The sequence below is a fragment of the Rhipicephalus microplus genome, chromosome X, assembly GCF_043290135.1.
Source record: "Rhipicephalus microplus isolate Deutch F79 chromosome X, USDA_Rmic, whole genome shotgun sequence".
Classification (NCBI taxonomy): domain Eukaryota; kingdom Metazoa; phylum Arthropoda; class Arachnida; order Ixodida; family Ixodidae; genus Rhipicephalus; species Rhipicephalus microplus.
In genome coordinates this window covers 381,968,992-382,029,939 of record NC_134710.1, presented here as the reverse complement: position 1 = coordinate 382,029,939, position 60,948 = coordinate 381,968,992, and the positions used below count along the sequence as shown (strand labels likewise).

Below are 60,948 nucleotides of genomic sequence, written 5' to 3'. Positions count from 1 at the left end.
ACCTGACACCAGAAGTAGCAAGCTAGGCAACCAAGCAAACATTTCCCAGAATCTTTTTAAACATTGCTATATCTCTGTCTCCACCTATCTGGTAAATATACCACAGTGCTACACAGGTAGCACCTAAATCATACAACAGGCCGCAAAGTGTGCTGCAAGCATGGCTGCTGCCTTCAGATTTCACACAGAAAACTTTAAGAGGTTGCGCCTGCTATGATCGTGCAGAAAGCAAACGTTTACAAATATTTGTCCAGTTTGTTATACTCTCTTTTTAACTTACTCAATCGGTGAAGCATTGTTGTATCATGCAATTTGTCAAACGACACCACCTGTACATTCAATGCAGGCCAAGTGTACGGCTCCCCATCAGTTAAGTACGAGTAAGAATTGCGAAATCAGCACATTTCTTAGCGGGCTCAACACCGTCCCCCACTGTGAACTCCGGATAGGCTACCAAGGCATCTTCTTCCCTGTTGTCGACGCGACGTTTTGCTGGCGGGCGGGCGACCGAGTTTCCTGTGGCTCTTTTAATGCCGTCGCGTTCAGCGAGCTGTCGTATGGTTGATGGCTGTGGCGTGTAGCCGCAGTCGCCCGCTATGCCAGCCGCTTGCTGCAGGAGGTCCTCCAGCCGGACTGCTCCTCTTCTCTACCGGAACTATTGCGGAGCCAGTAATCACAATTTTTGTCAATGGGAAAGAACAGTACATAACAAAGTCCAATACGATACGCACTTACCTTTTAATTTTCTTCTTCTGGTCTCGCAAAAAACGCAGGAGGATTAAGTTAAGCCTTTCCCTGACACGGCGAATGTTGAAGTACCTGCCGAGCACCTCGGAGAGCCGATCGGCTATCTTCAGCCACCTCGCAGGTTCAAGAAAAGGATTTACATACAATACCTCCTTTACCAGAGCGATGTCATCACTGAGACTGAATCGCTTGCGCCCAGACATCGATTCCGTTGATGACAGAGCCAATACCTAGTCAAACAACGTGTTCGCCGTTGGCACTTCTGCTTCGGCTTGTCTTTACTCGGTGGCTTGCTCCGGGCCGTGAACGTAAAGCCTATCCGGTGAGTATTTTACGTTACATAAAGGTTCACATTCCGTATAGACTCGTGCATGCGCAGATTCTATCCGGTGTCCGGTAACGTAAAGAAGTATACGTACAAGCTCAAATCACCTAATGTCACGAGGAACATACCCTGTCCGCTTCTTTGCCGCGTGGCTTCTGGGTTCCCAGAGAATGTAATCTAGTCGAATAAAATTGAACGCCCATGGTTCCAGGTTAGCCAAACATAGCGTCTAGAGACATACAGGCCAGACCTACGTATGTACGTCTGGCCTGTATGTATGTATGTATGTATGTATGTATGTATGTATGTATGTATGTATGTATGTATGTATGTATGTATGTATGTATGTATGTATGTATGTATGTATGTATGTATGTATGTATGTATGTATGTATGTATGTATGTATGTATGTATGTATGTATGTATGTATGTATGTATGTATGTATGTATGTATGTATGTATGTATGTAATACTATGGATGGATGGACAGCGTTCACGTCTCACGGCCGCTCAACACCGGAGCTCAATAGACCTCTCACTGTAAATTTTGATAACACATTGGAGGTTGCCAGGAGAAGCCTAGAAATAATTTCAATGTAACAATTTTTCTGACCTAAAGTTCTGCTATCATATCGTAAGATGAAGCTTCATAAGCTAGAAATCCTGTTGAAACTATTGACGGGTGGCGATGAAACTGTGATTATTCTGCAATTGCTCGCTCGGCCGTCACGATTTCAACGGCGTCTAATCAGTCTAGCTCTGGATTTTAATCTAAAGAGCGCGACTCTAAATTAGGAAGTTTCCAGAAAACTTCACTACGCTACGACGGCCGAAATATGAGAAAAGGCAATCAAATCTGTGACGTCACACTAACTGCCATAATGGCACTGGAATTCCAGCAAACAATTCAATAAATGAAAATTTGGGCCTTACTTTTCACTCCAGTAAGTAGGTTTTCAGCATGAAAATAACACCCGATTTCTAAATAATTATTTTTCTGATCTAGTTAGATAAGGTACACAAAATCACTTTTAGTGGTTGGTTGGACTATTGGTTTAAATACAGTCTATAATAGACGCTATAGTGAAGGTATCTGGTTAATTTAGACCAATTTCAGTCTTTTAACGTGCACCGACACCGTGCAGTTCACGGGCCTCCTTATTTCGTCTCCACCGAAATGCGACTGTCATGACTTGAATCGAACCCGCGACTTCTGGGTCAGCAGCCACGCTACATAAACACGCATCCACCATGCATCGCGGCCGTATAGGCTTACATAATGCCCTTCTACCTATGGAAGGTATAGAGGCTTTAAGTGTATTGCCCAAGAGATCTATGGAAGAAAAAAGGAAAGGACGACACAGACGTCAAGAAAGATAGGCGCTAGCGGGAGGGTCAGCAATTGTGGGCGCAAGGGTTGTGGGTGCTCTCCCAATCTGTACAGCTGCATTGTTATTGGCTGATCTCGGAATCACTTGACACTTGAAATTAAAGAAGCCGAGGCCATAGCAGATATGGGAGACGTGTGTGAGTACGTCATCAATTGCACTGACGAATCAAGAATTATCGTATCTTGGAGTGAGACCATGTGCAAGATGATTTTTGTTGTTACGTATGTATAAGACGAATCTTAAGGACATGAAATAAACAATTGGAAGTTTACCGCCTATCTTTCTTGACGTCTATGTCGTCCTTTCCTTTTTTTCATATGTGCCACGCTAGTCCAAGCTAAGTTGTGAAATCTTGCGGCGTTTATCGTCAAACGCTTTTCTACACACTTGTGTGACACACAAGTGTGTAGAGAAATCAAACATCCAGAGAAATCCAGAGAAATCAAACATCATCGTGCAGTTCAAATCTCGTGCAAAACGTGATGTGACCCTAAAGAAAGCGAAGAAGACGCGGCTCACTAACTTGCAGATTGGGCTTAACAGCCCAAATGCCATTTTCGTTAATGAGCATTTGTGCCCTGCGCTAAAATCGCTTCTTGGCAGGGCTATCAGACGCAAGCATGAACACAAGTGGAAGTCTGTGTGGACATTCGGTGGCAGGATATTTGCGAGGCAGTCTGACGACGCTGCAGTGTTTCAGATCGCGGACGAGGCTGACCTTGATAAAATTCACTAGTTTGAGGGTTACATATGTTCGTTGCTATTCAATAACCAAAAACTTGTCAAGATGGATTACCACGAATTTGCCCTGCCACGTCATATTACTCCAGTCAGCAAAAATCTTTTTTCTGTTCTGCACATAAATACATGCTCGGCTGCTTCTAAGCACGAAGAAATATGTGATTTTGTCACTGAATTTAGTTTGAAATTTTCTGCCATACTGCTCACAGAAACATGGTACAATGATGGATGTACCACTCTAAGCTTACCCGGTTACAATAATTTCTTTCTGAATAGGCCTCAACAACGAGGTGGTGGCGTCGCTATCTATGTTAAAGAAGGTCCAAGATATGTGTTGGTACCAGATTTTTGCAAAGTTACTGAGGACTATGAAATACTGACACTGCGGGAAAACACAAAATTTATAACCGTTGTATACCGTCCACCCCATGGTAACACATACAATTTTTTTTCCTTTTTTGAAAATCTTCTAGATTATATCTCAGTAAACAACCTTCATCTAGTTTGTGGCGGTGACTTCAACATCAACATTTTGGAGAGCACACGCGAGGCGGCCGATTTTCAAAAGATTCTTAGCTCTACTGGTTTCACTAATTTAATTAGTACTGCGTCACGCGTGACACTTAATACTGCCTCAGCACTTGACTTAATTATCACGAACGTTGAAAATACAGTACTGCACGCGGGAACATTAGCATCAGGTATAAGTGACCACTGCCCTGTATTTGCTGCATTTGATTGCATTGTTACTGACAAAAAGCGCAAGTTCGAGCCTCTCGTTATTCAGCACTTATCTCAAGCAGCCTTGCAGTCGTTCGGGCATGAAATCAGTAAGTGCGATTGGTCACATGTCACGCGAACGAAAGACGTAAACGAGGCTTATTGCAGATTTGTTGAAACTTTTCTGCGCATCTACGTTAAGCATTTTCCCTTCAAAACCTATAAACAATCTAAAAAGATAAGAAAACCATGGGTAACGCGTGCGCACTTGGATATGATAAAAAATAAAAATAAACTTTATCATCTATTTCTGCGCACACGATGCCCGTCACAGCTGACAGAATTCAAGTCACTACGAAATAAGCTGAACAGCGAGCTTAAGCGTGCTAAAATTACTTATTATCATTCCATTTTTTCTGATATCTCGAAGAAACGCCCAGACGCTGCATGGAAGGTAATGAACTCCGTTTTGGGTCGTGACAAGAAGCATGTAACTCCGGAAAGTATTCTTGTTGACGGTCAACGTGTTACTGGCACCGTGTTGGCTGAACACTTTAATGCATACTTTGTGAACGCTGCCATGCCTGATTATAAGAGGAAATCTGGCAGCATGTCACATACTCAATTTTTGGAATACAGCGTTAGTGACAGTTTGTTTTTAACTCCAACCGATGAAGATGAAATCGTTAGAATGTTCATGAGTCTCACAAACAGCAGGGCCCTAGATGTAAACAATATGCAGATAAAACCCGTAAAATACGTCATTGCCTGTATCTCCTCTGTGCTAAAGCATATTTTCAACCTTGCAATGGTTACTGCTACCTTTCCCGAAGAAATGAAGAAAGCGAAAGTTTCTGTAATATACAAAGGAGGTGACCAACAGTGCATGAAAAACTACAGACCAATATCTGTCCTCCCAGTCTTTTCCAAAGGTTTAGAAAAAATTATCTGTAATCGCATAACAAGTTTTTTTTCTAGCAAACATATCCTATCAGACTCGCAATTCGGGTTTCGAAAAGGAAGGTCAACTGAAACAGCCCTACTAACAATGAAAGAATTTATAGTACACAACATCGAAAAGAGACTTTACACGCTAGGCCTGTTCATTGACTTTTCCAAGGCGTTCGATTCGCTCAGTCATCAGATTCTTGCGGACAAGTTGTTCGCATGTGGTATTCGCGGGAAACCATTAGATTTATTGAAATCTTACTTGCAAAACCGCCAGCAATACGTGTGCTTGCAGGGCTCTAAATCGCCATTTCTTTCTATTTCAAGAGGCGTGCCACAAGGAAGCATTTTGGGACCCCTATTATTCAATTTATATATAAATGACCTCGTAAATATTGATAAGTCAGCAAAATTTGTCATATATGCCGACGACAGCACCATACTATTTTCGGGGCCTAATGTGGGTGATCTTGTCTCTGAATGCAACAACACACTGTCAACGCTGTCAACATGGTCCAGCCTAAACGAACTAAAGATAAACCCAACAAAAACTAAAATTGTTATATTTCATGCAAGAAGCAAAACAGTTCAACTATTAAACCCAATTTCATATGAAGGTCAAAACATTGCTGTGGTAGACGAACACAAGATACTCGGAGTTACTTTTTCCTCTCACCTTAGTTGGAACTCGCATGTAGAAGAGCTATGTAGGAGACTGTCATCAACTACTGGAGCATTATCACGATGTCAACGCTTGCTCCCGACAAAGGTAAAGCTTCAAATATACTACGCGCTCTTCGCATCCCACCTCAACTACTGCAACCTGGTTTGGATCACCACAACTAAACAGAACCTAAATAAAATCTTGCTTCTGCAAAAGAAGATTCTCCGACATATTGCAGATATTCCCTACCTGGCCTCAACTAGAACAGTCTTTCAAGAATACACTGTCATGCGGGTTCAGCACTTATACAAATTTCGGGTCTTACAAGCTTTCTACTTTTCCGACACTTATAAAAAATTCCTGGAAACTATATCCCACCTAAAACTTAATGACACTACCATAAGTACGAGACATACTTTAGCGTGGTTTGTTCCTCATTACCGAACAACATACAACTTACAAGCATTGCACTATAATTTGCCATCTATCCTAAATGAATATACCGAACTTACTACTGCTACACACCGGCAGTTGCGTGAATTTTTTACGTCTATGTTGTAGCCCTCGCATTGATATGTCTTGACTATGCAAACTTTAGCTTATCTTGTCATACCGCATTCTTCTATTTTCAATATTCTGTGTTTGATCATTACGCGATATTGCTATTCCGTAAAATTTCTATACTTTCTGTACCTTTCTGTATTACAAAGTTGTTTATGCTGTACTAAACGTTTAAATGCATAATCTCATTTTGACTCTCTGTATGCTATTGTTATTGCTTGATGTAATTCAAACTGCAATTTTTACAATATTGCTCATGTATATTTACGTATGATCTTACAAGCCCATTTTGTACTGTTAACGTCGTATGCTGCCAATTGTAAAGGGTCTTCAGGGACCAAGTCAAGCTGCCTCGAGCAGCTTTTATCCCTGAAGCCCATCCAGAATTTCTCTGGTGAAATAAACTTTGACTTTGACTTTGACTTTGACACACTCGTACACCACTGGCTGCAGTAGATGGGTGTGAGCCACAGGTGATCGGCAGTTTCTATCTAAGCAGGAAGAGTGAGAACCGACAAGTTGAAATGTAAACACAAGAGCGTTAAAAACCGACATCGGCATTGTCGAACCAACAAATGCAAAGAATAAAAATTAGCATCCCAGTAGGACTCGAACCCAAGCAATCTGCGTGACAGTCGGGTATTCTATGAGTTCTCGAAATTGCTCTGGAAAAGTACCCTACCCCGGCGTAATGTCGGCGCTGTGTTAAATGTGGTTGCTGCGCTGGCTACCTTCACTCGCTCTCTGCATTTTGTGCAGACCGGTTGTGTCCCCCCCCCCCCCCCCCCCCCGATCTCCGATGACTGCGCAGCTCTGTGGCCGACAGGGCTTGCTCTACGCCATGTCCTGACGCCGACAAGAGCTCTCGCCAAGTGGCGCCCTGTCTTCGGAATCCTGCGACTGTGTATCTTTCCTACTCCTTACTTCTGTCGTTTACTGTCGTTCGCTGTCCCTGGGACTCGCTCTCTCCTTCCTATCTCTATATTTTTACCATTTAATCCTATCCTTTTAATCCCTCCTTTACCCCCACCCCTCGTGAGCTTTTACTGTGCAGGTGCCCTCCCCCTGAGAGACAGTTACGGCACTCACATTTCTGTTCTTTTCATTTAAAATCACACACACACACACACACGTACCTCAATTCATATAAAAAATAACAAGCATCACATAAGTTCTCCTTTGATACAGGCATCATGTAGCTTTAAGGCTAATTGTGGTCTAAGTTTTGGTTGCATTTTACATCAGTCTGATAAGCATTACATTTGTATTTCTATACTTCAGTAAGCTATATTCAAGCATTGCTCGAGCCAGGACGAATACACAAACGAAAGTTAGGTGCGATATTCACATCAACGCACCGTAAAGTGCATTTCAATTTGATAATGCTGATGTCCGTGCTCTAACGTGACTCGTGACGTTACGAAACACCTTTAATTACCCTTTAAACACCAATGTAGACGGTGTCTGTAGTGAGACCACGAAATGCACACAATTGCTACACTTAGGAAAGTGCGTAGGTTCACCTCGTAACCACCCCGTTGAAGCCCGTTAACAAATCGAGACCAAGTCCATAATACCAAATTCCACCTCTCTGTCATAAACAGGGTGGCTTCAGTAAACTACAGTCTTTTCCTACCACGCTGCTCTTTGAGAAGGGCTTCAAAAGCGGGTTATATCGAGCGTCTTTTATTAGTTTTTCTGGGGCCCTCCACTACGGCGTCTCTCATAATCATAACGTAGTTTTGGGACGTTAAAATCCACATAACCAATCTTCTAATAGTTCACTCTAATTATTATTATTATTGCGGTTATATAGTATAGTAGGACGCTGAACTCAAATGTATTTGTTACGTATGAAAGGCAGTACAAAAGTGGGCCATGAAGCTTTAGTGCAATTTTGAGTTTGTCCGAACGCAAGCGCGAAAAGGTGAAGTAATTAAAATGTCAATAACTGATAAAAATAGCGCAAAATGGGCCCCCTTCAACGAAATCGCGCTAACACACTCCCAAAAACAATGAACGCACGAAAAAGAACGGACTTCATACGTGCGCAAAGAACAAAACGAAAGCTCGGTGCTCGGGTTGAGCCAACACCTTTTCTAGATGGTGTTGGTTGAGCACGGTGCAGTGACGCCAGCCAACGTAGCGCATATGCTGCAAACGAGCGATGCCGTAGTATGGCGGCATAGCCGTAGCGCACGCGAACAGCGAGGAAGCAGCGCGTGTGTCGCTACCTCGCGGAAGCGACGGTACCTACTGTATGCACGAAAATGCCTCCGTGATGGCTGTGTGACTATAATCTCAAAGGCCATGCCGCGAACGACGCTAACTGTGTCGCTTCCGAGAAAACTTCGCTCGGGTCCGCAGGCGCTCATCGCCGCGAACTTTGTATTTTCGTGAAGCGGGGCGAATTTTTTTTTCAATAAAGATGGGAAAAAAGCGAAGAGTCGATTACTTTTCGTTCCAGAAGTCACCAGCGTCTAGGCGCAGAAGGACGTTTTCCAACCCTGCGTCCCAGTCGTGGTATGAGCAGTTTCAGCGAAACATGGAATCGTCGTCACAAGCTGACAACAATGAATGCGTCGAGGCAGTCGAGGAGGTCGACAACAACGAGGTAAGGTTCATGCGACCTTAAACAGTAAAAGACGTATCCATTTTTGAGGTCTCAGCAACGGTTAACGCAACTATCTCCATGCAGATGGTGCAGGGAGAAATAAACGCGCTGTATCAAACGCCGTCCATGTCAGCCGAAAACTATGACCCCGAATGTAGGTTACCGCGTAGTTCAATATGTATGAACGAGTATTCTTATTATTTTGCCTTACTTTTACAGCTGAAGAACCAGCAACACCCACATTTATTCCGCCCAGTGACTGTGCGTTGGCGGGCGAACGTAAGTGACCCAACGTATGAACTCTGCTCTGGCATTTTAAGTAAGATTAATGAGGCTGGCTAATTACATGAGTACATTGCATTGCAGCATAATACTATAGGCTCACATAATTGCAAATTTTCATGAGCATGGGTTGGCAAAATTTGTGGACCTCACTCAGAACGACGACACAGAGACAAGAACTTCTTCGTGTTCTTCTTATCGTCTGTTTATGGAGTAAATATACCGGTGATTTGCGCTTTAGATCACTTAAACTACCTGCCGCAGGCCTCATTGCAAGTTTAGATTACCTACAATATGGAAGTTTTAAGGTGCTGTTTCGGGAGTATTACGAAGACACTTCTTGTTTCCATCGGTTACTTATTGGGCATATTAGCTGGACATTTGGGAGTGTTATAACGTATTGAGGCTGACTTTCTCTAAGCTAATCTCGAGGGATAGAGGGGTTGCGCGTCGCCCTCTGTTCTTAATTTCGTTTTACAACTCGCAATGCTGATAAGGCGCCCCTAGAAATTGCACGTTATGGGGCATGGAGATTGCTAACAATTTCCGTATGAACAAAACAATTGTTTCAGTGAGCTCGAATGATTCTCCAATTCACCCTTTACCAGTAATTTTTCATCCGTGGAGTCACGACTTGTACGTAAGGCGAACTTGCAATACTTGTAATATACGTACCTGTAATGTGTTGCTGTTATATATATAGGCGTCTTCACGAGAGGGGAAGGGGGCAAAACCTGCCCCATACATGTTAACCTAGTGGGGAGGGGTACTGCGATGATCTACCAATTCCTGCGCTCCCAGTCAGGGAGCCAGTGTTGGCACTCCAGGCCCGCGCCCCCAACCCAAATTCTGTTTCGCCACGCATACATAGCGCAAAATGACCATTTGCCATTGGCGTGCTCGGCAGTGTGGCGTACCAACTCTTTTGCTAATGGGGGGGGGGGGGGGCAAACCTACCTCACCCGTCAGTGGGGATACATAAATATATATAAGAGCCTACAAGAAAAATTACCACAGCGGAAATGTTGACAAAATTTCACTATATTGTAACATAGCCTCGTAAGAATTCCATTCTCCCGTAAGAATATAATTGAGTGATTACTGTTGTGATGGAAAACTATGGCCTACTTTTGGTTTTTCCAGTGTGCAGCCAAGAGTGACCACTGTCGTGCTCCCGCTTTCCTTGCCCCCTGGCTGATATGTGTGCTTGGCTTCCACTTTAGACCTCCCCCCCCCAAAAAAAACCGCCCCCCCCACTTTAGACCTCACCCCCAATATAGCCTCACCCCCCAAAAAAATGAAAAAAAAGATTCTGCATACAATCCTGCCCCCTTCCCCATTAAGTTGAACCTAACACACGCCTATGTGTATCTTATGTAACTTATGTTTGATGGCATCTTATTTCGTGCGCACGTCTCGCACAGGTCATGCAGATAATGACGATCCCGAAGAGGAAGCTGACGGTTACCGTGGGGATGCATCACTCGACATGGTAATCGAACGTAAGCGGCACAAATTTGTGACATAACTTCGTGCTAAGCAGTGCGTTAATGCTGACGCCTAAAGTTTCATGCCGCTAAATGTAGCTGCTCAAAAAGACTCAGAAGTCCTGAAACAATTTTTGAACATTGCACCAAAACGTCGATATTCCTTGAACACTTGAACGAAATATTGTACTGCATGTAGCAGGAATTACACAATCAAAATACCCCAAAAATACCCACGCGTACCGCGCCCACCCTCGGGATGTGGCCCCATGCCGAGAACACAAGCAGTTAGCGTATATATTTCTTTTAGGTAGCATGCAAGCTATCTGAATCTTAGCATAAGCATCGTGAGATTTCAGGCCGCACCAGCCACACAAAAAGAACATTCTGAAGGTCGTAACCCGCGGCAAACACCAGCTTCCTAGAGCGAGAGCCCGCGTCGTGTATAGACCCGCCAAAGCAGGACTTGACTGCAGTTTATCTCGGCCGCCTGGATCAGGCGACTGTGAGTTCACATACGCAGATCATGCCCTACACTTACGGGGACGCCATAATCGCAAGCATTCATGCCATGGAGGAAGGAATAACTCACGCCATGGCTACAGTGTTCTAGTTCTGGAACACTGTACCGTGGCTGCAGTGTTCTAGTTCTAGAACACTGTACCATGGCCCATGGAAGAAGGAAAAAAGGAGCTTTCATTTCCTCCGTGATGCATGCCCTCACGCGCTCTGCTCTTGCGGATCTCGTGCAAAACGTCATTATGGAAATGACGTCAACTTGGCGTACTCACGTACAAGCGTACTCGTGCTACTCGTTTGGTCGTGGTCGTTCACGGGCTTTCGAAATCGAACGGCAGCGCTAGCTCTTTTCGACGCGCGTCAACACACGATCCGGCCAGCTCGACTGAGGCTGACGCTAAGCAGCGCGTACTAACGCGTTCTAACGCGTGGATGTGGTTGGGGATAGTACAGATCTTGGCATCTTCTCCTTGCCACCCATCGCCTTCCCTTGTTTTGTTGACACTGCGCTCTCAGGGATAAAGTGAGATACAAAACGCGTATTCAGTGCGATAACTCCACGCGAAAAAAAAACACAAAAAACAAAAGAAACGCTTTGACAAGAGATTTCTGAAGCAACAGGATCATTCTGACCTATATTAATACCTTCGAAAACTGTTGGGAAACCCACATAAATGTCAGGATGGCTGTGCATGGGGGGGGGGGGGGGGGCTGCTTTTATCTTTTTATCTGGAATTTTGGGTAATACTTTTTTGTTATGTGAGCAATAACCTACACAGCTTCATTACCACGCTCCGGTAGCAGCATTCAGGTTTGCAAGCCAATTTAGCATGTTACAAACTACTGACTACTATTTCCGGTCATGTCATGTGATTGAAAGGAAAGCTGCCAATACTGAATGCCCTTTCTTCCTCCGCCCTTGCAGATGCACCGATCTGCAATAAGGCCTGCAGACACCTTTGGAAACCGCTTACAAAATGCGAGCATGTTGTTCGGCCAGTGATGTATCGCAGAGCAGTAGGGTGAGAAAGCAGGTGTATGCACAAAAAGGCACATGGGATAATAATTTATAATAGTGGTCAGTAAGCACCACTGCGGTGGTCTAGTTGCTAAGGTACTCGGCTGCTGACCCGCAGGTCGCGGGATTGAATCCCATCTGTGGTTGCCGCATTTCCAATGAAGGCGGAAATGTAGACCCGTGTGCTCAGATTTGGGTGCACGTTAAAGAACCCCAGGGGGTCGAAATTTCCGAAGCCCTTCACTACGGCATCTCTCATAATCATCTGGTTGTTTTAGGTCGTTAAACTCCACATGTCAATCAATCAGTGCTCAGTAAGAGGAATTTACGTTCATTTCGCCCACTCATAAGGGAGCGTGGTGCAGTTTCGAGAATGCAGGGACCATACATTGGAAAAATTGAGCATATTTGACAGAGATCTATCTGGCTGGGAAAATTTGTACGTAATAACAGACATTCCAGCCACGTTTAGTCTATAGCTTTTAATATAAATTAAAAACTGGCTCTACATTTCAAGACCCATTTGGTCTCTTCCTCAGGCAGTGACTCATTTGGGATGAGTCTCAAAATGTCGGGCCAGTATTACTTTTAGACTAGTAGTGGCTGGATAGTATATTTATTCGTATGGGACAAAGTGGATCAAGTTAGAAAGAGGACACAATATTCTGTTGTACACAAGTTAACAGTGTCACAGGGAATGAGTTCAAGGAATAAATAGAAAAAAAATAAAGCAGTTTTAAACCAATGTGTGGAGTGGACAACTGAATATCTACAGCCAACAATGACCAACCGCGCTGAAGACGCAATACATTGCTCCACTCTATATCATCATGGCATATTGTCGTAGTTTCATGTATCAATTTAGCCAAAGACAAATATTTCCAACACAAATTTTGTGCATGACTCTGCATATTTTCATGAAACTAGCACTTGATTTTGAAACTATTCATATGACTCACACATACGGCAAATATTAAGCTTCGCTTGGAATCTCAAGTAAGATGTTCTCATTTTTCAGAACTTCGTGTTGTCCTCTTTCCAACTTGCTTTACATAAAAGATTTATGTTCTTTTCCTAAACTCCTTCTGTTTTCAGACTTGGTTCAGGTAAAGACAAAGTTTGGTGTAACAATGTTTGCTGGTACACGTTGCCAGAATGGGGAATCACATCAAGCTGCTATGGCAGCAGCTTCTAATTCCTCTCCTTGCAAATGTTTCACAATATTATTTCCTATCCTTTTCCTTGTAAACACTACTATTGCATATATGAACATTGGGCAAGCTTTAGAGCAGAAAAGCATGCTCAATGAACTTAAACGTCACGCAGGATGTATCAAATATCTGCATATAATTTTCTATTGCAGGTCTAGACATTGCGGCGCACAGAACAGTTGTAGAAGTGGGCGACAACTTGCACAAAATTCTTCAGAAGAGTGAAAAATGCCTTCACAATTTATTGGAATTACGGGATGCTGTTATGCTGCATGAACAAGAGCAATTGCAGAAGATCGAACGTGCCAAAGCTATTATGCTCAGTGTTTTTGAAAACTACACACAGGAGTAGTTGGGGCTAATGATAGCACCCTAGCTTTTGAATTGCAGCAATGTATGAAAACTTTCTAAAACAGCGAGGGCCTGCACATGTGAAAAAAATTTCACAATTTACTTTGTTTTGATCACACATCAAGCACCTATGTGAAATTTTTTCAGGCAAGAATGCACTGTTGATACCTTGAATGCATTTGAGTCAATAAAAAAGTTATAGTTCCAAATTGCTTGGCAGCATTTTCACTATGGGAGAAAATATTACATTTTCTGACTTGCTATCTCAAACCAAACGTTGAATTTATTAACATGCTGGGCCAAATGACGTCATTTCACATAAAACCAGTTCTTGTCCCACTTTTCAAGCACGTGACAGCCAAGTATGGTTACGTCTAAATCTGAAACATTGATAACCTATTTTACAAACACTGCCTCCACATGTCACAATGGAAAACAAAAGCAGCCATTGAGGTGCAGGCACTAGCTAAAATGTTTTTTTTTCTGGACTATTATTTTGTGTTGCTTATCTACAGGATGAACAGGAGGACGATGGCTCGGTTCCTGTCACACGCTTGAATTTATCTGTTTTGGTGGTTCTTCTTTTTGGCACTACCGAAATAGGTTTTAATGCCGCAGGAAGGTTTGCGAAGCCATATGTAATTTCCTATGGGAGACAAAACAAACTGAATGTTAAGTTTTTAATGTCACTTTGTTTTTCTACCTTATTGGCTTGTTAGTAGTCTTTAGGCCTTGACTGTACCAACAAGTTACTTTTTAAACTATCTATTTCTAAACAAATTTCAATTGTAGAGCAATCTTATCCCTAAATGAAGATGCTACCCGGTCCATGGCTGATCTCCCATGGTGCACGCGCCAGGTTACTAAGAAACAAGCAGTATTGCTTGTTGTCACGCCCAATCACTGTGCTCGTGAAATATTGTAAATACACTCTTTTTCTATCGTCCCATAACATCCCTATGTGCAGGGTATCGATCACTGTACCTCTCCCTGCAAAGGCAGTTATAATTTTTTCGAAAAATATTGGGCTTAATTGAATATCTTGATAAAAACAATGTCTCGTGTGGTTATTGGTGATACTTAACACTTCCTGTTTGCATTATAAAACAGTGGCATTTTTTCACCTTTGCAGTGCAGCAGGCAAGTGCACACTTGCTAAAACAGCATTTTCAAGTATTTACTCTAAGCTGCTTTATTGTGATGTCATGAAAATGGAAATTGAGCCAGCAGGTGGTCACTTAGAGAGTAGTGTTAGCAGAAGTACGTTTCACTCATGAAGTGCAACGATGTAGAAGCTATGCAAGAAGTTCGGTGAGCAAGACTTATAACACCGCTTGCTCATTTTTTCTCACATTACATCTTGATTAGAGGTGGTGCAACCTTCCGTTTCTTTGCTTCCCCTTGGCGACCCTGGTGGCCGCCATTACGATATGACCAGCGTAGAGAGCCTGTATGTGACGTCACGTGTAAACTAAGCTAACCAGCTGTATAATAACAGACACTTTTTTTTGTAAGGCACAAAATATCTTCAATTACTGCTCACAACAATAACAAAAACAAAAATTCTGTTATTGGTGGTACGAACTCAACTATCTTTCGTGGCAAACGCACCAACTACAAGAAGTCTCACTAGCCTCCACAGCATTACAGATGATGTATGAAGCAGAGTGTAGAACACTAGCAGCCGAATTGGTTGTGTATGTCATTAATAAGTGGCTAACATGTTTGAACTTTGCATACTGTAATATAGTGTGCAAAGGGTTTGTTTAGTAAACGAACCAAGAATGTGAAGTGATAACTGAGCAGATCCTCATTAAAAATTTACTTTGGCATAAATTTCCAAGTTTTTCACTTTTTCTGGCCACAGAGTGGTTTGGCTCGCATGTTCATTATACATGGGTCAACTGTAAATGATGAAAACTGCACTCGGACAAATTCCTTACCGTGTTTTTTAGACAGGCATATCATGAGAAGGATAATCTCCGCCGCCTTCTAACAGCCCTTTAAATTAATATAGTAAAGACTTTTTCTCTTTCTCACATCACATAAATGCTTCTTGGTTCTGAACGAGTTGCAGCTTCTGAATATTAGCTCGAACTTATTACACGACTGAATTAGGGATAAAAGCACAGCCTTTCTTTGAAGGGGTATAGAAAAAAGAAGAAAAGGACGTGCATTTATTCCCAGCACAAATGATGGAGTTACAGGCTTCTGACGGGCGGTCGCCAATGTTCTTTTCAGTCCATCCTGGTTTTGAGGTACCTGGTGGTGACCTTTTCCTTCTCGATGATGTGCATGTGGCGACGCAAAGCGGTGCTTCTGTGTGCGGTGCAGAGAGCGCATGCGCCCGCACGAGAAAGTTATCTTCGAGAGGAAGGGTGATAATAAAAGTCACTTGTTGTTTGGGACGCGAGTTGTTCACTTGCGCAGCTCTGCCGAGCGACGCGTCTCAACATGCACAACGCCACCCCTACCCGAGAAGAAGTCTCTATTGAAGGCATTCATGAGTGCCTACGCATCGCCTCGAACAGTTCGTCAGGCCCCATGTCCGGTTCCCAGAGCGTCTCGCGCATGCCATAGCACTACTCCTTGCACGTACCCGAGATCACGAAGTGGGTAGGCTCGTCGATGCAGCCGATCAGGTTCATCACGCAGATGTTGGGCTCATTTGTCAGGGAGTCCAAGCCGGCCACTATGGGCTGCACGAAGTACGGACTGAAGCGGTGCTCATACAGAAGGTTGGAGATGACTGAGCCGAGCGTCTTGGGAGTTACAGAGCGGCCCTTGCGCAACTCGTACAGTTTTATGCGGAACTTGAGCCTCTGTGCCACCGTCTGCGTGTCCGTGGCAAAGCCCGGCAGGCCGCAGTAGAGCTTCGGGCTCATCTCGAAGATGCGTTCGAAGTCCAGCGCAATGCTGTGGCCGCGCGCGCCCAGACGGCGGCCGCCTGCAATGGCGACGCATTCTTTGCCCTTCATGGTGACCACTACACCTTCATTGTAGGACACAATGCTCATCTTGCCGACTTTTGGTTGTACAGCACGATTGAGGAACACAAACAGCGACTCACGAGCTAGCAATGACTCTTCAACATCCTTCCGCAAGAATGATGATAATCCAAAAGATGCTCTTGGAATGGATTGTTTCTGTCAATACCGCATTGGCCGGACCGCGTATGCAGCTTAAAACACCGTGCTGCAAACTTTCATCTCACTCAAAAACTTAGATGTTCGCGTAAAACTCACAACAAATATGCAGTGTTGTACTTGAAGTATAATTACTGATGGCGGTATTTATGTCCCTGTATAGCAGTGACCAACGAAGCGCCGTCAGTGCTGTGTTTAGCCGAAGACGGTGGTTTCGGTAAGAACGTAACAACTACGCCGATCGTCCATTCCCGAATATGAAAGCTATGGCGGATAGGCCAGAATGTTTTTCCCTTAGAAGTGTTGTTTGTTGTAAAACTTGCTATGACCAGGTTATCGAGGGAGAAGTGTTGGCCTTCGACCAGCAGACCAATGCTCTCATGCTAAGTATCTTTTCGGTAATCGTGCTGCTCGTTGTACAGCTTCAGTCGGAGCCTTCGGCAAAAAAAAGTGGAAACGTGCTTCGCAAGAGTCGCCTCGGGTTTGCTAGTGTGCTGCTAGTGTTGCGGCACCCAGCATTCTTCCCTTTCAGATTTTATTGAGTAGACGTGGTAGTAGGCTCGCTTTGTCGTGTATCTTTCTGACATGGAAGGACGGTTGAGCCGATGCTAGGTCACAGCAACTTGTTACCAGCCTCGGCGATGCAATGATCCGACGGATTGCCTAGGGCGCCGATATGCACTTGCGCTACGATAATCTAGGCGGCTGAGAGTTTTGGCACCGTTCATGTTCACCAAGTGGCCCTTTTTTAATGCGTAATATTTCGTAACAGCGTCCAGCATTTTGAAATATCGATTCGTAATGATAGGGATGTGATATCATGTTTTCAGGTTATTTGTTTAATGGCTTCTTAGCGTTTACCCACTCCTTGAGCTTCTTTAGTGTTCCGTTGGCGTTGCTTGACTTGGATGTCGTGGGTTCAATTGGCATTAGATAGGGGCGAAATGCGTGAACGCTCATAAACCTCGATTTGGGTGCGTCCAAAAAGTGGTATAAGTTAATCCGGTTTTCCTCGCTACTGCATGCCTAATAATCATGTAACATGCGAAGCCCGGGAAATCTGCGCCCCGGGAAGTTGAAGTAAACAATCAAAAAAGAAAGGAAGCATAACGATGCATTGGACGTAATGGCTTAATGTCAGCGCGTTATGCGCCTTCATGTTGTGACACTCTTCATGTGCTGTTTCTTGACACACTTGTCTCAGATTGTGCCAGTTCTAGCGGCAAAGCCAGTGTCAGCGACATACGCATGGTCAACCTCAACTTCGTCTCGGAGTTGACCGTGAAAAAGGAAGCTGGCTCCAGTCAGCTTACACCACCGCAGCCCTTGAACACAGGAAAGCTGCGTACTCCATAACATCCCTAGTCCATAAACATTCCTAATTCATAGTCATCGAAAAAGGATGTTCCATGTGTTTCCATGGATAAATCACTGTTCAGTTTCATCATTTCTCGCAGTGGCCTCAACTTTCCTTACAGCAGAACTTATGCCCTGGCGGCATCGACAACTTTTGAACAATGTAGTATAGCTACTGCTGTCCAATTTTTATATTTTAGTTACACATTTGGTCATCTAATCTCAGTTTTTCAGTTTGTTCACATGGTGGCTCATCGCACTTTAATCCTTCTTTGCTCTGAGATTGTGTTTGCCTTATAGTAAACAAGCATGTACTTCAGCTTTTATCATTGAACCATACTTTGCCTAGGACTTATGACTTCCAACTGTGTGCTTCACGTTAAAATGCAGACACCTACAATTAAAAAAAAAATGTATTCGTGGGACCGCTGGGGGTTGTAATGTACTTATATACTTCATTATTTACTTCATTATTTCCTATTCCATTTTATACATTTGCAAGAAATCTCCAGAAATATCGTTTATATCATTCTGTTGCCTGTTTATTTTTAAAAGGCGAAGATTGATTGGTCTTGGCCAGCTTTTGTGATGGTGGATCCTGTTGTACGGCTTATGTCAAATTTGAAGGAGTCCCTTCAGGAACCATCACTTTTCTGTGTGCAACAAGCTTATAGGAAACGTTTGAACTTCAGAAACGCTCTAGTACTAGCTGCATTCTTTGGGGTTACGATGTGGTGTACGTGCAACCTGTGCAGTATTATTCACTGGCGCATTCCGATGGTGGTGAAATGCTAGAGGTCTGTGCACCCAAGTTTAGGTGTATGTTAAACAACCCCTGCTGGTTGAAATTTCCGCAGCACTGCACTGCGGTGTTCTTCATAATGGTATCGTGGTTTTGAGGATAGAAAACCTCAACAATTCTAATTAATAATTTGATGCAACTCAACACGAGGGCAAAACAGAACATAGATGAGCGACAGCGCTTGGCGGCTGCCATTTCAGCTCGTGTGTCCCACGACGGCATTCACCTTTTTCTGGCCATACAAAAAACGTGAGTGTTTTTTTTACTTTGCAGTCCGGTCAGACATGATGCATCTTCAATACATTGCACTTTTCGCTACGTTTGCATTAGATATACGTAAGCATGGAGCTTGAATTTGTGTCTTTGGCATGTTTCTTTGGGCAAAAACGCATCACTGTAGGTATAAATACAGCCACGAAGCTTGGGTGAATCGTTGAACAACTTAAAGGCTTACACCGATTAAAATGTTTCATAAAGAACCACTTGGGCTTGGTGATAAAACAATTAGAGACTGCTATGAACATCTCGGGAAATCATACGCGCCAAGAACTGCCTTCAGGCAGAGAGTGAAAGGTTCGTTTTCTTGTTTGCCTTTTTCAAAAAGTTGTTTCATTATTTAATTGATACCTCGAGGTTTCTCAGTAGGACATTAAATGAGAGATGGACCCCAAATACAAAATACAAATGAACGTGAAAAGACAAAAAGATGACGAATTTACAAATTTACTGATGTTCATCCTCACTCGTCTTGGAGGAGCCAGAACCTACTGTTTCACGCTAAAACACCGAGTGGCCTGCTGTTGGCCAACAGCCAACATAGTAAAGTGCGATATTTGGATCAGAGGTGCGCCCTTGTGCCAAAGCAGCGCTCTACAGTGTGCTAATAAACCACAGTGAATGACGTTGACACACAAAAGTAACATCAGGAGCGAGCAAGCGCACTTCGTTATGCACGCTCAAAATTGTAATGCACGCTGGCGTATTCTCTTTCTCCCTGCTTAGCTTCCAGAGTGCTCGTCAAGACGAGAGAAGAGAGCAAGCACTTAAAGCACGTGACAAACCTTGTCACTCCTTTCGTTCTTGACCAATTCAAAAACACTTCGCAGCAATCAGATTGTGAAGCAATGTACTCTGATATTGTGTCGTTCGAGTGCTTCATGGCCTCTTATGTTTGTTGGATATTAAATCTGTTCCGCAGTTAATGTGCACCTGCAGAAATAGGTCTAGAGAGTGAGAGAGATAAAGATGCAAGGAAAGGCAGGGAGGTTAACCAGATGCACATCCGGTTTGCTACCCTGCACTGGGAAGGGATGAAGGGGAGAAAAGAGGTTGCAGAGAGATAAGAAGGTACACACAATCACGAGCACACTCGGAGGAGCACACACAGTCTACAGGCGGTCGCTCAGGTCTGTCAACTTTAAGTGAAGTAGGAGCGCTTTAGTCGCTTTCTGCGCAACTGAGGCAGATGCCCGAGGTCCTAGAATCTTCTGCACACAAAATGGTCCGGGGTCAAGTTGATTCAAAACCATCCGGAGCTGGCATCGTTGTGTGTCGTAGCAAGCGCAGCTGCACAGAACATGTTCAATGGTCTCTGTAGCTCCGCAGTAGTCGCATGTAGAAGTGTCTGCCATACCAATGCGAAAAGAGTACACCTTTGTGAATGCAACACCCAACCAAAGGCGGTATAACAGTGTCGCATCGGAGCGGGAAAAGTTGTGATGGTAGCTTTATCTTGAGCGAAGGATCCAGTTCATGAAATTGACACCTTTGGAAGCTGGTAGATGACCAGAACGTGCGTGTAAGATCTCGAGCCAGCAGGTAAAGTTGTCTTGCTGGATCATTCCTTGATAAAGGAATCGGGAACACACGGGTTCCTTCATGGGCTAAGCGGGCTGCATCATCGGCTAATTCATTGTCAGTAATACCGATATGTCCAGGCAGCCATTGATATATATTATCATGCCCTCGTGCTAGAGCTTCATGATGGCAATGTCTTATTTCATGTACCAATTGTTCATGATTCCTCCTACGCATGGCAGACTGCAAACTCTGGAGCGCTGCCTTGGAATCACAGAATATGACCCATTTTCCTGGACGCTCTTGAACGAGATATTGTAAAGCAGCCCTTATAGCAGCAAGCTCTGATGCCGTATATGTAGTCATATGCGACAACTTAAATTTGATTGTCATTGCTGCAGCCGGAATTACAGCGGCACCTGATGAGCTACTGGACGAGACGGACCCATCAGTGTATATCTGCGTTCGGTCCAAGTACAACTCATGTAATAATAGCAGTGTTGCTTGCTTCAATGCTACTCTGAAGTGATTGCTTTTCTTTTTGATACCCGGAATTTCTACACGTACTTGCGGCTGGTCGAGGCACCACAAAGAACATGCCATTCTCGTAGCTGGCGTATATCCCGATGAAATGCTGTTTAGGTGCTTGGCTATGACGTCTGAAAACGTAGCATGTGGTCTTGCCAAAGGTAGAAGGGCCAAGTGGTGGTCGGGGACACGGCTAGCGTGTCGAATGTGCGCTCTGAGGCAATCCACATTTCTATATGTCCTGACCGGATGGTCTTTGGCAAGCATGATTGTGGCATAAGTAGAAGCGCATCGGGGCTAAGCATTATATATTGTTGTGGGGTGCAACAATTGCCTTTGGTGTGCAAATGCACCACAGATCTGAAGAGATCTTGACTTGTAATGTCACTGCTAAGTGTGAAAACCAACTTGCATAGTCCTTTCTTTCAACAGGATCGACGACGTCACGTGGCAGAGAAAGAATGTAATTGTTATGAACCAGGTAACCATCGTTCCAGCCTATCGGCCAGAGAACTGCAAGGGGAAATCGGACAGCGACGCCAGTGTGTTGCATGTGCGCAAGATCGTAAGCAGCCACTTCTAGTTTGAGCGACCCATGAAAAACGTTGCTGCCTGAGCACTCCTGAGCTTAGCTGATTGGTGTGCTGAGCAGAATCATGTGTGGCAGCCACGATTGTTTTACTGGTTCACAGCACGTGTTAGCAAGGTTCTTAATTTCATTAAAATTTATTGTATGCTCTTTATGTGATCGCAATAAATTTTCTTCCTTTGCTGAGCTCCGGCATCAAGTATGGCTTGACAAGGGAACTGGGGTTCATGGCATTCAGTCCTTAATTATGTTGATAACTGCTTCATCCACACTTAATGTTAAAGCGCATGCGAGATACATCTTCTGACAAAAGTGCAATATAAGTGGGAATTTATTCTGGTTGCCATGCTTCTGGAGCTTTTCTCCGAGGAGTGCAACCCAGTGTGCTGAATTGTGGGAAACAAAAACGAGTGCCTAGTGAATATGACAAATTCTACAAATCATTGCTTGCATGCACCATTACTATATCTAATAAACTGTAAGATAGCCCACGACTAGCTCAAGGGACTCCGTGCAGATAGTTTATTAGTCCATTTAGCCTGTGGTGGGCAACCTCGAATTAGTTGCTTGACATAATACATGACAAAATGGAAGATGCAACTCAAGATTCTCAATACATTTGCAAGCAAGACACTTGCAGAATATAAGTTACTGACGTGGCTCCAACAGAGCCACCTTCTACCTTTTATTTCTTTAATGCTGCATCTAGGTGCCATAGTTAATTTAGAAGTGTAAAAAATAACAAGCTTATTTCAACAAGTTATAGATTACATTACCATTCGCACTAAATATAACTATGTCTTGGCAAGACTCAAATGAATCAACCAGTTGACACATTCACTGAAATACAAACGGCCATTCCTGAAAAAATTGCTGGCATGCTTTGTTTGTACTTACCAGACAAAGACTATGCATGTGAGTTCCCTTAGGGGAATTTTTTCACTCGGTCCTAACGCATTTCTTTATATCTTTTCTTTCTTGAAAACACCAGTTAGGCCCGTTATTGTATTTGTGTGTGTCTGCGCATCCATAGTTGGTACAGGTGATCTTGCTCTTCCCAGAAAATAAGAACTAATAAGATTAGCAAAGACAAAATTATGAAAGTATGCACACTGCTTGTGTTCAATACGACAGTTCTTGCACAGGTCAAGTATTCAAAATTTTAAGCACACTCGTTGCAGACTGCTACGGCATAAGCTGCCCAATACACTTGTGTGATAAATTTTTAGTGTTTTGAAATTTAGGCAGCGTTTTTACCAGACCCATGTTCCATCTCAAACGGTATCAATACGACAGCAGTTCTTGCTGCTTACTGATTCGTTTCAAGGAGTGCAAGAAATAAAATGAGAAAAATGCCATTGTGAATACTAAATGGAAATTCTGTGAGGAGCGTAAATATTCCAATTGTCCCTCCATATAATCGTGCTTTCACTTCCCTGCCTTTTGAACATAGAGGTACTTTTCATATTACTAGTACATCGCGCTTCTTGTCATAGTTGCCTCATGTGGCTAAAGGCTATCACAGGCATGCTTTGCAGCCGTATTGACATGTGACGATAGTCGTGTACACTCACTCGCTTTTTTTGCTGATGGCCTTTTGCTCCACTCGCAGGTTGAGAAGCATCTTCGGGACAACAGAAACAACGCCAAGGGACACGCCAAACTTCGCTAACACAACCTTCAACAAAGGCCTAAGCTCTCAATCTGTTTTGCCACTACCCTAACACCTGCCTGTCATTGTTTTTTTCCCTCTTTCATTATTTTGTCCTTGTCACTTTTTTATTTCAGTTCGGAGAACTTTTCAGTCATAAACAACATTTTACAACAAATGATCACAATAGTTGAATTTGTGTTTGGCCCCGAGGAACAGCAGGCCTGATTGCCGTGTCTAAAAGTACAAGGACTAGTGGCAATCGGTTCGCAATAAAAAAATAAAAAAAGAATATCACAAAGAAATTTTAATCACAAGTTCATAGTGGCGTTTTAGCTGTTATGCACAACTTAAGTTCCATGAGACAAAAGTGGCATACTTAACAATCACTGCACTGACTCTTAATCGAGTTTCCGCTACTAAATGGGGAGTTATCGAAAACTTCAGACTTCTCCGTTGTTTCTTTAGGTGCTAATAACACACGTGTGGGATACGCCAAGGTGTCCAGCCGTGGGAGCGTCGTGAAGTTCGATGAGAACACAGCAGCGCAAATGCTTAGGCACAACAATAAGAAGGTCAGGCCAATCTGGTCGGAAATTGCGGCGGTATAGCACACCCTTCTGAATGACAAAGTAGCGGACGGAAATATCATTTGGGGAGGATTCCGTACGACTGATGATGTCAAGCAGCCCTGGATCGCGCTTCTGTTCTTCCCACTTGTTAAGGAAGTCGGACACTGACAAGATACAGTTCTCCGAAGGCTCGTCAGTGTCGTCAGAATCGTCGACAGGGTACCGGGAGAGGCAATAGGCATCATGGTGTAGGCGGTCAGATTTGTAGACCACTGAATAGGAAAACTTGCAGGCGCAAAGCCCAGCGACCAAGGCGGCCTGAAGGATCTTTCGATGAGTTGGGCCAGCAGAGCACGTGGTGTTGGTAACTACAGGAAATGGGTGTCCGTAGAGATAAGGTTGGAATTTCTCCACCACCCATACAAGAGCCAAGCACTCACACTCTGTGATTGAATAGTTACGTTCAGGGGTAGATAGGAGGCGGCTGGCATATGCAATAACGATCATGGTCATGTTATGCCTGAGCGAGCACTGCACCAACGCCATATCCACTTGCATCTGTACGGATTTCTGTAGGGGTAGCAGGGTTGAAGAGTGCCAGAATCGGAGGAGTAGTGAGAAGAGTGATGAGAGTCGAGAACGCAGAAGCCTCTTTGGAGCCCTATAAAATGGGACGTCTTTTTTGAGGACCTGCGTAGGCGGCCTCGCCATGTGAGCAAAACTTTTCACGAAGCGTCGGAAGTAGGAACGTATTCCGATAAAGCTGCGTACATCCTTCGCATATCGTGGTACAGGAAAGTTTTTGATGGCGCTGATTTTTGCTGGGTCTGGTTGTACACAGCTGGTGTCTACTAAATGGCCAAGTACTGTGCTTTGATAGCATCCAATGTGACATTTGGACGAGTTGAGGTGCAGGCCAACGCGACGGAACATGCCTACGATGACTGAGAGGTCGCATTTCGAGTCGTATTTCTGTGATGTCACGTTTCGCGCCGGTTGCCGTCGAGCCACACCGACGGACGCTGGGCGCGCCTGGCATCAGACTATGGAGGGCTCGCGTTTTGATAACGTAGCGTCGCTGCGCCCAGCATGTGCGCGCGTCAACGCTACATTGGAGTAGATTGGGCCTTCATGATGCGCTCGCCTCGGTTTTGCTAGCTCCACATATATTAAATTTGATGTTACGTGATGTCAGTGGATGACGAAATGTATGGCTGGTGCAAACATCATAATCCTCACACACGTGTCATGTAAGAACATGACCACATAGCACGCTCATAGCGTGCTCGCGGCCACATAATGTAAATTTGGTATCACATGTCCTGAATAGATAACGAAGGTAAACGAGACATTCAAACAGGACAATCATGACACGGAAGTCAAGTACGGTCATTTACCTCCACCTCGTAACGTTGTGCTGATTTTAAAGTGACATATCAACATTTGTGATTCGTGCTTCGCATATCATCGATTCCCACTGTATATGGGGTCTGCCTTTTTTTTTCATCGCAAGCTTCCATCTTCTTTTCCTACCATACAAAAAGGATCAGAGTATTACTGATAGAAATCACTTGATATAACGCGCTTTCTCAATTGCTTAATGGATGAGTAAAAACGTGGTCACCCTGTTGTGAAGTAGTTTACAGTAGTAACCTAAAACAATGCTACAAAATGAAGTAAATAAATCACAGAGGAGAAAGATGTATGCCAGATAGGACTAAAAGTGATCAGAATAAATTCACGCTATCTTTTGAAATGAACAGGAAAATATTCGTCGGAAACTATGAGGGGGTGGCCCTTCCTGGCCGCAATTTCTGTGCTTGCAATGTTGTAGGTTACAGGAGCTGCTGTTAAAACAGTAAATAGAATGGTGATGCACTTTGCAGAAACAGCTGACGTAGCTGCGTTTCAATGTCGACAAATGTACAACTACTTCAAGCGTTTAAAAGAAAGGGGAAAGACTAGGCAGAATATCGAAACTCGCAGAAGACATGAGCGCATTCAGGAGCGTGTAGGGGCGTTCAAGTTATATGAAGGAATCAGAACGTTGCCTCCGCAAATCTGGATAATCAAATTTCATGCAACTTTGCAGTTGAGAATAACTACCGCCTCCGAGCGAAGCAAATTTTGCAGTAAAGGAGTAAATAGATAAATAATAAATAAAACATTAAGAATAAATACAGTAATGAGCTTGTTAAAATATTTTGAATATGAATTGAAAGAGTGCAAGAAAAAAAATAAAAAGCTGGAAGACACAAGGAAGCATAGAATCCTCGAACGAAACGTTCTCATTGTTGGGGAAGTGTGTAATTTGTGACCAGCCCCTGTCCACTATGAGAGAAGTGATAATTCAGAAAACGAAGACGATGCACTTCACCTTTAAGTCTCCCTGAAAAGAACCATGCAAGTTCGGTTTTTTTTCAAGTGTTTCTGTTAGGGTCCATTCAGGTAGTGTTATTATATCAACATTGTTTGATAAAATAAAAGTTTTTCTATTTGTTTATTTCCCAATAAGACGTGTTACCTGCTGAGTAGGCCCTGGCCTGTATAGTTGTCTTTCTTGCTTTATAAAACCATACATTCAACCAGCTTCTACCTTTTAACAAATCACTATGATAATATAGATGTTTTATCGAGAGATTACTATGTCGCGTTTTTATTATAAACAATTGTTTATAGTGGGCAGAACAATTGTTCATGTCCACGTAGTGAGCATTTGAAAAACACTGAGACAATCCATTCCTTGATACACATTTCTTGTTCTCTCTTTAACCAAGTTGGAATGCACTGATCCGTAAGAAATCCTACCGGAACTAACTATGATGAAAATGCATCTTAGGAATCTATCTCCTTGCATATCAGTGTACATTGCAATAACGTCAGCATGGGCATGTTCGTTCTGCATATTTTAATGTGTAAGACGCGATGAGGCAAACACACAAAAGAGCTGATCATGCATAGAGAAACATTTCAGACCTAATATACACAAGTGCCTCTGTAGGCATGTTCAGCATGCGCAGTCTTCAACACAGAACGTTTGCTCAGTTCATTGTACATGAAAAATTGAGCCACAAATAAAGTTTTAAAAGAGAGCTGCTGACTATATTTCAGAACATGGCGCCATACTCACGTATCTTTTTTTTTTAATTTTGAAGCGCATAAATACTGTGCGTATCAGCACGTTTGAATTTTGTCTTGTAAGTAGATATTGTAGATAAAATTTAGCGCTGAATAAACACAGACAACTGAAGGGGAGACACAACTTGGTTGCTAAGTTTTAACACAAGGTTTATTCACAGACGTGTACTAAGGATGTGGGATTTGATTGATTGATCGATATGTGGGGTTTGACGTCCCAAAAACACCATATGATTATGAGAGACGCCGTAGTGGAGGGCTCCGGAAATTTTGACCACCTGGGGTTCTTTAACGTGAACCCAAATTTGAGCCCACGGGCGTACAACACTTCCGCCTCGATCGGAGATGCATCCGCCACAGCCGGGATTCGATCCCGTTACCTGCGGGTCAGCAGCCGATTACCTTAGCCACTAGACCACCGCGGCGGGGCAAGGATGAGGGACCACTGCCACTGCAGCTTAGTTGGTAGACAAACTTAGCCAACGAGTGGCAAGACATGGATTTTCGTCCCCTTTTATTTTTCTCAATAACATACAATAACACCAATAACATTCCAGATACATTCTGCGGCATCAGTTGTTATTAGTTCTTATTAATTAGGTATGTAGAACGGCTGCATACGATACCCCAGAATTCTTCTGCCACAAAATTGAGTAAGTAAATGTTACGAATCATACCACGGCGATGATACACGGAAACATTAATGTTTGGCGCAAGTTTTAGATAATAGACGACCTAATAAATATAAAATGGCGCATGGCGTATTTTTTTCTCCCGTTTAATCCATCTCTGCATAGCTTCCAGGGCTTTCGTCATTAGAAGATAAAATAGAATGCAGTTGCAGCATGCGACAAATCATTGCGACTTCACTTGTACTGGGCAGATTTTGACTTTTTTTTGCAGCAGTCAATAACCTCTTTTAGTGAATCAATTTTATCAGTACTTGGAAGAGAGATGCAGGACCCCTAAATGGAGCGTCCGATTTCCGTGTGTCAAACTATATGAGGGCTTTGCTTTGACCTTGCCTTCTGCTCATAAAAAAAGCATGAAATGGCCCTTAAGCTCCCAAGTCCCCGTGCTTACTAGAGCGGGTATGTTGACTACTATATCCAAAAGTAAATGGCACCAAAGACACATCATAGCTGCATCTTTCCTGCAAGCAATTGAATGAATTCTCAAAAACTACCTTGGGTCTTTTCGATGCAATGTGTTAATGATTGTTGCATGCGCCCACATGTACAAGCTCTATTTGTGACGTCGCCCCTTTTGCAACCAAAATCAATTACCGAAGAATCGAAGGTGTGTTTTTTTGATATTTGCACTATGTAACTAATATATGTGAATCGGAAATATAAAAGTCTAGGCTAAATAAAAAGGAATAATCCCAGAAGGTAGGAAGGGGAACAAACAGACACACTAAATAAAAACACGTCAAAGGACACAAATACAGACACACTAATTCAAAACGCAACAAAGGCAATTTGTTGCATTTGTGTTGTCGTGTATTATACGACTTTGTCTAGCCGTCTTAGCATGCCCAATAAATCTTCATATATTTTGCCCTAGAGCACCAGTTTGTTCACTTATTAATAATTAATTAATTAATTAATTAATTAATAATTACTTTTTAATTAATAATAATAATAATAATAATAATTTTTATTCATATATTCATTACTTATTTATTATTCATTATTTATTTATTTATTTATTTATTTACTCTTTTCATACTGCGGACTCATAGCCTATGCAGGCTGGTTAGTACAAATACAAAAAAGTTGCAATGACACAACAACAATGAAGGGGAGGAACGTTATTTTGTCTATACCTTCATTGCATGTATCGCTAATGCAGTTCCATTCACTAGTGGTTTTCGGAACATTTGAAAGATTAAATAAGTCAGTTTGAGCAAAATATGCTGTTCATGCTTTTGGATGATGGTGGGCCTATTAGTTATGCAGTGCTAAAGACTGTGATGAATCCAGAACTAGCTTCCTGCTCTAAATTCGATAGAAATTCTTATTTCGCGTTTTGCCATCGTGCCTGCCATAAGAGAATATTATTGCCTTGCAATAAATCGAAGAGTGAGCGTGACATGAAGGATGTCTTGATTGTATGGTAAGGCTGAGGCCGCGCCCCACAACCAGTCAAGCGTGGTAATGATGAGCATGAAGAAATGCCCCCCTGCACGGGAGCGAGCAGCCTGACCACGCCTTAGATGGAAACGGGACATTGAACGAATGGCAGTTGTGTGCAGTGGGCCAGCATTACTTCGCATGCGCAAAAACTGACTCAAGCACTCCCAGAACGTATACTCATGCGCTAGCGCGTTGCGGCCCGTATAAGGGCTGGGTAAGACGCTTTGACCTTTCTCCACTTCACTATCTCAGCGCTCATTTGATGGCGTTAGAGAACGATATTCTGCAGGCGCACGACAAACCAGTGCGTTGTCTTCTAGTCAGAACGCGTTTGCACGCGCTAGCATGAGCGGCCCTGCTTAAGTGGCTGTGTAGTAAATGGGCTGTAGCCTATCCCGCTAACACTCTCTCTCGATCACGTGATGGCGTCAGCAAACTAAATTATGCAAATACGAGATCAATCTAGGTGCTCTCGCATGGCGGGCAATGAACCTGCGTGATTGTCTCCAACAAGGGTTTGTGACAAGTAACAGCCGCACAAACTACTGTGGATGCATGGTGTGCTCCACATGGGAGAACGAATTGACATCGGGCGAGGCGCCCGTGATAAACGGAACTTTATTGAACCCATGCGCTACTTTACATGCTACTCATTGTTCTCTTTATTGAGAGCTGGTGTAATTTTTTTGTTGTCTTGTTTTAAAAAAAAGTGCACAGAAACTCGCGTGTGTGCACCCACACACAAACACACACACGTTCACACATAAGGTGAAGCAAATGCCCGCATTTCAGCCATCTTTCATACGTGGCGTTTATTATTTGTGCTGTGGTGCTTATCTCAAATAGCGACACAGCTTGTAATGCATAGTATCAAGTCATTCTTCATAGGTGAATAGTATTACCAAATCCAAGTTCAGGAATAAGTTTGACATAGGTACATTTTGCTGCTCACAGAAGCGTACTTTTGACATGGTGCTTCTATGACTAAAGGGGACAAGTAAATCATTTTTGAAATCCAAGATGACATGTTCTCAGCCAATGCTGTCTTCAAATACATGCATGTCATTTTGAACATATTTTCAAATAAGTAGAATTCCCGTATCACCGCAAACGCACTGAGTAAATATGTGTGGTTGACTAGGCACCATTCTTCAAAACTGAAGTAGGACGGCAACAAAACCCAATGCCGCCACTCACCCTTTTCCCCGCCAACGCTAATGAATATGTTATTCACAACCTTTATGGGTTATATTTTAACAACTATATTCAAACGTTCGACTTCTAAATTCAGCTACCAAAACTCCCAGGGACATTCTGCATTCACTAGGCGACTCAAAGAAAACAAAAACACCTCTTTTTTTTTCATTTCAGTCAATGCACTTGTGGCTTATACAATATAGCCAAGATTGGTCCTACCCTATCGCGCGCAAAGTTTCTACACATCACGTGGTTTCGCACTGCGTCAAACATCAGAGGCACTTTATTTTGTTTTGCGTTGGCGGCATGCTGTGAACACTTGACGTCACGGTTTATGAGGTCCGAGTGACGTCATGATGATGTAAGACATTTTGGTTATGAAGAACGCCTTTTTGCATAATTCATTCTAGACATTGAAGGGGCATGACACAGATGGTCCGATTTCGCCATTGATGAATTATTTGCGGCAATCGCTTCAGTGTTGGGAACTGCAGAACCGCCCTATCTTTTCAATAATCATCGTGAAAGTGTGCCAAAATGATGCCTATTATTTCGTTAACAAATTTCCGTGTACTGTTACACTACTTTTTTAGAAAACTCATCCGAGACGCCAATATATGCGGTACAAATTTTTTTTCACCCATAAAATAACTTATCCATTTGTCTCACTTCTGCTTGGCAGACGATAACTAACAGTTTCTTAGCGTCAATGTAGAACCTATCAGTAGTATTTAGCCGCCAAGATATGTCAGTGTTTGTATTAAATGCCAAGCGTTTCTTGACCAAATTCGGTGACACTGAACGTATCTATCTATCTATCTATCTATCTATCTATCTATCTATCTATCTATCTATCTATCTATCTATCTATCTATCTATCTATCTATCTATCTATCTATCTATCTATCTATCTATCTATCTATCTATCTATCTATCTATCTATCTATCTATCTATCTATCTAGCCGCATAAGGTTTTAAGGGGCGAGGCTCTTTAAAGCGGCACCCGTTCGTCCCTTGTAGTAGTGCATAACATGTATTACGCTTTGACCTGTGAGGTGGTGCCGGTGGGAGATTTCTTTTGTGCGTTGTTGAACAATGAAAAATTCGCAGCGTGCGCGTTAACTAAAGCGGAATTCCCCTGTCTCTCATTCCCCATTAGCAGCAATTGGCATGTACATTGAGCACTATCTGACAAAAAAGGGTTGCCACGTTATACTCGCTGGCCGTAACCTCCTTGGTTTTGGAAAGGTTTAGCGAGCGTTTGGCCACAGTGCCGTGAATACAGTGAACTAGTATATACCATGAACTCAAGGTGGTTAGAGGTGGGCATGGGAAGTAGACACGAAGCGCAAGCCGTAAGAAAGTGTGCGTGTGCTACCTCTCGTTTAGTCCTTGGATTGTCCACTGGATGGCGGTGCATATGCGGAATATATCCGGACTACGCGTGGGAATATTGTAATAGAACAGAAGGAAGCAGAAAGGGGGGTGGTATTGGGGCATTCATTCATAAAAGTACAGACTGGCAAAGGGTGAAGCAGGAGTGCAAGGAACATTTATGGCTAAAAGGGAAAGTGGCAGGTCAAATGACACTCCTGTGTTTCGTGTACTTGTGGACGGGAGCAAAGGCCAGAGAGGAAAACCAGGCAATGGTAGAGTGTATATCAAAGGACATCCAGGAGTTAGGAAGAGAGTGCGAGATAATTATACTAGAAGACATGAATGCGCACATAGAAGATATAGATGGGTATACCGACCCGACAGGCAAAATGATCATGAATATGTGTGAAAGGCTTGATTTGATCATTTGCAACAGTACCGAGAAGTGTGAAGGGCAAATAACATGGGAGGTAGGAAAACTTCAGTCGACGATAGATTATGCACTGATGTCACATAGGATGTATGATAAGCTCCGGGAAATGCACATAGATGAAGGTGGCTCCAGAAGTCTGGGTAGCGATCACAAACGTATCAAGCTAAGTTTTGGAAGAGCAGTGAAAGTGGGAAGGAGACAAGATGAGCAACTACAGGAAAATTTTTATCCAGAAAGGCAAATTGAAATAGCCACTAAACAAATTGAGAAAGTAATCACGGATGATAATAATAAGACAGTGTGGACATACACGAACCTAATTAGACTCTTTGAGCTTGAGCTTGCTAAGACGCGTGACAAGTCACCCCGGAAAAGAAGACAAAAACCCAAAAGTTGGTGGGATGAGGAAGTTAAGAGAGCCATAGCAAAACGTCAGGAAGCCTCTAGGGAACACAGACATGCTAAGCAGCGGGGTGAACCGACAGATGATGTTGATAGAAAATGGGCAACCTTTCTAAGCTGTAGAAGGGATGCATCCCTTCTGATCAATGAAAAGATTAGAAGGAAGGGAGCTCAGTGGCTGGCAGAAGTACATAAAAAAGATAGAAAGGCAGCTGCGAAATTTTGAAACCATCTAAACTCCCTAAGAAATGAGACGAGCCTAGAGCAGAGCTTTATAACTACAGCCCAAGGTGCCAGGCTAGAAGGGGACGAAGCTATTGAATATATAAGAACAAAGGTGACAGAAAAATTTCAACACAGAAGTACTTTATGCACCACAATAGACAAGGACGAATCAAGTGGTGCAATGGCTCCATTTTCACAACAAGAGTGCGAAAGGGCTCAGAAAAGGGTTCCTAGTAGTACATCAACAGGTCCAGATGGCATTCCAATTAGGCTGATAAAGACATTAGGTCCGAAGTCTAAGCAGGCTTTGAGAGAGGCAGTGAGTACAATAATAATCAATGGTGAAGTTCCCGATGGATGGAAACTTAGCAGGATGAGCATGATCTATAAAGGAAAGGGGGACAAAGCTGGCATAAACAACTACCGTCCTATAACAGTGAGATCAGTGGTCTACAGGCTGGCGATGCAGATTATAAAGGAAAGACTGCAGGCGTGGATAGAGGATGAGGGGGTGCTGGGGGAACTACAGAATGGGTTTCGGAAACACAGGAGGTTGGAAGACAATCTGTTCTCACTGACGCAGTGCATCGAAATAGCAGAAAAAGAACACAGTCCCCTGTGGCTAGCATTTTTGGATATCAAGGGAGCGTACGATAGCGTAGTTCAAGAGGAATTGTGGGGAATACTGGACACACTAGGCGTGGAACATGTAGTCACCAATCTTTTAAAGGGTGTCTATAAAGATAACAAGGTAGCTATAAAGTGGGAAAAACAGGTATCCAATCCTGCAGAGGTAAAACGGGGGCTTAGGCAGGGGTGCCCCCTGTCACCCTTATTATTCATGATGTACCTACAAGGATTAGAGGCAAAATTAGAGGGAAGTGGACTGGGCTTCAACCTCTCTTTAGTCAAACAAGGAAAACTTATTGATCAGGCACTACCAGCATTAATGTACGCAGATGATATAGTGCTAATGGCCAACAACAAGGAAGATTTGCAGAGATTGATGGACATCAGCGGTAATGAGGGAGATAGGTTAGATTTTAGATTCAGTAGGGAAAAATCAGCAGTCATGATTTTCAATGACAACGAAGGTAGTGAGCTTAGAATACAGTAGGTCACGCTAGAGATAACAGATAAATACAAATATCTGGGCGTATGGATAAGCAATGGGACCGAGTATCTGAGGGAACACGAAATATACGTGACGACTAAAGGTAACAGGAATGCAGCAGTCATGAAAAATAGGGCACTGTGGAATTACAATAGGTATGATGTTGTGAGAGGAATATGGAAAGGGGTCATGGTTCCTGGGCTGACGTTCGGCAATGCGGTCTTGTGCATGAGATCAGAAGTTCAAGCAAGATTAGAAATTAAGCAACGTGGAATAAGTAGGCTTGCTTTAGGAGCTCACGGGAATATACCAAATCAGGGAGTACAAGGTGATATGGGACGGACATCATTTGAGGGCAGGGAAGCTAGCAGCAAGATAAAATTTGAGAAGCGATTGAGAGAAATGGGGGAAGAGCGTTGGGCTAGGAAGTTTTTCAGCTACTTGTACATGAAGAATGTCGATACAAAATGGAGGAAGCGAACCAGGAAGTTGACTGGTAAATACTTAGAAAACAGCAGGTGGCCAAACCAAAAAGAACTATCGGTTAAGAAGAAAGTGAAGGAAACGGAGACTGACATGTGGAGAATGGGCATGATTAAGAAGTCCGCACTAGAGATCTATCGAACTTTTAAGCAGGAAATTGCCAAGGAAAGAATCTATGATAATACTCGGGGTAGTTCTCTACTGTTTGAGGCCAGGACGGGAGTACTACGAACGAAGACATATCGGGCCAAATACGAAGGGGTAGACACAGTATGCAGTGCGTGTGGAGAGGAAGAAGAAACTGCTAAACACTTGATAATGTTCTGTAAAGGGCTTCACCCTATAGTTCAGGATGATGGCGCAGAGTTTTTCAAAGCACTGGGGTTTAGGGACCGGGAGGGCAAAATAAACTTTAAGCGGGTAGACTTAACTAGGAGGAGGTTATCTGATTGGTGGCTAAAGTCAAGGCACGAGTGAAAATTAAACTCTTCACTGCAAAGTACGAATCCTCAAACTCACTTTTTGAGGGAAAAAATATATAGTTTTTGGTTCATTAGGTATAACGGCTTGGTGGCGCTAGCCACCGCCCGATCTAAAGGGTACAGCCATATCCATCCATCCATCCATATGTTGAAAAGATGAGAGATGGTGGTACTTGGAGTGTTGAATAGATGGACGAACGGACACACAGACAGATGCGTAGACGGACTCACGGATGGCTGCACCGACGGATGGACGCATGGACGGACGTAGGGGCGGATGCATGGACGAACGCAGGGACGGACGCACAGATGGACGCACAGATGGACGCGCGGACGCACGAACAGACGCACGCATGGACGGGCGAATGGACGCAAGGACGGTCACACAGACGGACGCGTGGACGGATGGAAGCAAGAACAAATGGACGGACGGATGCTTCGCCCCACTCTCCATTATTCACTCCGTAAATATGCTGCCATTTTCTCGATGAAAAAGTGTATGATGTACTCCATTGTAGCCTGCCCCATTTAGGAGTTTTCTTGTACTCTTTTAAATATTCTGTGAAAATAAATATTTATTAAACAAAAAAAAAGTTAAAAACAACAACTTTTGCTAGAAACCTGCGTGGTTCAACGAGATATTGATGTTGATTTTCGGAATAATAGCGTTGTGATTTGGAAACACATTCCTGCTCTTTACAATAAACAAAAAATTGGCAAATCTCACGTACTAGTGGGAATCGATGATATGCGAAGCACGAATGAGGAAGGTTTATATGTCAGTTTAAAATGAGAACAACTTTACGAGGTGAAGGTAATTTATGCCGTACATAACTTTCATGTCATAAATATTATGTTTGGACGTGCGGTTTACCTTCATCATCTATTCACACAACCTCATACAAAATTTGGTATATGTGGAGCTAGCGAAACGGCCGTGAGCGTGCTCTGAGCGTAGCATGTAGTCATGTGTTACATGACACGCATATCATGACTATCATGTTTGCACCAGTCACATACCTTCGTTATCCATTCACGTCTCTTAATGACGAACTTGTAATATATGAAGCTAGCGAAATGGCGGGGAGAGCATCATGAAGGGCCGAATGTAGAGCGACGTGACGTTGACGAGCGCACGCTGAGTCCAGCGACGCTACGCTAGCTAAACGCGGAAATTCTAAAGTGTGACGCCAGACGCGACCAGCGTCTGTCGGCGCAGCCCGGCGGCAACCGGTGCGAAACACGACATGCTGCATTTCGCACCAACGACGTTACCCAGAATGCACCGCATCTGCCTTGCTTCGTGACGAAGGGACGTCGGGCGTGCTAAACGCGCATGCGTCAAAGCAACGCAGTGCGGCGCGAGCCTGCGAGTATATGCCAGGCAGATCGTCGCCTGGCATGGCATCACCGGCATGACGTCACGAAAGAACGTTGGAGCACACGCGCACTGGGTCACGTCTAAGTGTATTGGTGCCTTGAGTGTGGCAAGTAGTCATGCTCTTACATGACACGCATCTCATAATTATTGTTTTTGCACCAGTCACACACCTTCGTCGTCCATTCACGTGACATAATACACAATTTGGCATATATGAATCTAGCGAAACCGCCCCGAGCCCATCATGAGTGCGGCATGTAGTCATGTTACATGACACGCATGTCAAGATTATCAAAATTGGACATGCCATTTACATATGTCACCCGTTCGCATCCCGTAATACTGAATTTTCAGTACATGTGAAGCTAGCGAGAGGGCCGCGAGCGCATCATGAGCGGAGCATGTAGACATGTTGTTACAAGACACGCATCACATGATTATCATGCTTGCACTAGTCACATCCCTACGTCGTCCATTCACGTCCCGTAATACCAACTTCGGTGCATGTGAAGCTAGCGAAACGGCTGCGAGGGCGTCATGAGTGTGGCTTGTAGTCATAATGTCACATGACACGCATCTCATGATTATTATGTTTGCACCAGTCATGTACCTTCGTCATCCATTCGCATCACGTAACGCCGACTTCGGTATATGTGAAGCGAGCGAGACGGCTGCGAGCGCATCATGAGCGTGACGTGTAGTCAAAACTCATGACTTACAAGACATGCATGTCATGATTTCCACGTTAGGGTCTGTCTCTTGTGTTCGCCATGCAGTCATGTCATACCATACCAGTTTTCCGACATGTCATGCGAACGAGAGCACCGCAAGAACAGCAAGGCCATGAAATGTAAATCTTGACATTCATGACATAGATGTCACGATTTTCATGTTAAGACTTTTCAAATATGCTCGTCATACAGTCATGTTATGCTATACCAAGTTTGGTATGGATACCATTATCCAAACTGCCAGGAGAGCTAAAAGTCGTAGGCGGCTAGATAGATAGATAGATATCTATCTATGATATCTATGAGCCACAAGCGCATCATGATGGGCCCAATATACTCCAATGTAGCGTTGACGCGCGCGGACGCTGGGCACAGCGACGCTACTTTATCAAAACGTGAGAATCCTTTAGGCTGACGCCAGGCGCGACCAGCGTCCGTCGGTGCGGCCCGACGGCAACCGGTGCGAAACGCGACATGATGCATTTCGCGCCACTGCCTTACCCAGAAAACACTGCGTTTCCCTCTTTTTGTGACGAAGGGATGCCGGACGCGCTGAAACTCGCATGCGTCAAAGCGACGCAGCGCGGTGCGCACCTGCGAGTATATGGCTGCACCGGCGCCTGGTGTGACAACTCCGGCGTGACGCGACGAAATGAACGCCGGCGAGCATGCGCACCGCGGCACGTCGAAATATATTGGCGCCTTGACTGTAGCATGTAGTTTTATTCTCAAAAGACACGCATCTCATGATTATCATGTTTTCACCAGTCACATACCTTCGTCATCCACTGGCGTGACGTAATACTGAATTTGGCATATGTGAAGCTAGTGAAATGGCCGCGAGCGCATCATCAGTGTGGCTTGTAGTCATAATGTCACATGACACGCATCTCATGATTATCATGTTTGGATGTGTCATTTACCTATGTAGTCCGCTCGCGTAGCGTAATACCGAGTTTGGTAGATGTGAAGCTAGCGGAACGGCCGCGAGCGCATCATGAGCGTAGCATGTAGTCATGTTACATGACATGCTTGTCATGTTTTCATGTTAGGCTCTGTCGCTTGTGCTCGCCATGCAATGATGCCTCACCCTACCAGTTTCGCAACATGCCATGTTAACGAAACCACCGCAAGAGCTGCAGGACCATGAAATGTATATTATGACATTCGTGACATACATGTCATGATTTTCATGTTATGAGAAGTCATATATGTTCTTCATACAGTCATGTTACGCCATACCAAGTTTGGAATCGATACCAATATTGAAACGGCCAGGGGAGGTAAAAGTCGTAGGCAGCTAGATAGATGGATAGATAGATAGATAGATAGATAGATAGATAGATAGATAGATAGATAGATAGATAGATAGATAAATAGATAGATAGATACGCTCAAAGTCGCCGAAATTCGCTAAGAAATGCTTTGCATTTAAAATCAGCGCAAAGCAAAGAAAATAATGGTGCTCACTACGACCATTCTCTCTAAGGAGCCCGTTACGGCAGCGTTCCGTATTAGTTGAGAGTGCCGACACGCTTGCGTTCCTAATTGTTTTCAAGTGTCTGGCCTAGTCGACCATGCATTGGAGTGGCAGCATGGGTTAAATTTCCTGCTTGTCGGGAACAGGGACTGAGTTGCCGTTTCCGGTGTTTACAGACCGTTTTCCGCAGCGGCGAACGGGCGCTGCCGCGTTTAAACACGTGATCTAATGGTCTCCTTCTTTCCCCTTCTTCACCGTCACCGATGGCCGGCCGATTTGGCGCCGACGCTCCCGGGTTGAAGGCCAGCAAAGCGGGCGGAGCGTATAGTCCATACCGCTCATTTTTTTAAAATGCGAAGCATAACGAACTTCAGCGCCTGAGAGCGTATCTATCTATCTATCTATCTATCTATCTATCTATCTATCTATCTATCTATCTATCTATCTATCTATCTATCTATCTATCTATCTATCTATCTATCTATCTATCTATCTATCTATCTATCTATCTATCGAGCCGCCTTCGACTTTTAGCTCTCCTGTTCGTTTCGATAATGGTATCAATACCAAACTTGCTATGACATAACACGACTGCATGAAGAACATATTTGACTAGTCCTAACATGAAAATCATGACGTGTATGTCATAAACGTCATGATTTACATTTCATGGTTCTGCATCTCTTGCGGTGATTTTGTTCACTTGATTAATTGATATGTGGGGTTTAACGTCCCAAAACCACCTTATGATTATGAGAGACGCCGTAGTGGAGGGCTCCGGAAATTTCGACCACCTGGGGTTTTTTAACGTGCACCCAAATCTGAGTACACTGAATTCGTTCACATGGCATGTTGCACAACTGGTATGGTATGGCATGATTGCATGGCGAACACAAGTGACAGACACTAACTTGAAAATCATGACATGCGTGTCATGCAACATGACTACATGCCAGGCTCATGATGCGCTCGTGGCCGTTTCACTGGCGTCACATATACCAAATTTGGTATTACAGTACGTGAATGACTGATGAAGGTATGGGACTGGTGCAAACATGATAATCATGAGAAGCGTGTCATGTAACAACATGACTAAATGCTACACTCAAGATGCGTTCGCGGCCATTTCGCTTGCTTCACATGTACCAAACTTGCTATTACGTGACTCGAACGGACGACAAAGGTAAATGACTCATCCAAACTTGATATTCATGAGATGCGTGTCATGTAACAACATGACTTTATGCTGCACTCTTGATGCTGTCGTGGCCGTTTGGTATTACGCTAAGTTTGGTATTACGTGACGTCAATGGCTGACTAATGTATATTACTGGTGCAAACATGACAACCATGAGATGCGTGTCATGGAACAGCATGACTACATTCCACAGTCAAGACGCCAATACATTTCGAGGTGATGCGACCCGCGCGCTCACCGGCGTTCATTTCGTCTCGTCACGCCGGCATGGCCACGCCAGGCGCCCGTCCTGCCATTTACTCGCAGGTGCGCACCGCGCAGCGTTGCTTTGACGCATGCGCATTTCAGCGCGTCCGGTGTCCCTCCATCACGAAAAAAAGGCAGATGCAGTGTTCTCTGGGTAAACCATCGGCACGAAAAGCAGCATGTCGCATTTCGCGTTGGTTGCCGTCGGGCCGCGCCGACGCATGCTGGTCGCGCATGGCGTGCTCGCGTTTTGCTAACGTAGCGTCGCTGGGCACAGCGTGTGCGCGCATCAACGCTACATCGCAGTATACTGGGCCCCTCATGATGCCCTCGCAGCCGTTTTGCTAGGTACACATATACCGAATTTTGTGTCACGTGACGTAAATGGATGACGAAATATATGCCTGGTGCAAACATGATAATCCGGACACGCGCGCCATGTAAGAACATGACAACATACCACTCTCATAGCGTGCTGACGGCTGATTCGCTATATCCACATATACTTAATGTGGAATCATGTGATGTGAATAGACGATGAAGGTAAACGACACATCCAAACAAGATAATCTTGACATGGAAGTCATGTACGACATTATTTACTTCCACCTCGTAAGGTTGTGCAGATTTTAAAGTGACATATCAACATTTCTCATTCGTGCTTCGCATATCATCGATTCCCGCTGTACGTGGTATCTGCCTATTTTTTTTTCAAACTGAATTTCTATATATATGGCACTGAAATGAATGTGTAGATTTTAGAAAGCACAACGAGAACACGTTTTATTTTCACTGTTGCTGCAGATATTTCAAAGCACGCGCTTTACCTGCGCATGGCATCTCGCCTGGTAAAGACAACAAGAAATAAGTTATAAAAAAATGGGACATGTGCACGTGTTTGTGTGCTAATTTAAAATGGCATACTACTTTTCATGCCTGTGTTACGTGCATTAAATCTACTTGTTGAAGTGTGCGTTTGTGCAACCAGAAAACTATGGCAAACCAAGGAAAACAAAACAACCAAGACAAGACTGAAAGGCATCGACGCATCTATCTCCCACTTATTATTTTTGTTCGCTGCTGTTCTTTTCGCCAAGGTAGCTTTGAAATATGTAGAACTCAATAGGTGACCCGTAAAATGGGCAATCGCAGAGAACTGTGGGATACGACGGCTTCCGGTTCGACGCACCGCGTGGGTTATGAGTTAGCAGTGGCACGCGTGCATTTTCATACAGCTCTGTTAAAAAAAAAACACCTCTCCGTGCAAAGTCAGTGCTGTAGAAGTTGTTTTTTTTCCCTAACCGTGACTGTGACGATGACAAGCTACGAAAGCCATGAACGGCAAGGGAACTTTTTTATCGCACTGAAATGGTCTGCAATGTGTTTATGCTGCTCGGGAGTACTGTCAGTTTGGCTAGCAGATCAGTCAATACAGAAAACAGTTTTTATTGTATGATACGTTACTGCTGATGAAAAATCACCATTTTAAAGATTTCAGGGGATGGGGATGACTGTGGCAGTATGCTAAGAGTTTATTTTGGGATCCGACCTCATTGGTCAATTGGCATGAAGCGCAGCACTTATTGAGTGCGTTGAGGTATCTTCCGTTTCTAGCCTTCAGCCCGCTATAAGATGTACATATTTCTTAGGCGAAGCCAGATGCTTATTTAAACGCTCATCTTGATCAAGCTACGTGGCACGGTGGCACATAAACAATACAGTAAGACATTAACGGTGCTGAATAATCGAAACCCTCCGCTTTTTTAACGGACTTCTTCCTTTGGGTGCCCTTCTGCGCACAGTTTGACCAAGATAACGCAAATGAACTCATCCAGCGATTTGTGCAAACATTCTCTTGAATAAAGCTGTTGTGTTTTTTGTCATATATATGAGTGCAATGGCCGGTGCTCCTCTCGTATAAGAAGTCAATTTCACCCGCGCGTTCTCTTAATATATTTACTAGGTGCTTGTGCGACAATTTATTTCTGAATATATTATTCGCAAGAAATTCATGCGTAAGCTGTGTTTTGAGTGTGGAATGTATCTGTGATAAAATGGTTTTGGCACACTCTGGCTTCAACATTCCGTACTCAAAGGCTACCTGTCACTGTGGCTCTCTTCACGGCCGCAGCCCGCCGTACACGCCGTTTGCCTTTCACGTTCGATTTGGAGAAGCCAACGGCTGAACAACTGACCATGATTTATCAGAACGAAAATAAACGGGCGACCGCGCGTGAATCCCGAATAATCTGACGCTTGCGGCGAAGCGGTTCACCGTCGTCTACGCTTCTCGAACCGGAAGGTGGTAGCAGATGGTGCATCCCATAATCTCTCGCTCTTTTACTGATCACCTATTGCAGGAACGATAAAAACAACAACATTAATCTGGGCGTCAAAAAAATAGCAAGGTTATTGAAGTCGAACATGCGAATTCCAGGAATTCTGGCGGCGTCGGCTCCTGCGCTCTCTTCTTCCTGGTTTTCAACACGCATTTTCTATGCGTGGGCCACGCCATCATGTTCGGTGACCATTTCTGTTGTAGCTTTTTTTTCTATACAGCTCAGTAAGAATGTTTTTTTGCTTGTCTCAAGAGTTCCTTCTCTTTGACTGCTACATACAGCAAAGGATGTGCTCTCGCATCTCGCATGCATCTTGTAGCGTGCCGAGGAGTATTGAACGCACTTTTGGTATGCTATGAAGAACTTTATTAGAGTCCTGAGAATCAGTACAAGACTGATGCTGGGTGCTGCAACGTCGGAACAGAGAATCGAAGTCCTTCTACCGCCACGGTGGCTTCGGTGGCGTTTCTCTCTAGAGGTATGGGCTGGCAAGCTATCGCCTTTTGGCAGTAGTGTTCAAACATTTAGGTCACACATTTTACCCCTCTGTACTCCTCTTTATGAATGGCCTGGATACTATAGACGCAAGAAGAAACATCGGCATCGAAATACGAGAAGTAGGTGTCGAGACGTAACGCTTGTTGGTGCGCCCCTCTTGGAGCATTATAGTACGTCATTGTTGTTTGTGTTTTTAAAAAGATTTCCCGGGTTTTTGTCTGCATTGTTCATGATTTTATTAGAAAGTTAAATGGCATTCATCTTTGATTATGGTTATTGACTGCTTTGCATTTTTTGTCTGTTTGGACTGCTTTCGATTCAAGTCATAATAATCGCATTACCGTTCAAGACATGAAATATTATTCTCTATGTCTTTCTTGGCTCTTTTCTTTTTTGAATTTCGTCGTGTGTACTCTATGGCGTAATACTAGCGCTTGATATATTACTCTGCTTAGGGCAGAACAACGCAATACACGTATGCAGTGGCCACAAATGCTAACAGAAAGTTTTTGCGTAGCCAATTATAAAACTGTACTCTGTCTGACCCCATAAAAGGCTGCTCGGCTCGACATTTAGTATTAAAGCTAGTACGGATTGGGTCTCATTTGCAACAGTAGGCACATGCGACTACGCAACCACACATTATACGTGCTCCACCGTATACATGATTGCCATACGTTGTGCTGAGTGTATTGGTATTGGGAAAAAAAAAGGCAGCGATACTTCATATTGGGGCCTGCTTAGGCTACACTGATTACTTCTCGTGGAACAATTTTCCTGTAGCGAGCATATAGGAAGTAGCAAACTTTGGGTTCAATGGTGTCCCATGCTACACAAATCAAAATTAGCGTGTGAGTTACCAATATGTGGAAACAGTTGCTTGTGGAGGCTCAATTTGAGCTTTCCTGTCTACGAATTCCTACTGCCGACTTGTTGATCTTGTCCTGCTGTACTAAAAATGCATCAAACTTAAGCTAAGCTACGCTGGCGTAACAAACACATTATTAAATATCTGAAGCATTGACCAACACACCAGCCACACGAGGTGACTGCTCGCGTTGAAAGTGGCTAAGTGGTGCCATCATATTATTGTATGCTGCACTAATCGGAACGTGAGATACTTCAGCACAAGTCGTTTGTGTTTGCGAAACGAGTAATACTGATTTATTTTTTCAGCGTCTTTTGTTTGCTTTACTAACGCTCAATGCATCCATCAACTTTACACAAAGATGTTACTTGAATCATGTATCCATCAATCACGAACACATAAGCTAGCTGTAAGGCAGGCTAATGTGTGCAAGATGTCTGCGTCCTATCTTCTTACTTGGCCTTGCTTATTCTGTTTTATCTGTCGTGGGTTAGTGCAAATGTGTGGCATTCAAAAAGGTACTTTTCTGTTAGCCTCTATCTCGGCTCTCACACTCTCTCTCTCTCTCTGCCAATATTTTACGTGGTCATTGCATACTTCTGTCGAAACGTGAAACCCGAAAACCAAAAGACGGGTTACGCTAAAGAACACATGCTAATTTGTGTTTTGTTAGCTTCTGCAATTGAAATAGTAAACTGTTATGCTTCCAAAGTGCATATTGTAGTCATTACACTCGTTGTTTATAACGAAATGGGGGATTAGTAAGTTCTTAGTTTCATACAAATGGTCACAGCGTTGCAACGTTTCTCACATTTCAGGGCAAGTTGTATTTCTTGCTCGTGTACATGCCACCTGTAAATATTAGGATAATAATCACATAATTACGTAGCACTAAGCAGATGATCTCATAGCTTCTTCGAAGCGATACAAAAATCAGTACAAAGTGCTTAAAAAGTTTATCCAGGCTTTGACATTTCGTTTGCCATATCGTTCTTTAAATGATTTTTAACTCCGCAAGATTTGGGAGCAATACAACAGAACATGTGGCATTGCTGTCCAACTTGTTGTTAACAGGAATTTTTTTGTTATCGAATGAACGCTATATCAAGTGATAAATACAGTCATTGAGATGACGAAGCACACTAAAGACTTTTGAGAAATAGGCTGCGTAAATCATAGTACTTTTCCCAGCCTTCTTTTTCCCGCAGTGAGATGCGTGGGTGGTATATCGATTGAATGTCGTTTTGAAGCATGATATATCGCACAAATGAATGTACTCCACCAGTTTAGTCACATGTGAAACACAGCATTTGGAATAACTACCACTGAAGAAACACAGAAAATATTAAACGAAAGTATATGATTGATGGGAAACAATCTTCGGTATCATTTTCATTCTAAAAAAAAGGAAGGTTCAGTTCAGATGATAATTACACAGGAACCACCTAAAAAAACAATGGGAACATCAACCAGTATTATGTAGAAAATCTAGCTAGCACGGAAGCGATAAACACATTTCAAAAGTATGTAGTTATCTTCCCAACTGGTACCTGACACGTTATTTCGATGTTTCTCAAGTAGGTCTGTATATAGATGCGCGCTACGTTCGTTTATTCAAGTTTTCTTCTCCCTAAGCCTCGCACCCACATAGGAACAGTCACGGGAGCTGAAATGCCAAGGCTGTCGGTATAAATACTAAGACCTGCTGAGTACATGATCGGATTTCAACCGTGCGCATCTTTGCAAACATGCATTCCATATGTTAAAACAAACCATGTGCGTGAACAACCTCAAAGACGAGAATAATTACCGTTTTTTCATGCCTACAAAAGATATCTTCAATAGAGCGCCGAGGAACCTATGTGCGAGAAGAAACATCTAACTCAATTTGGTCCTTGAACAACAGGAGTGGTGTACGAGATCCCGACGTCCTGTGGGGGCTCGTACATCGCCTAGATGGGCCGGTGTGTGAACTGGCTACGAGAGACCACACGCACAATCTCGAAGCGAAGACTGGCTGCGATTTGGGAATTTACTGCGCTAGGTGTAGCCCTCATTTCCCGCAGACGAACCAAGTTCGCAGATACCGAGATTCGTGAGCTCGAGAAATGTATGTAGCCTTGTACGTAACATAGAGTCAGCATGTATCAGTTCTTTTTTGATTATATTGCTGAGGTTGCTTGGCTTTATTGTCTGTCTACCTCCATATACCTTCTCATTGTGTTATTCCACGCGCTTTAGAGCATGTCTTATGTCGTCTATTTCTCATACACCTCGCATTTTGCCACATAAAAACGCTAATGGTGCCAACCTTCTCCTTATAATAGTTCCTGAGGTTTAACGTTCCAAAACAACAATATGTGCAAGAGGCAGGCCATAAGGAGTGATGCGGGAAGTTTGACAACGTGGGGTTTTTGGAAATGCACACAAATCTAGATATATGGGCCTCGAGCGTTTTTAAGTCAACAAAGTGCGTGTGCAAAAGCTGAGGAGCATTGGAATGAAAAAGCTGGGCCATACACTGGAACTTCACGGAAAGATAATGAAGGATCACTGTGCATCAGATCCCGAATTCCGCCGAATTCCAATAAGCACTTTTGCAACTATTTTTACTGAAATAAATACGCGCTTTACATGTGAAGGCAATAAAACAATGTACTACAATTTGGACAATAATTGACCCTGACAGCCCAAGAATGAATAAATACGCCACATGGTAAAGACGAAAAGAAAAAAAGAGGGTGAATTTCTGTAGTTACTTGTTCCTATTCGCCGTCATTTGCATCGGTGAAAGCTAAAAAAGACTAAAAATGAAATGCTTTAGCGTTGTATTAGCCACCAGTTCACATTCTTAGCGTGGCGTGTGTGTCATTTTTCCTTCGTCTTGTGTTGAAAGTAAGCGCCGTTTTGTATTTTTACCATGGAATCTCACCAACTAATAAATTAGCCTGTCTTCTTCATATTCTACTCTCTTTTTCTCTTTTGGCAACATTCTTTGCGTAACGATACGCTTGATATTGCGAAATATTTAGCAGTGGTCAAGCCTAAGGATCGTATGACAATTGTTTTCCTGCGCGGCTTTTTGGATTAAAGTGTGTAGTAGTGTTAGCCTATTCCAGTTGCACAAAAATATACAATATTTTCATGTTGTTCATATTAACTGTTTTCGTTGCCTTTAATACTGTGCAATAAGACTTCTAAAAAAATATCGATGGCGACTGAGTGCAATATTTTCTGGATTAGGTGTTATTGTAAAATACCAAGCTGTTCTTCATTGGATATCAACTATATATGAGATTTTTTGTGCATGCGTATGATTACCCTGTGCTGCATTTACTTTCACAGCCTCTCATTTCCATGGCCTAATTAAGGATGAATTTTTGAGTGTAAGTAAAATCAACCAGCATAATAAACCGAAAAGCGGTGATAAAATAAAAAAAAAGCTGATAGATGTTGCGCTTAGCGTCCTCAGTTGGAGTCGTGAGGACAGACTAATAAACCATACAATAAGCCTTGAACGTGAGTTTTCAAAAGGTTGTCTATTAAAAATCACAAGAACAGTGAGAACACGTACGTGGCTTAGAATCTAATTAAACATTGTACTGATACTGGCAGGCTTATATTTCATAATACATGGCTACCCGTCGGGGATTATTAAAAACACACAATGCATGCATTCGCTCCGGCTGTGTGACATACTTAAGCAATTAATTAGTGTAGCGTGGTTTCACAGCGATGACTGGATAAGTTCAGCAAGCGTTTTGCTCAAAACACAAATGCATAAAATGAGTTCCATGTGTTCAAAAAGAACACGTTTGCGTATTCGACTATTTCTGCATGTCAGCGACATTTAAACCTCCAAGCCAATTTCTGTGACCCAGTAGTGCAAGATAAGTTCAAAGTGGCTTAATTAGCCCTAGCTCGGTGGTTACATATCCCGTTGCAGTAATGAAGCCTCCAAGCAAAAGCCTCGGCATGAAAGTGTGACCTCATATATGTTAATCACTCGCTCTGTCAGGCCATAATTATTTAAAAGGGTACAAACACAGTTGCGAAACAGACAAAGAAGAAACACTCCGGGCTTAAGCCTTAAAGAATTGAAAACTTTGTTCAACTTAAGTTCTACAGCCCGCTGAAGTAAGTTCCATCTCCTCACAAACTAGTGGTGACCATCACTTAAATACCGGCTTGTTGATTCATCATTCACGCTCATATTTCGTTTTGTGATGGAAGCTCACACAAAAATTCGAAATCCATAATCGAAAGCTGTCTTTGTATTGTAAACTTTTATCAATTTTTGATGCATGCGTGTATGGCCATATGTTAGAACAGACGTTTTTGTTTTACCACAGTAAAATCAATCATAGAGCTAAATGCAATAACGATATCGTGTTTCTATTATGGCGTTCTCTGCAGACAGGACAAAAGGCATTATTAAATGCGAACTTCGGCGACTTTGAGCGTATCTATCTATCTATCTATCTATCTATCTATCTATCTATCTATCTATCTATCTATCTATCTATCTATCTATCTATCTATCTATCTATCTATCTATCTATCTATCTATCTATCTATCTATCTATCTATCTATCTAGCCGCTTGCGTTTGGGTGCCCTCGTGGTCACCCCCTTAACTTGGCGTGAACCAAAATTAGCATGGGAGGGTAAGATGGTTTGACGAATATGACGCTCTGGTCAAGATATGAATAAAGTCACAATCCCGCCACGTACGTCATCGAACACTTCCCGTAAGACCGTGGCACATACTCACGGGCGGATATGTGCCACTGGTAAGCGGGTATGTGCCACAGGGGATTGCTCTTAGTACTTACCCAGGAACGACGAGAACACAGATGGGCAATTTTAACGCGTGAGCGTTAAGCAATACCCGACATCGGTAGCGTCGACCCAACGAAGGCATAGAATAAATGTCAGTGTTAAGAAAAACCTGACATAGGCAGCGTTGGCCACCCGACAAATGCAAATAATAAATTTCAGAGGATTCAGCAGGAATTGAACCCAAGAATTCTGCGTGGCAGTCAAGCATTCAACCACAGAGCTGCGCCAGGTCTCGGAACTGCTTTTCAAATAGACGCTAATCTTCGTGAAACGTTAATAGTGGTTGCAGTGCTGCGTACCCCATTTTCTAAACATTAGATATGTACTCCTTTTATACAGCCGTCACGTCGGGTTAACGTCAATTGTATGGAGGTGCCATGTGCTTAAATTGATTTAAGTAGCAGTGTCAAGGGCCAGGATCTTCGCGAGCATCAGTGCTTCATATCAGCATATTAGCTTCTGGTGTTGCTAAAACACATTTCCAGCTGACACCTTTGTGCCAGTAGAAAACTGGTTGTATAAACATCTACAACTCTTCAACATATGTCTCTGCGAGCAACATTTGTACATATATTTGGCGTCATTTATGACGTGTCGCTCGAAAAAAAAAAACGCAACACGGTCACCTTCCCTTCGCGTGCTTCGCATAAAGTTAATTCCCAGGTACGTGGGATCTGCCGATTTTTTTGAAACACGAAAGTGTAATATGCTGGTGTCCATTAGGATTTCAGTGACAAATTTTCGTCATGAAAACTACGTCAAAAAAGTACGCACAATTGCAAGACAAAGAAAAATGTTCTTGTCAACCGGAGTCGAACCAATGACCTCTGGGCCTGTGAAAACTGATGCCGGGCAAGTTTTCCACTAAGCCATAATCATATGCTTTGTGACGTTTGAATATACGCTTTTTACCTGCCACTGTCATCTCACAGTGTTCTTGCTGAAGTGCAGAAATCACCGCGACATCCATGATTAAGTCATTCAACGTGTCGTTTCAAAGCGTCGGTCCTAATCGGCGCGTTTTCAACAGAAAAAGTGCAATCCAGATGGCGGCCTTCCCCGAAACGTCGGCGCTACTCACAGTATTCATGCATAACCAGAATACTTCTGCGACACCCGCCGGCTTCGCATGGCTTTAACTCCGTATTACTCACCCACGCTCATGCCGCGTAGTGCCGCAAAAAATCGCGGCAGGCCAAAGGGACGACAATACTCGCTTTGCGTTTCTCTCTGGTCGGGCAAAGAGTGGTAAGTAAATCAAACATGCAACGAGTAGGCCTCGTTAGCCCAAGTTTGACATCCAATCAGCCACGCTCTTTTGGTGGTCACATCGCTTTCTCTGGTTCCACTCTCACCACTAACTACTATTGCTACCACAAGCCTCTGTGACTAAAATGATTTGGTAATCATTAACGATGGACGTTAACCGCAGGGTTGTAGATGTACGTGTGACCAAGTGACAACGTGAACGCATCAACGTTCAGCGCTCCTGTATTTTTGAAACACCAAAAGATATTCCGCAAGCTCTCTTATAACAATAAACAGTAAACAAAAAACAACTTCTGTAACGACATGGTTACCTTTCGTGTTTTACCGATTCCTATACTTGAGGGATCAACCAAGGCATTTTTGACGGAAAAGGCTGCACCTTAATTGATGCTACAGAGGAAAACTCAAGGTGAACTTGTGTTCAAGGTAGATATGCGCAGTTATGCTTTTGGGAGTTACTTACTCTGTCGAAAAATTTAAAAACTGCAGTAAGAGAGTGGTATATAAAAGCCTATGATGAAACTTTAGTTTATACGACCGGCTCAATGTCACAGCTGCAGTATGGCACGAAACAAAGGACCACAGCTAATAACAAACTGCTTGTGGTTTTACTCTTCACATATAAAGAAAATGCAACTTTTATTGTGCTTGCTAAAATTGTTCAAGAATTTTGAGTACTTCATACTCAAGTGGTTAAGCAATAGCCAAACATATGCGCCTTTTTGGACTGGTTGTCAACTTCGAAAGAGGTAACTTTCAGTCAAGCAGCAGCAAGGAACACGTAAGACTGAAAATGTCCTCAAAGCAGGAAGCGACACGTGTGTACACGTTTAGTGTGAAGCTTCACTATCCATGCAGTTTGCACCCCACTTGGTATTTCATTGGAACTATGTGGTATCCAAGTTGTCTGGAGCATTGTTCAAATACAATGGTCGGGTAATCTATATACAGATGACATAAATACCTTCTGCTATACCGAATGAAGTTTCTATGCACTTTGTCTTGGTGTCTTTTGAGATTGGCTCACATATTCACGTCTTCTTGGTAAAATGACCGAACACCAAGACAGCTTGCCGGTTATCACAAGCGTCGTAATGCCGACAATCGTGGTACAGCATTGGTGAAGATTTTATACTGTTGAATATTGAGTAGGCCTATATTGATTTGGTCGATATGTGGGAATGAACCAAGGAGGTGTAAAGAAATTTTTTATACCTCTTTGAGTTTAACGTTTCAAAACCACTATATGTTCATAAGAGACGCAGTGTTTGAGGGCTCCGGAAATTTCGACCACCTGGGGTTTTTTAACGTGCACTGAAACCTGAGCACACAGACCTGCAGAATTTTTGCCTCCATCGAAAATGCAGCCTCCACCGCCGGAATTTGATCGCACGACCTGCGGGTCAGCAGCCGAGTACCTTAGCCACTGGACCACCAGGGCGGGGCTTGAGAGCAAGCGTGGTGGTAATGGGTCATATCGACGGAGTATAGTCTCAGTGTCCTAACAGCAGTAGAATAAATCACTTTGCCAAAATACAATAAATTGATGCGTACTTTTACCATCGACAGGTAGTTTATACTTAATGCCAGCTGCTGAGGTTAGTATAAAAAATTACACCCACAGAACATTTTCGACAATAAAGCATTGTTTGAATGCATGTAAGGGTGTCACGTTAGAAAATTACTCCACTAGTGAGAGAAATAGGAAGATGCAAAGTTCAAAACAGGCAGCTTTAAGTACGAGGGCATGATAACTCTGCTGGCTGCTCAAACAGTTGGTCTTAAGATTCAAGAATACTGTAGTGCTGCAGTGGTCCCACTGAGAATGTTTCCGGTCTACCACTGATTTGTTAAGGTGATGTGGAGGCCTACTCTTGTCAGCCACATCTTGCAGGAAATACGTACATTCTGGTAGAGCGCTCCGAATGTATACAATGTGTGTGTGAGAGAGAGAGAGATAAAGATGCAAGGAAAGGCAGGGAGGTTAGCCAGACGCACATCCGGTTTGCTACCCTGCACTGGGGAAGAGATGAAGGGGAGAAAAGAGGTTGCAGAGCGATAAGAAGGTAAACACAATCACGAGCACACACGGGGGAGCACACAGTATACAGGTGGTCACTCAGGTTTATCGACTTTAAGTAAAGTAGGAGTGCTTTAGTCGCTTTTTGGACAACTGAGGCAGATGCCCAAGGTCCTAGAATCTTCTGCACACAAAATGGTCTGGAGTCAAGTTGATTCAAAACCATCCGGAGCTGGCATCGCTGTGTGTCGTAGCAAGCGCAGCTGCACAGGACGTGTTCAACGGTCTCTTCAGCTCCGCAGTAGTCGCATGTAGAGGTGTCTGCCATACCAATGCGAAAGGAGTACACCTTTGTGAATGCAACACCCAACCAAAGGTGGCATAACAGTGTCGCATCAGAGCGGGAAAGTTGTGATGGTAGCTTTATCTTGAGCGAAGGATCCAGTTCATATAATTGACACCTTTGGAAGCTGGTAGACGACCAGAACGTGTGTAAGATCTCGAGCCAGCAGGTGAAGTTGTCTTGCCGCATCATTACTTGATAGAGGAATCGGGACCACACGGGTTCCTTCATGGGCTGAGCGGGCTGCATCATCGGCTAATTGATTTCCGGTAATACCGATATGTCCAGTCAGCCATTGATATATAATATCATGCCCTCGTGCTAGAGCTCCATGATGGCAATGTCTTATTTCATGTACCAATTGTTCATGATTCCTCCTACGCATGGCAGACTGCAAATCTGAAGCGCTGCCTTGGAATCACAGAATATGACCAATTTTCCTGGACGCTCTTGAACGAGATATTGTAAAGCAGCCCTTATAGCAGCAAGCTCTGACGCCGTAGATGTAGTCATATGCGACAACTTATGTTTGATTGTCATTGCTGCAGCCTGAATCACAGCGGTACCTGATGAGCTGCTGGACGAGACGGACCCATCAGTGTATATCGGCGTTCGGTCCAAGTACAACTCATGTAATAATAGCAGTGTTGCTTGCTTCAATGCTACTCTGGAGTGATTGCTTTTCTTTTTGATACCCGGAATTTGTAGACGTACTTGCGGGTGGTCGAGGCACCACAAAGGACATGCCATTCTCGTAGCTGGCGTATATCCTGATGGAATGCTGTTTAGGTGCTTGGCTATGACGTCTGAAAACGTAGCACGTGGTCTTCCGGAGGGTAGAAGGGCCAAGTGGTGGTTGGGGACACGGCTAGCATGTCAAATATGCGCTCTGAGGCAATACACCGGATGGTCTTTGGCATGCACGATTGTGGCATAAGTTGAAGCGCATCGGGGCAGTCCTAGGCAGATACGCAGCGCCTGACCCTGCAAACTCTCCAATGAATGAGTATTGGATTCGCAAGTGTTAGTCAGTACTGGCAAGCTGTAGCGCAATAGACCCAGAAGTAGGGCCCTGTACAGCTGTAGCATGGAGGCCACAGAAGTTTCCCATGCTTTCCCGCACATGAATTTCATTATATGCACAATCTCTTCTTCAAGTACACACAATGCGGGCTTCACAAAATACTTCTGTCGATTATTATGCCCAGAAAACGATGCGTCCGTGCATATTTAACACTCTGCCCATTGATGTAAACAGGGTATGGCGTCATTCCTTTGCGTGTAAACGCCATCAACGCGCACTTCACAGTTGATATAGTTAGGCCTTGTTTCCGAAGGTAGGCTGTTGTGAGGGTTGCTGCCCGCTGTATTCGTGCACGCACCTGAGGGCGAGTAACTGCAGCACTCCAGAGGCAAATCTCATCAGCGTATATGCATAGGCACACCGACTTTGGCAGAACTTTCACCAGACCAATGAGGGCAACAATGAACAATGTGGGGCTTAAAACACCTCCCTGAGGTACTCCGAAGTAGGTGTAATGTTCAGCAGTTTTACCCTCATCTGTTTGGACAAAGAAACCCCTGCCAGTTATATAATCTTTTATCCATTGAAACATTCGTCCACCAATGCGCATTGCTGCGAGAGAAGTGAGGATGGCATCGTGAGCTACATTATCATATGCACCCTTCACGTCAAGAAAGAGTGGCACTGATATACGCTTGCGACTTTTTTCTTGCTGAACAAATGTCGTTAAGTCAAGGACACAGTCGATGAAGGATCGGCCCCGACGAAAGCCTGCCATGCAGGAAGGGTATTTGGTGTTTCGTTCCAAGTACCACTCGAGACGAAATAAAACCATTCTTTCCATCACTTTTCTGAGGCAGCTTGCGAGGGCAATAGGGGAATACGCTGTCAAGTTTAATGTTGATTTTCCCGATTTCGGAAGTGGTATTAATAGCCTTACTTTGCATTCTCGGGGAACACTGTAGCTGAGCCAGGAGTTGTTGAAGCATGCTAAAAGTTCTCTTCTGGCTTTTTGTCCAAGGTGTCCCAACGCACTATAAGTAATACCATCAGGACCTGGCGATGACGTGCGCTTAGAAGCGACTAACGCACCTTCCAGTTCTTCCTTGGTGAATGGAATGTCCATCTCTGGTAATTGCGTCTCAGGAACGATCATGGCGTCGATGCTCTTGTTCATAATATTCCCGGCAACTCTCGTGGAAAATTCTTCAGCCACCTCGAGTTCTGTTTTTCCATGATGGAGTGCCAAAGCTTTAAAAGGGTGCCGTTGTTGCGGAGAGGAGCGAAGACCACGAACTGTTCTCCAGATATAAGACTGCGGTTTATGAGTGTCTAGAGATTCGCCAAATGCTATCCAGCGTTCACTCTCGAGCTTGCAAATGCATCATTGAATCTTTTTCTGGAGCCATCTTGCTTCCCTCAGGTCGTAAATTGATCTTGTGCCTCTGTATCATCGTTAAGCACGCCTTCGTATAGCTCGTACTTTTTCCAGTTCGATGTCGAACTGTGTTATTTTAGACGAAAATGGTAATTTACATTTGCACGCTTGCATAGCTTCCACGATGGTATTTTCCAGGCTGCAGGCAAGGCCTTCTTGGCAAGCGTCCTCAACAAGCGATGTAAACATCGACCAGTCAGTGCCAATTACAACACCGGAAGAGAAATGTTTTATGATAACATCGATCTTCACGTAGGTGGGTTCATTTCCATGAGTCTCAATATCGCTAAACCATTTAACTTTGTGAAAGAAGCACCATGACACCAATGTCAGGTCAAAGCAACTGCCATACGTGAGACCCCGCAGATATGTTGGGGTACCATCGTTCATGATGGAAAGGTCGTAGTCGGAAGCGAATGTAACAATGTTCCGGCCCTTGCCATTCATCCTAGTGCTCCCCCAAAGCATGTGATGGGCGTTGAAGTACCGCTGATGATCCAAGGCCAATCGGTCTTCATTAGGATGTCTTTTTATTTGTCGCAGTCAAATCGCGATGACGGAGATATATATCCACCAATAGGTGTGAACGAAACTGCATTCTTCTTTACACGAAGACACACGTACTGATTGTCGTCATTTGAACTTATTGGGTGCGAAAGATAAGTCAAGTCCGTGCTAATGTAAACAATTACTTTGCTTTGTTCTTCGCAAGCGGCTGAACAAAAAGCTTCATAACCGGAGTATCTATAAGGCGTTGGTACGTTTGGTTCACATATGACAAGTACAGGGAATTGATTGGCCCGAACAAATTGGCAAATGTCCGAGATACGGGACTTCGTGCCTCTGGCATTCCACTGAAAAATCGACGCACTTTTAACTTCAGTGCGGAAGAAGAGATTTTGTTGAGCCATTGTGCTTATACGACGTTAGCAAGAACTGTATTCAGTGCATCCAGTATTGGTAGTGCACTCTTAGCAGACGGAGATTGTATGCTGCTCAGTAGCGTGCGAATCGTGGCAATTAATGATTGCACAATTGCAGTCACTTGCCTGTCTTGGTTGGAAAGATCTCGAACCGGGATCGTGGGCTTACCGTCATGAAACTCCTTCGGTTCGCTTGATGCTTCTTGCCTTTGAAGTGCAGGCCACTCTGTCGCAGTTAGGGTAGGCTCACTGGCTTTGTCCTTTACAGCCTTTCCCACGGCATGTGGTCTGGGAGGTAAAGGAGGTGGTACTGATGAGAGATCTGGCAAACGCATCGATGAAGTAGCGGGCGTCCTTGAAGACCGACGTCGACGTGAACGACGCCTTCTGACTTTAGCTGCGGCTTCTCAATGAGATGAGTGATCGCGCACCATCTCCTTCAAGATGGCAATTTCCTTCTGAATCCGCGGGCAGTCCTTCGATGTGGCTTCATGGGATTTATTGCAATAAGAGTATTTTTTGACTGTAGCGACGCACTTATCCGCTGCATGGGGCTCGGCGCAGCGGTGGCATACCACCAAATTCTCGCAGACGCTGCTCACATATCCAAGTTTGATGCATTTACGGCACTGGAGAGGCTTTGGAATGAAAAGCCGCACAACATGTCTGAAGTACCCCACCTTCACATGAGAGGGGAGGGATGTGCTCTTAAACGCAATCTTAACACAGCGAGACTTGCCTAGCCGGGTGACATCAACAATTGGAGTATCAGTTGTTGACTTGACAAGAAATTGTAAGCCATTATTAGAAATAGCCATATCTATGTCGTAGATCTCGCCGGTTACTACATCACATCCCAAGGGAACATGAGGGCGCACCTGATTGCCGTCCAAGTCAGTTACACTGCGCAGAACGCCCAACGCGCTTGCGTGCAAAACGTCAACAGCCAGTATATTCTTTCTGGCGTTCACTCTTATGCCCTTGATCTCATTTGGCACGAGCGCTTCCAGAGACCTCGACACAGACTGTCTGTTAAGGCGTTTCATGCTGACGGTAGGAAATGCAAGCAGAAACAGGATGCTATAAGTGTTCGACTTTGGCGCTTCACTTACAGTTTGAATACTGGAGGATGAGGATGTCCTCATATTCCTCCTCTTCACTTTGCGGCTCAGCACAGGTTGGAAGCCGTCATCTGAAAAGCCATCACTGCTGAAATAGTAAGCATGAGTATCTTCACTGTCACTGTCACTGACTTGTCCCATCCGCTGCCTGGGGGCGGCCGCCGCTGACGCCGCTGGTGCCGGCAGGCGTCTGGGGGGGGGGGGGTCTACATCCATCCCCTCCAAGGGAGCAGCAAAAACCGATCAACAGACTTAAATTACAACTGAAATACGCCGGAGTTAGCAGAAGTACCTTCTATTCAAAACACCATGTGAAAGACAACAATTCTTAGTGTATGACACGTCTACCTGCTTCAAGCTGCTTTTGGGGTAAGAGCTACCTGATTTGTGGCCATACTCTAATACATATGAGCATACATGCCTATACCGAAATGCCACCGCATATTCGTTTGTACGCAGCCATATTTACGCCATTTTACAGAATTCGGCACACACATGCTCGTAAGAGTACCACGAACTATGAGAAGTAGCATGCAAGCTTACGACACAGATTGCGCCAACAGATTGCGCCAGCATTCACTGTGCACCACCTACACGTTACTGTGCACCGTGATCATGTTTAATGTGTGATTACGTTTTCGCCATTTTGTAGCGACCATTGAACATCAAGAGGTCATTAAGCCTACTTGCGAAGACTTCATCATATATTTGATTGAATTACTTTGATTGCTTAGAATTCTTATTTTACCCCCAGAAGTCGTAGTGTCACCACGACAGTGAAGCAATGATACGAGAGCAACAAATTGTAATATTATACGAAGGAAGGCTGGCAGCTCTTTTGAGTCTAATCCCGCGTGAATCTAGAAACCACTGAAAAAAAAAATTGGCAGATCCCACGTACAGTGGGAATCGATGATATGCGAAGCATGAATGAGAAATGTTGATATGTCACTTTAAATTCAGCACAACGTTACGAAGTGGAGGTAAATGATGGCGACATGGCTTTCATGTCATGATTATCATGCTTGGATGTGTCGTTTACCTTCATCATCTATTCACATCACGTGATACCAAATTTAGCATATGTGAAGCTAGCGAAACGACCGCAAGCACGCTATGAGTGCAGTATGTTGGCATGTTCTTACATGACATGCGTGTCAGGATTATCATGTTTGCACCAGTCATATATTTAGTCATCCATTGACATCACGTAACAACAAATTTGCTTTATATGTGGAGCTATAAAAACGGCCGCAAGCGCATCACGAAGGGCCCAATATATATATATATATATATATATATATATATATATATATATATATATTGTTGGGTGACCGTCCTATGTACGGCTGACGCAGAAGCCTATAGCTAATGTTTCAGCCGCACACAGTCGTTCCGTGCACGGTTAACGTCCCCCAACCGTAGCTTGCCTCATTGCAGCTACTACTACGGGTTCGGGCGAATAAGGCAACTGGCCAGATCAACAACAAACACTTTATTGCTAAGCGTTAGCAATCGCGCGTCACTGTCGCGGGGAGATACTACAGATAACAAAGGTGTTGACGCTTACACCTCGGTCGTGGACGTCCTCGGCTCGCAGGAGGGGTTGCGGGTTCGTCCTCCTGGGATGGTCGCTGGTGTCAGAGAGAGCGAGCGCCCGTTTGCCCGCTCGTTTTGTTCCCCGACCCGATTTCCCTTTCCCTGACGAGAATGGTACCTTTCCTCGCTGAGGGAGAGGGGAACCTGTTCCTGGCGCCGGGAAAGGGGGGGGGAATCGCACGCGCCGGCCGTGGGGGAAGGGGTCCCCGCAACCAGGCGCGTGCGCTGCCCTAAAAGGGAAAGGGAGGCTGGGCGCACCTGCTCCCCACATCTCCTCCCCCCTTAAGAAGGCCCCCGAACGACAGAGACTGCAAAGAGGGAATAATTCGTTTTATTCGTCCTCTAGATAGGCCAGAAGGGCCTGGTCTACGTCCATGCCCTCGGACCGTTCGGTGTCTGCCGCGGGCACCGCCGGAGCCCCCACCGCTCTCTCACCCGCCTCCAAGGTCATTGACGCCACCTCCGGTGTCAATGCAGCCGCCACCAATGTCTCTCCCGGCCCCGCCGCCCCCCGCTCTACGGTAGCCGTTATTGATAGCGGCGCAGGCGGACTCTCGCTGGACGCGTGGCCTGAGGCAACTCTCAGCAGCCACTGCGCGAAGTCCGCCTCCTGGGCCGCCCGCGCCAGCATGGCCCGAACCGCGGCGCCGGAGCGCTCCTGGGATGATTCGCGGCTGGATGGTTGGGTAGCCTGGGTGCGGTGCCGGTGTAATTTCCCCAATTCGTGGGAGTTATGGATCACCACGGCGCCGCACTCGCAGAACCGCGTCCCTGCGGGCACTGGAAGGCAAGCCCCGTTAGCCCTCCGGTCCGCGTCCTCTACCGTGCGCCCCTGAAAAGGGCGATACAGGTGCGCTGGGGCGACCCCAACTCGGGCCCTTTCCTGCCGGCGCCAGGGCCTCGAGGAGACGTAAGACACCGGAGGGTCGCCTCCATCCTGGCTGGTCCAGGTTGCCACGTCTCGGTGGTTGCGGCCGTGAGGCGATGCGGTCGGCTCGCCGCGTTGGGACCCTGGTCTCGTTCCCTGTGAACCGGCGGGTCGTGATGGTGACGGCGAAGCCGAGAGTTGGTGACCAGGCGGCAGCGCGCGCGGACCCCCTCGGTGGCGGCGGCTCGAGTGGCTCTGCCTCGGCGTTCGCGGCCGGGCCGCAGTGGGGTAGGGCTGCCATGTGGACGTTGGTGGGGGTGGGGGCTGGCCGTAAGGAGGTGGTCTCCTCTCCTTGCTGTTCCGGCGGTGCTGTTCCCAATGGCGCTCCATCTGTTCGGTGAGAGTGATACAGATAAAGAACGACAGGTTAACAATCGCACATGTGTTGCGCGCTAACCCTTGCACCCCGCGTCGAACATCTCAAACGCGGCCTACCGTGCATAGTTGCCTCCGACTGTTACGCAGGAAGTAGCGCGGTTCTGGGCTCCTGACCCGGTGTCGAACCATCTCACCCGCCGCGCGCGGCTTGGAGGGGGACTGACCGTAGTCCTCATGCGCCTCCCGTGCTATGTAGCGTTTCAAGTCACATACATGCACCGGTCCGCCGCTCGGTTTGCCTTTCATGTTCGCGAGTCGATAAACGAGCGAAGAAACTTTCTCTCGCACTCGGTACGGCCCGGACCATTTCGGTGCCAGCGAGGCAGCAAACTGTTTGCTAGCATTACTGAGAACATGATGGCGCCGCATCACCAGATCGCCCACTTCGTAGTGTACGTTCCTACGCGTGCGGTCATACTGCGCCTTCTGCTGTGCCCTAGCAGTGCTGAGATTATGTCGAGCTTTATGTAAAGCTTCCGCTAGCTTCTCGCGCAGCTGCGTTGCGTATTCAGCGCGTGCTGATGTCGCCACTGGCACTCCACTGCGGTCCGCGAGTACGGTCTCCATCGGATTCGGCAGTTCTCTCCCCAAGTTCAGAGAAGAAGGCGCATACCCAGTCGATCGGTTTACGGTCGATCGTAATGCAAAACCGATCTCTGGAAGATAGGTATCCCAGTCCTTATGTCTTTCAGAGAACGCGACAAGCATGTGCTTGATGTTGCGATTGACTCGCTCCGTGGGGTTCGACTGAGCATGGTAGGTGGTTGTTTTCTTGTGCTTAATGCCCAACGCGGCGCACGTGTCAACAAACACCTTCGCAGTGAAATAAGACGCGTTGTCTGTAATCAACTGCTCGGGGAACCCGAACCTGGTAAAAACCTCCATCAACTTCTCTAAAATCACTCGAGCCGTCAGCTTCCTAAGGGGAAAAAGTTCTACCCATTTAGTGAAGTGATCCGTGATCACCAGCAAGAACTTATTTCTGCTAGGAGTTGAGGGGTACGGGCCCATTACGTCACACGCTGCGATTTGCCAGGGAGTCTGACTGTTAATCGGTTGCATGAGGCCGGGCGGACGTCCTCCTCGCGGCTTGACGCTTTGGCACACACGACATGAACGGGCGTAGCGAATCACATCCCGCTTCATACCTGGCCAGGTAGCGAGGCGACACAACTTAGCGTAAGTCTTAGGGCCGCTCGCATGCCCACCAATGCACGAGTCATGAAAGTAGCGAAGAAGCGCTCCTCTCAACGCGCGCGGTATCACGACTTTAAATGACTCACTTGTGTCATCGTCGGATGGAATGTACCTC

At 44.4% G+C, this 60,948-nt stretch overlaps 1 protein-coding gene and 1 pseudogene across 2 annotated transcripts; one reads left to right on the top strand and one right to left on the bottom strand.

The window, feature by feature from the left end:
• The first annotated feature begins 10,418 nt into the window (after positions 1-10,418).
• Positions 10,419-23,627, top strand: LOC119162211 (protein LSM12-like). 2 transcript variants are annotated; one of them, XM_075881626.1, is made up of 5 exons: positions 16,984-17,113; positions 17,931-18,072; positions 19,029-19,133; positions 21,642-21,774; positions 23,411-23,627. In XM_075881626.1, the coding sequence occupies exons 1-5, from the start codon at positions 16,984-16,986 to the stop codon at positions 23,468-23,470; spliced, it is 570 nt and encodes a 189-aa protein (XP_075737741.1). In that variant the 3' UTR covers positions 23,471-23,627. The 2 variants fall into 2 exon arrangements, 1 of the variants encoding a protein (XP_075737741.1); XR_012888034.1 differs by lacking the exons at positions 16,984-17,113; positions 17,931-18,072; positions 19,029-19,133; positions 21,642-21,774 and adding an exon at positions 10,419-10,496.
• Positions 15,818-16,597, bottom strand: LOC119162212 (proteasome subunit beta type-3-like; annotated as a pseudogene).
• Positions 23,628-60,948: the final 37,321 nt, after the last annotated feature.

What these genes read in the sequence shown, in the direction of transcription:
- LOC119162211 (XM_075881626.1), top strand. Translation starts at nt 16,984, where the DNA reads ATGAAAGCTATGGCGGATAGGCCAGAATGTTTTTCCCTTAGAAGTGTT. An exon ending in GACCAATGCTCTCATGCTAA is followed by an intron (nt 17,114 to 17,930) that starts GTATCTTTTCGG and finishes CACTTGTCTCAG; the next exon opens with ATTGTGCCAGTTCTAGCGGC. An exon ending in TTTCTGGCCATACAAAAAAC is followed by an intron (nt 19,134 to 21,641) that starts GTGAGTGTTTTT and finishes TTCTTTCAACAG; the next exon opens with GATCGACGACGTCACGTGGC.